Consider the following 72089-nt stretch of genomic DNA (forward strand, 5'->3'; position numbering starts at 1 on the left):
GTGTATGTGTACTCTATGACAGATTCCCAACCGATCCGTGTGTGTGTGTGTACTCTGTCACAGATTCCCAACCGATCCGTGTGTGTGTACTCTGTCACAGATTCCCAACCGATCCGTGTGTGTGTCTGTACTCTGTCACAGATTCCCAACCGATCAGTGTGTGTGTGTGTGTGTGTGTGCTCTGTCAGATTCCCAACCGATGCGTGTGTGTGTGTGTACTCTGTCACAGATTCCCAACCAATCTGTGTGTGTGTGTGTGTACTCTGTCACAGATTACCAACCGATCCGTGTGTGAGTGTGTACTCTCACAGATTCCCAACCGATCCGTGTGTGAGTGTGTACTCTGTCACAGAATCCCAACCGATCCAAGTGTGTGTGTGTACTCTGTCACAGATTCCCAACCGATCTGTGTATGTGTACTCTATGACAGATTCCCAACCGATCCGTGTGTGTGTGTGTACTCTGTCACAGATTCCCAACCGATCCGTGTGTGTGTACTGTCACAGATTCCCAACCGATCCGTGTGTGTGTCTGTACTCTGTCACAGATTCCCAACCGATCAGTGTGTGTGTGTGTGTGTGTGTGCTCTGTCAGATTCCCAACCGATGCGTGTGTGTGTGTGTACTCTGTCACAGATTCCCAACCGATCCGTGTGTGTGTGTGTGTGTGTGTACTCTGTCACAGATTCCCAACCGATCCGTGTGTGTGTGTGTGTGTACTCTGTCACCGATTCCCAACCGATCCGTGTGTGTGTGTGTACTCTGTCACAGATTCCCAACCGATCTGTGTGTGTGTGTGTGTGTGTGTGTGTGTGTCTGTACTCTCACAGATTCCCGACCAATCCGTGTGTGTGTGTATACTCTGTCACAGATTCCCGACCAATCCGTGTGTGTGTGTATACTCTGTCACAGATTCCCGACCGATCCGTGTGTGTGTGTGTACTCTGTCACAGATTCCCAACCAATTCGGGTGTGTGTGTGTACTCTGTCACAGATTCCCAGCCGATCCGTGTGTGTGTGTGTACTCTGTCACAGATTCCCAACCGATCCGTGGGTGTGTGTGTGTGTGTGTACTCTGTCACAGATTCCCAACCGATCCGTCTGTGTACTCTGTCAGATTCCCAACTGATCCGTGTGTGTGTGTGTACTCTGACAGATTCCCAACCGATCTGTGTGTGTATGTACTCTGTCACAGATTCCCAGCCGATCCGTGTGTGTGTGTGTACTCTGTCACAGATTCCCAACCGATCCGTCTGTGTACTCTGTCAGATTCCCAACTGATCCGTGTGTGTGTGTGTACTCTGACAGATTCCCAACCGATCCGTGTGTGTATGTACTCTCAAAGATTCCCGGCCGATCCGTGTGTGTGTGTGTACTCTGTCACAGATTGCCAACCGATCTGTGTGTGTGTGTGTGTGTGTGTGTGTGTGTGTGTACTCTGTCACCGATTCCCAACTGATCCGTGTGTGTGTATGTACTCTCACATATTCCTGACCGATCCATATCTGTGTGCGTACTCTGTCGCAGATTCCCAACCAATCTGTGTGTGTGTGTGTGTACTCTGTCACAGATTCACAACCGATCCGTGTGTGTGTGTGTACTCTGTCACAGATTCCCAACCGATCCGTGTGTGTGTGTGTGTACTCTGTCACAGATTCCCAACCGATCCGTGTGTGTGTCTGTACTCTGTCACAGATTCCCAACCGATCAGTGTGTGTGTGTGTGTGTGTGTGCTCTGTCAGATTCCCAACCGATGCGTGTGTGTGTGTGTACTCTGTCACAGATTCCCAACCGATCCGTGTGTGTGTGTGTGTGTGTGTACTCTGTCACAGATTCCCAACCGATCCGTGTGTGTGTGTGTGTGTACTCTGTCACCGATTCCCAACCGATCCGTGTGTGTGTGTGTACTCTGTCACAGATTCCCAACCGATCTGTGTGTGTGTGTGTGTGTGTGTGTGTGTGTCTGTACTCTCACAGATTCCCGACCAATCCGTGTGTGTGTGTATACTCTGTCACAGATTCCCGACCAATCCGTGTGTGTGTGTATACTCTGTCACAGATTCCCGACCGATCCGTGTGTGTGTGTGTACTCTGTCACAGATTCCCAACCGATCCGTCTGTGTACTCTGTCAGATTCCCAACTGATCCGTGTGTGTGTGTGTACTCTGACAGATTCCCAACCGATCCGTGTGTGTATGTACTCTCAAAGATTCCCGACCGATCCGTGTGTGTGTGTGTACTCTGTCACAGATTGCCAACCGATCTGTGTGTGTGTGTGTGTGTGTGTGTGTGTGTGTGTACTCTGTCACCGATTCCCAACTGATCCGTGTGTGTGTATGTACTCTCACATATTCCTGACCGATCCATATCTGTGTGCGTACTCTGTCGCAGATTCCCAACCAATCTGTGTGTGTGTGTGTGTACTCTGTCACAGATTCACAACCGATCCGTGTGTGTGTGTGTACTCTGTCACAGATTCCCAACCGATCCGTGTGTGTGTGTGTGTACTCTGTCACAGATTCCCAACCGATCCGTGTGTGTGTCTGTACTCTGTCACAGATTCCCAACCGATCAGTGTGTGTGTGTGTGTGTGTGTGCTCTGTCAGATTCCCAACCGATGCGTGTGTGTGTGTGTACTCTGTCACAGATTCCCAACCGATCCGTGTGTGTGTGTGTGTGTGTGTACTCTGTCACAGATTCCCAACCGATCCGTGTGTGTGTGTGTGTGTACTCTGTCACCGATTCCCAACCGATCCGTGTGTGTGTGTGTACTCTGTCACAGATTCCCAACCGATCTGTGTGTGTGTGTGTGTGTGTGTGTGTGTGTCTGTACTCTCACAGATTCCCGACCAATCCGTGTGTGTGTGTATACTCTGTCACAGATTCCCGACCAATCCGTGTGTGTGTGTATACTCTGTCACAGATTCCCGACCGATCCGTGTGTGTGTGTGTACTCTGTCACAGATTCCCAACCGATCCGTCTGTGTACTCTGTCAGATTCCCAACTGATCCGTGTGTGTGTGTGTACTCTGACAGATTCCCAACCGATCCGTGTGTGTATGTACTCTCAAAGATTCCCGACCGATCCGTGTGTGTGTGTGTACTCTGTCACAGATTGCCAACCGATCTGTGTGTGTGTGTGTGTGTGTGTGTGTGTGTGTGTGTGTGTACTCTGTCACCGATTCCCAACTGATCCGTGTGTGTGTATGTACTCTCACATATTCCTGACCGATCCATATCTGTGTGCGTACTCTGTCGCAGATTCCCAACCAATCTGTGTGTGTGTGTGTGTACTCTGTCACAGATTCACAACCGATCCGTGTGTGTGTGTGTGTGTACTCTGTCCCAGATTCCCAACCGATCTATGTGTGTGTGTGTACTCTGTTACAGATTCCCAACCGATCCGTGTGTGTGTGTGTACTCTGTCAGAGATTCCCAACCAATCTGTATGTTTGTGTGTGTGTGTACTCTGTCACAGATTCCTAACCGATCCGTGTGTGTGTGTGTACTCTGTCACAGATTCCCAACCGATCCGTGTGTGTATATGTCTGTACTCTCACTGATGCCCGACTGATCCCCGTGTGTGTGTGTGTACTCTGTCACAGATTCCAAACCGATCTATGTGTGTGTGTGTACTCTGTTACAGATTCCCAAACGATCCGTGTGTGTGTGTGTACTCTGTCAGAGATTCCCAACCAATCTGTATGTTTGTGTGTGTGTGTACTCTGTCACAGATTCCTAACCGATCCGTGTGTGTGTGTGTACTCTGTCACAGATTCCCAACCGATCTGTGTGTGTGTGTGTCTGTACTCTCACAGATTTCCGACCGATCCGTGTGTGTGTGTCTGTACTCTCAGAGATTCCCGATCTGTGTGTGTGTGTACTCTGTCACAATTTCCCAACCGATCCGTGTGTGTATATGTCTGTACTCTCACTGATGCCCGACTGATCCCCGTGTGTGTGTGTGTACTCTGTCCCAGATTCCCGATCTGTGTGTGTGTGTGTATGTGTCTGTACTCTCACAGATTCCCCATCTGTGTGTGTGTACTCTGTCACAGGTTCCCGACCGATCTGTGTGTTTGTGAGTACTCTGTCACAGGTTCCCGACCGATCTGTGTGTTTGTGAGTACTCTGTCACAGATTCCTGATTATGTGTGTGTCTGTACTCTCACAGATTCCCGACCAATCCGTGTGTGTGTGTGTGTGTATACTCTGTCACAGATTCCCGACCGATCCGTGTGTGTGTGTGTGTCTGTACTCTCAGAGATTCCCAACCGATCCGTTTGTCTGTGTGTGTGTCTGTACTCTCATAGATTCCTAACCGATTCGTTTGTGTGTGTGTGTGTCTGTACTCTCACAGATTCCCAACCGATCTGTGTGTGTGTGTACTCTCACAGATTCTCCGACCGATCTGTGTGTTTGTGTGTGTGTGTGTCTGTACTCTCACAGATCCCGACCGATCCGTGTGTATGTGTCTGTACTCTGTCAGATTCCCGACCAATCCGTGTGTGTGTGTGTTTACTCTCACAGATTCCCAACCGATCCTTGTGTGTGTGTGTCTGTACTCTCACAGATTCCTGACCGAGCCCTCTGTTTGTGTGTGTGTGTGTCTGTGTACTCTGTCACAGATTCCTGACCAATCTGTGGGTGTGTGTGTGTGTGTGTGTGTGTGTGTGTGTCTCTGTACTCTCACAGATTCCCGACCGATCAGGAGACCAGCCCTAGAAACATAGAAAATAGGTGCAAGAGTAGGCCATTCGGCCCTTCAAGGCTGCACCACCATTCAGTATGATCATGACTGATATCCAAATCAGAACCCTGTACCTGCTTTCTCTCCATACCCCCGATCCCTTTAACCACATCTAAGTCCCTCTTAAGTATAGCCACTGAACTGGCCTCAACTGTTTCCTGTGACAGAAAATTCCACAGATTCACCACTCTCTGTGTGAAGAAGATTTTCCTCATCTGGGTCCTAAAAGGCTTCCCCTTTATCCTCAAACTGTGACCCCTCGTTCTGGACTTCCCCAACATCGGGAACAATCTTCCTGCATCTACCCTGTCCAATCCCTTTACAATCTTATACATTTCAATCAAATTCTCCCTCAATCTTCTAAATTCCAGAGAGTATAAGTCTAGTTGATCCAGTCTTTCATCATATGAAAGTCCTGCCATCCAAGGAATCAATCTGGTGAACATTCTTTGTACTCCCTCTGTGGCAAGAATGTCTTTCCTCAGATTAGGGGACCAAAACTGCACACAGTACTCCAGCTGTGGTCTCACCAAGGCTTTGTATGACTGCAGTAGTACCTCCCTGCTCCTGTACTCGAATCCTCTTGCTATAAATGCCAGCACACCATTCGCCTTTTTCACCGCCTGCTGTACCTGCATGCCCACTCTGCATACCCTATGCACAGTATCACTGGGATCTGCGACAGTGCAGTGGGATGTCTGTACCCCTGCACTCAAATCTCTTTGCATTGATGATCCTAGCATTTGTCAAACCTGCACGTTAACTTTGTGATCTGAGTACAAAGGCTCACAGATTGTTCTGAACATCAGCACCCTGCCACCTCTCACTGTCAGAAACCTATTGGGCTGCTCTCTTCTTTCACTCACTCAACCCACCCACCGGTCACTCACTCAACCCACCCACCGGTCACTCACTCAACTCACCCACCGGTCACTCACTCAATCCACCCATCGGTCACTCACTCAACCCACCCACCGGCCACTCACTCAACTCACTCACCGGTCACTCAGCCCACCCACCGGTCAGTCAACCCACCCACCGGTCACTCACTCAAACCACCGGTCACTCATTCAACCCACCGATCACTCACTCAACGCACCCACCGGTCACTCATTCAACCCACCCACCGGTCACACACTCAACCCACTGGTTACTCACTCAACCCACCGGTCACTCAACCCACCCACCGGTCACTCACTCAATCCACCGACACTAACTCAACTCACCTATCGGTCACTCACTCAACCCACCAGTCACTCACTCAACGCAACGGTCACTCACTCAACCCATCAGTCACGCACTCAACCCACCCACCGATCACTCACCCAACCCACCCACCAATCACTCACTCAAACCACCAATCACTCACTCAACACCCACAGGTCACTCACACAACTCACCCACCGGTCACCCACTCAACCCACCCACTGGTCACTCACTCAACACACCCACCGGTCACTCACTCAACCCACTGGTCACTAACTCAACCCACCCACTGGTCACTCACTCAACCCACCCACCGGTCACTCACTCAACCCACTGGTCACTAACTCAACCCACCCACTGGTCACTCACTCAACCCACCCACCGGTCACTCACTCAACCCATCCACCTGTCACTCAACCCACCCACCGGTCACTCACTCAACTCTCCCACCAGTCACTCACTCAACTCACCCACCGGTCACTCACGCAACACACCCACCGGTCACTCACTCAACCCACCCACCGGTCACTCACTCAACTCACCCACTGGCCACTCACTCAACCCACCCACCGGTCACTCACTCAACCCACCCACCGATCACTCACTCAACACCCACCGGTCACTCAACCCACCCACCGGTCACTCACTCAACACACCCACCGGTCACTCACTCAACTCACCCAAAGGTCACTCACTCAACCCACTGGTCACTCACTCAACACACCCACCGGTCACTCACTCAACCCACCCACCGGTCACTCACTCAACTCACCCACTGGTCACTCACTCAACCCACCCACCGGTCACTCACTGAACTCACCCGCCAGACACTCACTCAACCCACCCACCGGTCACTCACTCAACACACCCACCGGTTACTGAACCCACCCACCGGTCACTCAACTCACCAATTGCTCACTCAACTCACCTATCGGTCACTCACTCAACTCACCTATCGGTCACTCACTCAGGTCACCTATCGGTCACTCACTCAACCCACCCACAGGTCACACACTCAACACACCCACCGGTCACTCACTCAACTCACCCAAAGGTCACTCACTCAACCCACTGGTCACTCACTCAACACACCCACCGGTCACTCACTCAACCCACCCACCGGTCACTCACTCAACTCACCCACCGGTCACTCACTCAACCCACCCACCGGTCACTCACTCAACCCACCCACCGGCCACTCACTCAACACACCCACCGATCACTCACTCAACTCACCCGCCAGACACTCACTCAACCCACCCACCGGTCACTCACTCAACTCTCCCACCAGTCACTCACTCAACTCACCCACCGGTCACTCACGCAACACACCCACCGGTCACTCACTCAACCCACCCACCGGTCACTCACTCAACTCACCCACTGGCCACTCACTCAACCCACCCACCGGTCACTCACTCAACCCACCCACCGATCACTCACTCAACACCCACCGGTCACTCAACCCACCCACCGGTCACTCACTCAACACACCCACCGGTCACTCACTCAACTCACCCAAAGGTCACTCACTCAACCCACTGGTCACTCACTCAACACACCCACCGGTCACTCACTCAACCCACCCACCGGTCACTCACTCAACTCACCCACTGGTCACTCACTCAACCCACCCACCGGTCACTCACTGAACTCACCCGCCAGACACTCACTCAACCCACCCACCGGTCACTCACTCAACACACCCACCGGTTACTGAACCCACCCACCGGTCACTCAACTCACCAATTGCTCACTCAACTCACCTATCGGTCACTCACTCAACTCACCTATCGGTCACTCACTCAGGTCACCTATCGGTCACTCACTCAACCCACCCACAGGTCACACACTCAACCCACCGGTCACTCACTCAACCCACCGGTCACTCACTCAACCCACCGATCACTCACTCAATCCACCGATCACTCACTCAACTCACCTATCGGTCACTCACTCAACTCACCAGTCACTCAACCCATCAGTCACGCACTAAACCCACCCACCGGTCACTCAACTCACCTATTGGTCACTCATTCAACCCACCCACCGGTCACTCAACTCACCTATCGGTCACTCACTCAACTCACCAGTCACTCAACCCATCAGTCACGCACTAAACCCACCCACCGGTCACTCAACTCACCTATTGGTCACTCATTCAACCCACCAGTCACTCACTAAACAAGCCCGCCGTCACTCACTTAACCCATCCACCGGTCACTCACTCAACCCACCCACCGGTCACTCACTCAACACACCCACCGGTCACTCAACCCACTGATCACTCACTCAACTGACCTATTGGTCACTCATTCAACCCACCAGTCACTCGCTCAACCCACCCACCAGACACTCACTCAACACACCCACCAGTCACTCACTGAACCCACCCACCAGTCACTCAACCCACCCACCGGTCACTCACTCAACTCTCCCACCAGTCACTCACTCAACTCACCCACCGGTCACTCACGCAACACACCCACCGGTCACTCACTCAACCCACCCACCGGTCACTCACTCAACTCACCCACTGGCCACTCACTCAACCCACCCACCGGTCACTCACTCAACCCACCCACCGATCACTCACTCAACACCCACCGGTCACTCAACCCACCCACCGGTCACTCACTCAACACACCCACCGGTCACTCACTCAACTCACCCAAAGGTCACTCACTCAACCCACTGGTCACTCACTCAACACACCCACCGGTCACTCACTCAACCCACCCACCGGTCACTCACTCAACTCACCCACTGGTCACTCACTCAACCCACCCACCGGTCACTCACTGAACTCACCCGCCAGACACTCACTCAACCCACCCACCGGTCACTCACTCAACACACCCACCGGTTACTGAACCCACCCACCGGTCACTCAACTCACCAATTGCTCACTCAACTCACCTATCGGTCACTCACTCAACTCACCTATCGGTCACTCACTCAGGTCACCTATCGGTCACTCACTCAACCCACCCACAGGTCACACACTCAACACACCCACCGGTCACTCACTCAACTCACCCAAAGGTCACTCACTCAACCCACTGGTCACTCACTCAACACACCCACCGGTCACTCACTCAACCCACCCACCGGTCACTCACTCAACCCACCCACCGGTCACTCACTCAACCCACCCACCGGCCACTCACTCAACACACCCACCGATCACTCACTCAACTCACCCGCCAGACACTCACTCAACCCACCCACCGGTCACTCACTCAACACACCCACCGGTTACTGAACCCACCCACCGGTCACTCAACTCACCAATTGCTCACTCAACTCACCTATCGGTCACTCACTCAACTCACCTATCGGTCACTCACTCAGGTCACCTATCGGTCACTCACTCAACCCACCCACAGGTCACACACTCAACCCACCGGTCACTCACTCAACCCACCGGTCACTCACTCAACCCACCGATCACTCACTCAATCCACCGATCACTCACTCAACTCACCTATCGGTCACTCACTCAACTCACCAGTCACTCAACCCATCAGTCACGCACTAAACCCACCCACCGGTCACTCAACTCACCTATTGGTCACTCATTCAACCCACCCACCGGTCACTCAACTCACCTATCGGTCACTCACTCAACTCACCAGTCACTCAACCCATCAGTCACGCACTAAACCCACCCACCGGTCACTCAACTCACCTATTGGTCACTCATTCAACCCACCAGTCACTCACTCAACAAGCCCACCGTCACTCACTTAACCCATCCACCGGTCACTCACTCAACCCACCCACCGGTCACTCACTCAACCCACCCACCGGCCACTCACTCAACACACCCACCGATCACTCACTCAACTCACCCGCCAGACACTCACTCAACCCACCCACCGGTCACTCACTCAACACACCCACCGGTTACTGAACCCACCCACCGGTCACTCAACTCACCAATTGCTCACTCAACTCACCTATCGGTCACTCACTCAACTCACCTATCGGTCACTCACTCAGGTCACCTATCGGTCACTCACTCAACCCACCCACAGGTCACACACTCAACCCACCGGTCACTCACTCAACCCACCGGTCACTCACTCAACCCACCGATCACTCACTCAATCCACCGATCACTCACTCAACTCACCTATCGGTCACTCACTCAACTCACCAGTCACTCAACCCATCAGTCACGCACTAAACCCACCCACCGGTCACTCAACTCACCTATTGGTCACTCATTCAACCCACCCACCGGTCACTCAACTCACCTATCGGTCACTCACTCAACTCACCAGTCACTCAACCCATCAGTCACGCACTAAACCCACCCACCGGTCACTCAACTCACCTATTGGTCACTCATTCAACCCACCAGTCACTCACTAAACAAGCCCGCCGTCACTCACTTAACCCATCCACCGGTCACTCACTCAACCCACCCACCGGTCACTCACTCAACACACCCACCGGTCACTCAACCCACTGATCACTCACTCAACTGACCTATTGGTCACTCATTCAACCCACCAGTCACTCGCTCAACCCACCCACCAGACACTCACTCAACACACCCACCAGTCACTCACTGAACCCACCCACCAGTCACTCAACCCACCCACCGGTCGCTCACTCAACTCTCCCACCAGTCACTCACTCAACTCACCCACCGGTCACTCACGCAACACACCCACCGGTCACTCACTCAACCCACCCACCGGTCACTCACTCAACTCACCCACTGGCCACTCACTCAACCCACCCACCGGTCACTCACTCAACCCACCCACCGATCACTCACTCAACACCCACCGGTCACTCAACCCACCCACCGGTCACTCACTCAACACACCCACCGGTCACTCACTCAACTCACCCAAAGGTCACTCACTCAACCCACTGGTCACTCACTCAACACACCCACCGGTCACTCACTCAACCCACCCACCGGTCACTCACTCAACTCACCCACTGGTCACTCACTCAACCCACCCACCGGTCACTCACTGAACTCACCCGCCAGACACTCACTCAACCCACCCACCGGTCACTCACTCAACACACCCACCGGTTACTGAACCCACCCACCGGTCACTCAACTCACCAATTGCTCACTCAACTCACCTATCGGTCACTCACTCAACTCACCTATCGGTCACTCACTCAGGTCACCTATCGGTCACTCACTCAACCCACCCACAGGTCACACACTCAACACACCCACCGGTCACTCACTCAACTCACCCAAAGGTCACTCACTCAACCCACTGGTCACTCACTCAACACACCCACCGGTCACTCACTCAACCCACCCACCGGTCACTCACTCAACCCACCCACCGGTCACTCACTCAACACACCCACCGATCACTCACTCAACTCACCCGCCAGACACTCACTCAACCCACCCACCGGTCACTCACTCAACACACCCACCGGTTACTGAACCCACCCACCGGTCACTCAACTCACCAATTGCTCACTCAACTCACCTATCGGTCACTCACTCAACTCACCTATCGGTCACTCACTCAGGTCACCTATCGGTCACTCACTCAACCCACCCACAGGTCACACACTCAACCCACCGGTCACTCACTCAACCCACCGGTCACTCACTCAACCCACCGATCACTCACTCAATCCACCGATCACTCACTCAACTCACCTATCGGTCACTCACTCAACTCACCAGTCACTCAACCCATCAGTCACGCACTAAACCCACCCACCGGTCACTCAACTCACCTATTGGTCACTCATTCAACCCACCCACCGGTCACTCAACTCACCTATCGGTCACTCACTCAACTCACCAGTCACTCAACCCATCAGTCACGCACTAAACCCACCCACCGGTCACTCAACTCACCTATTGGTCACTCATTCAACCCACCAGTCACTCACTCAACAAGCCCACCGTCACTCACTTAACCCATCCACCGGTCACTCACTCAACCCACCCACCGGTCACTCACTCAACCCATCCACCGGTCACTCACTCAACCCACCCACCGGTCACTCACTCAACACACCCACCGGTCACTCACTCAACTCACCGGTCACTCAACCCACTGATCACTCACTCAACTGACCTATTGGTCACTCATTCAACCCACCAGTCACTCACTCAACCCACCCACCGGTCACTCACTCAACCCACCGGTCACTCACTCAACCCACCGGTAACTCACTCAACCTATCAGTCGCTCACTCAACCCATCAGCCACTCACTCAACCCACCCACCAGTCACTCACTCAACACACCCACCGGTTACTCACTGAACCCACCCACCAGTCACTCAACCCACCCACCGGTCACTCACTCAACTCACCCACCAGTCACTCACTCAACAAGCCCGCAGTCACTCACTTAACCCATCCAACGGTTACTCACTCAACCCACCCAACCCACCCACCGGTCACTCATTTAACCCACCCACCGGTAACTCAATCAACTCACCGGTCACTCAACCCACTGATCACTCACTCAACTGACCTATTGGTCACTCATTCAACCCACCAGTCACTCAATCAAGTCACCCACCGGTCACTCACTCAACTCACCCACCGGTCAATCACTCAACCCACCAGTCACTCAGTCAACTGAGCCACCGGTGACTCACTTAACCCACCGGTCACTCACAGAACCCACCGGTCACTCACCGAACCCACCGGTCACTCACTCAACCCATCAGTAACTCACTCAACCTATCAGTCACTCACTCAACACACCCACCGGTCACTCACTGAACCCACCGGTCACTCACTCAACCCATCAGTAACTCACTCAACCTATCAGTCACTCACTCACTCAACCCATCAGCTAGTCACTCAACCCACCCACTGGTCACTCACTCAAACCACCCACCAGTCACTCAACCCACCCACCGGTCACTCACTCAAATCACCCACCAGTCACTCAACCCACCCACCGGTCACTCACTCAACTCACCCACCAGTCACTCAACCCACCCACCGGTCACTCACTCAACCCAATGGTCAGTCACTCAAACCACCCACCGGTCACTCACCGAACTCACCCACCGGCCACTCACTCAACCCACTGGTCACTCACTCAACCCACTCACCGGTCACTCACTCAACCCACCCACCGGTCACTCAACCCACCCACCGGTCACTCACTCAACCCACCCACCAGTCACTCACTCAACTCACTCACCAGTCACTCACTCAAACCACACACCGGTCACTCACTCAACACACCCACCGGTCACTCACTCAACCCACCCACCGGTCAGTCACTCAACCAACCCACCGGTCACTCACTCAACCCACCCACCGGCCACTCACTCAAAACACCCACCGGTCACTCACTCAATTCACCCACCGGTCACCCACTCAACCCACCCACCGGTAACTCACTCAACTCACCCACCGGTTACTCACTCAACACACCCACTGGTCACTCTCAACCCACCGATCACTCACTCAACACCCACCGGTCACCCACTCAACCCACCCATAGGTCACTCACTCAACTCACCCACCGGTCACTCAACCCACCCACCGGTCACTCACTCAACTCACCCAACACACCCACTGGTCACTCACTCAACTCACCTATCGGTCACTCATTCAACCCACCGGTCACTCACTCACGCACTGGTCACTCACTCAACCCACCGGTAACTCACTCAACCTATCTGTCACTCACTCAACCTATCTGTCACTCACTCAACCCATCAGTCACACACTCAACTCACCCACCGTTTACTCAACCCACACACCGGTCACTCACTCAACCCACCCACCGGTCACTCACTCAACCCACCGGTCACTCACTCAACCCACCCACCAGTCACTCACTCAACCCACCCACCAGTCACACAACCCACCCACCGGTCACTCACTCAACTCGCCCACCAGTCACTCACTCAACCCACCCAACGGCCACTCACTCAACACACCCACCAGTCACTCACTCAACACACCCACCGGCCACTCACTCAACCCACGCACCGGTCACTCACTCAACCCACCCACCGGTAACTCACTCAACTCACCCACCGGCCACTGAATCCACCCACCGGTCACTCACTCAACCCACTCACCGGTCACTCAACACACACACCGGTCACTCACTCAACCCACCGGTCACTCACCCAACCCACCCACTGGTCACTCACTCAACCCACCCACCGGTCACTCACTCAATCCACCCACCGGTCACTCACTGAACCCCCCAGTCACTCAAATCACCTATCGGTCACTCATTCAACCCACCAGTCACTTACACAACTCACCCACCGGACACTCACTCAAATCACCCACCGGTCACTCACTCAACCCACCCACCAGTCACTCACTGAACCCACCCACCGGTCACTCACTCAACTGACCCGCCTGTCACTCAACCCACCGGTCACTCACTCAACCCACCCACCGGTCACTCACTCAACCCACCGGTCACTCACTCAACCCACCCACCAGTCACTCACTCAACCCACCCACCGGTCACTCAACCCACCCACCGGTCACTCACTCAATCCATCGATCACGAACTCAACTCACCTATCGGTCAATCACTCAACCCACCAGTCACTCACTCAACACACCCACCGGTCGCTCACTCAACTAACCCACCGGTCACTCAGCCCACCCACCGGTCACTCAACCCACCCACCGGTCACTCACTCTACTCACCTATCGGTCACTCATTCAACCCACTGGTCACTCACTCAACCCACCCACTGGTCACTCACTCAACCCACCCACCGGTCATTAACTCAACTCAACGGTCAGTCACTCAACCCACCCACCGGTCACTCACCCAACTCACCCACCGGCCACTCACTCAACCCACTGGTCACTCACTGAATCCACTCACCGGTCACTCACTCAAACCACCCACCGGTCACTCAACCCACCCACCGGTCACTCACTCAACCCACCCACCAGTCACTCACTCAACTCACTCACCAGTCACTCACTCAAACTACACACCGGTCACTCACTCAACACACCCACCGGTCACTCTCTCAACTCACCCACCGGTCACTCACTCAACCCACCCACCGGTCATTCACTCAAGCCACCCACCGGTCACTCACTCAAAACACCCACCGGTCACTCACTCAATTCACCCACCGGTCACCCACTCAACCCACCCACCGGTAACTCACTCAACTCACCCACCGGTTACTCACTCAACACACCCACTGGTCACTCTCAACCCACCGATCACTCACTCAACACCCACTGGTCACCCACTCAACCCACCCACAGGTCACTCACTCAACTCACCCACCGGTCACCCACTCAACACACCCACCGGTCACTCAACCCACCCACCAGTCACTCACTCAACCCACCCACCAGTCACTCACTCAACTCAGCCACTGGTTACTCACTCAACACACCCATCGGTCACTCAACCCACCCACCAGTCACTCACTCAACCCACTGTTCACTCACTCAACACACCCACCGGTCTCTCACTCAACTCACCCACTGGTCACTCACTCAACCCACCAACTGGTCACTCACTCAACACGCCCACTGGTCACTCACTGAACCCACCCACCGGTCACTCATGCAACACACCCACCGGTCACTCACTCAACCCACCCACCGGTAACTCACTCAACTCACCCACCGGTCACTCACTCAACCCACCCACCGGTAACTCACTCAACTCACCCACCGGACACTCAACCCACGCACCGGTCACTCACTCAACCCACCCACCGGTAACTCACTCAACTCACCCACCAGCCACTCAATCCACCTACCGGTCACTCACTCAACCCACTCACCGGTCACTCAACACACACACCGGGCACTCACTCAACCCACCGGTCACTCAACCAACCCACCCACTGGTCACTCACTCAACCCACCCACCGGTCACTCACTCAATCCGCCCACCGGTCACTCACGCAACCCACCAGTCACTCAACTCACCTATCGGTCACTCATTCAACCCACCAGTCACTTACACAACTCACACACCGGACACTCACTCAAATCACCCACCGGTCACTCACTCAACCCACCCACCAGTCACTCACTCAACCCACCCACCGGTCACTCACTCAACTGACCCGCCTGTCACTCAACCCACTGGTCACTCACTCAACGCACCCACCGGTCACTCACTCAACCCACCCACTGGTCGCTCACTCAACCCACCCACCGGTCACTCACTCAACCCACCCACCGGTCACTCAACCCACCCACTGGTCACTTACTCAACCCACCCACCGGTCACTCACTCAACTCACTCACCAGACACTCACTCAACCCACCCACCGGTCACTCACTCAAAACACCTACCGGTCACTCACCCAACTCCCCCACCGGTCACCCACTCAACCCAGCCACCGGTCACTCACTCAACTCACCCACCGGTCACCCACTCAACCCACCCACCGGTAACTCACTCAACTCACCCACCGGTTACTCACTCAACACACCCACTGGTCACTCTCAACCCACCGATCACTCACTCAACACCCACAGGTCACCCACTCAACCCACCCAATGGTCACTCACTCAACTCACCCACCGGTCACTCACTCAACTCAGCCACTGGTCACTCACTCAACCCACCCACCGGCCACTCACTCAACCCACCCAGCGATCACTCACTCAACACCCACCGGTCACTCAACCCACCCACCGGTCACTCACTCAACACACCCACCGGTCACTCACTCAACTCACCCAAAGGTCACTCACTCAACCCACTGGTCACTCACTCAACACACCCACCGGTCACTCAACCCACCCACCGGTCACTCACTCAACCCACCCACCGGTCACTCAACCCACCCACCGGTCACTCACTCAACCCACCCACCGGCCACTCACTCAACACACCCACCGATCACTCAATCAAAACCCACCGGTCACTCCCTCAACTCACCCACCGGTCACTCACTCAACCCACCCACCGGTAACTCACTCAACCCACCCACCGGCCACTCAACCCACCCACTGGTCACTCACTCAACCCACCCACCGGTCACTCACTCAACCCACCCACCGGCTACTCAACCCACCCACTGGTCACTCACTCAAGCCACCCACCGGTCATTCACTCAACACACCCACCGGTCACTGAACCCACCCTTCGGTCACTCACTCAACACACCAATCACTCGCTCAACTCACCTATCGGTCACTCACTCAACTCACCTATCGGTCACTCACTCAACCCACCCACCGGTCACACACTCAACCCACCGGTCACTCACTCAACCCACCGATCACTCACTCAATCCACCGATCACTCACTCAACTCACCTATCGGTCACTCACTCAACTCACCAGTCACTCAACCCATCAGTCACGCACTCAACCCACCCACCGGTCACTCAACTCACCTATTGGTCACTCATTCAACCCACCAGTCACTCACTAAACAAGCCCGCCGTCACTCACTTAACCCATCCACCGGTCACTCACTCAACCCACCCACCGGTCACTCACTCAACACACCCTCCGGTCACTCAACCCACTGATCACTCACTCAACTGACCTATTGGTCACTCATTCAACCCACCAGTCACTCGCTCAACCCACCCACCAGTCACTCACTCAACACACCCACCAGTCACTCACTGAACCCACCCACCAGTCACTCAACCCACCCACCGGTCACTCACTCAACCCACCCACCGGTAACTCACTCAACCCACCCACCGGCCACTCAACCCACCCACTGGTCACTCACTCAACCCACCCACCGGTCACTCACTCAACCCACCCACCCGCTACTCAACCCACCCACTGGTCACTCACTCAACCCACCCACCGGTCATTCACTCAACACACCCACCGGTCACTGAACCCACCCTTCGGTCACTCACTCAACACACCAATCACTCGCTCAACTCACCTATCGGTCACTCACTCAACTCACCTATCGGTCACTCACTCAACCCACCCACCGGTCACACACTCAACCCACCGGTCACTCACTCAACCCACCGATCACTCACTCAATCCACCGATCACTCACTCAACTCACCTATCGGTCACTCACTCAACTCACCAGTCACTCAACCCATCAGTCACGCACTCAACCCACCCACCGGTCACTCAACTCACCTATTGGTCACTCATTCAACCCACCAGTTACTCACTAAACAAGCCCGCCGTCACTCACTTAACCCATCCACCGGTCACTCACTCAACCCACCCACCGGTCACTCACTCAACACACCCTCCGGTCACTCAACCCACTGATCACTCACTCAACTGACCTATTGGTCACTCATTCAACCCACCAGTCACTCGCTCAACCCACCCACCAGTCACTCACTCAACACACCCACCAGTCACTCACTGAACCCACCCACCAGTCACTCAACCCACCCACCGGTCACTCACTCAACTCACCCACCAGTCACTCAACCCACCCACCGGTCACTCACTCAACTCACCCACCAGCCGCTCACTCAACACACCCACCGGTCACTCACTCAACTCACCCACGAGTCACTCACTCAACACACCCACTGGTCACTCAACTCACCTAATGGTCACTTATTCAACCCACCTGTCACTCACTCAACAAGCCCGCTGTCACTCACTTAACCCATCCACCGGTCACTCACCCAACTCACCCACCGGCCACTCACTCAACCCACTCACCGGTCACTCACTCAACCCACCCACCGGTCACTCAACCCACCCACCGGTCACTCAACCCACCCACTGGTCACTCACTCAACCCACCCACCGGTCACTCACTCAACTCACTCACCAGTCACTCACTCAAACCACACACCGGTCACTCACTCAACACACCCACCGGTCACTCACTCAACCCACCCACCAGTCACTCACTCAACTCACCCACTGGTCACTCACTCAACCCACCCACCGGCCACTCACTCAACACACCCACTGGTCACTCTCAACCCACCGATCACTCACTCAACACCCACCGGTCACTCACTCAACACACCCACCGGTCACTCACTCAACCCACCCACCGGTCACTCACTCAACACACCCACCGGTCACTCACTCAACTCACCCAAATGTCACTCACTCAACCCACTGGTCACTCACTCAACACACCCACCGGTCACTCAACCCACCCACCGCTCACTCACTCAACCCACCCACCGGTCACTCACTCAACCCACCCACCGGCCACTCACTCAACACACCCACCGATCACTCAATCAAAACCCACCGGTCACTCACTCAACTCAGCCACTGTTCACTCACTCAACACACCCACCGGTCACTCACCCACCCACCAGTCACTCACTCAACCCACTGGTCACTCACTCAACACACCCACCGGTCACTCACTCAACTCACCCACTAGTCACTCACTCAACACGCCCACTGGTCACTCACTCAACACGCCCACCGGTCACTCACTGAACCCACCCACCGGTCACTCACACAACACACCCACCGGTCACTCACTTAACCCACCCATCGGTAACTCACTCAACTCACCCACCGGTCACTCACTCAACCCACCCACCGGTCACTCACCCAACTCACCCACCGGCCACTCACTCAACCCACTGGTCACTCACTCAACCCACTCACCGGTCACTCACTCAACCCACCCACCGGTCACTCAACCCACCCACCGGTCACTCACTCAACCCACCCACCGGTCACTCACTCAACTCACCCACCGGTCACCCACTCAACCCACCCACCGGTCACCAACTCAACCCACCCACCGGTCACTCACTCAACTCACCCACCGGTCACCCACTCAACCCACCGACCGGTAACTCACTCAACACACCCACCGGTCACTCACTCAACCCATCCACCGGTCACTCAACCCACCCACCGGTCACTCACTCAACTCACCCACCGGTCACTCACTCAACACACCCACCTGTCACTCACTCAACCCACCCACCGGCCACTCACTCAACACACCCACCGATCACTCAATCAAAACCCACCGGTCACTCACTCAACTCAGCCACCGGTCACTCACTCAACACACCCACCGGTCACTCAACCCACCCACCAGTCACTCACTCAACCCACTGGTCACTCACTCAACACACCCACCGGTTACTCACTCAAGTCACCCACTGGTCACTCACTCAACACGCCCACTGGTCACTCACTCAACACGCCCACTGGTCACTCACAGAACCCACCCACCGGTCACTCACGCAACACACCCACCGGTCACTCACTCAACCCACCCACCGGTAACTCACTCAACTCACCCACCGGTCACTCACTCAACCCACCCACCGGTAACTCACTCAACTCACCCACCGGACACTCAACCCACGCACCGGTCACTCACTCAACCCACCCACCGGTAACTCACTCAACTCACCCACCGGACACTCAACCCACGCACCGGTCACTCACTCAACCCACCCACCGGTAACTCACTCAACTCACCCACCGGCCACTCAATCCACCCACCGGTCACTCACTCAACCCACTCACCGGTCACTCAAGACACACACCGGTCACTCACTCAACCCACCGGTCACTCACCCAACCCACCCACTGGTCACTCACTCAACCCACCCACCGGTCACTCACTCAACTCACCCACTGGTCACTCACTCAACACGCCCACTGGTCACTCACTCAACACGCCCACCGGTCACTCACTGAACCCACCCACCGGTCACTCACACAACACACCCACCGGTCACTCACTTAACCCACCCATCGGTAACTCACTCAACTCACCCACCGGTCACTCACTCAACCCACCCACCGGTCACTCACCCAACTCACCCACCGGCCACTCACTCAACCCACTGGTCACTCACTCAACCCACTCACCGGTCACTCACTCAACCCACCCACCGGTCACTCAACCCACCCACCGGTCACTCACTCAACCCACCCACCGGTCACTCACTCAACTCACCCACCGGTCACCCACTCAACCCACCCACCGGTCACCAACTCAACCCACCCACCGGTCACTCACTCAACTCACCCACCGGTCACCCACTCAACCCACCGACCGGTAACTCACTCAACACACCCACCGGTCACTCACTCAACCCATCCACCGGTCACTCAACCCACCCACCGGTCACTCACTCAACTCACCCACCGGTCACTCACTCAACACACCCACCGATCACTCAATCAAAACCCACCGGTCACTCACTCAACTCAGCCACCGGTCACTCACTCAACACACCCACCGGTCACTCAACCCACCCACCAGTCACTCACTCAACCCACTGGTCACTCACTCAACACACCCACCGGTTACTCACTCAAGTCACCCACTGGTCACTCACTCAACACACCCACTGGTCACTCACTCAACACGCCCACTGGTCACTCACTCAACACGCCCACTGGTCACTCACAGAACCCACCCACCGGTCACTCACGCAACACACCCACCGGTCACTCACTCAACCCACCCACCGGTAACTCACTCAACTCACCCACCGGTCACTCACTCAACCCACCCACCGGTAACTCACTCAACTCACCCACCGGACACTCAACCCACGCACCGGTCACTCACTCAACCCACCGACCGGTAACTCACTCAACTCACCCACCGGCCACTCAATCCACCCACCGGTCACTCACTCAACCCACTCACCGGTCACTCAAGACACACACCGGTCACTCACTCAACCCACCGGTCACTCACCCAACCCACCCACTGGTCACTCACTCAACCCACCCACCGGTCACTCACTCAATCCGCCCACCGGTCACTCACTCAACCCACCAGTCACTCAACTCACCTATCGGTCACTCATTCAACCCACCAGTCTCTTACACAACTCACCCACCGGACACTCACTCAAATCACCCACCGGTCACTCACTCAACCCACCCACCAGTCACTCTCTCAACCCACCCACCGGTCACTCACTCACCTGACCCGCCTGTCACTCAACCCACCGGTCACTCACTCAACCCACCCACCGGTCACTCACTCAACCCACCCACTGGTCACTCACTCAATCCACCCACCGGTCACTCACTCAACCCACCGGTCACTCACTCAACCCACCCACCAGTCACTCACTCAACCCACCCACCGGTCACACACTCAACCCACCGGTCACTTACTCAACCCACCAGTCACTCAACCCACCCACCGGTCACTCACTCAATCGACCAATCATGAACTCAACTCACCTATCGGTCACTCACTCAACTCACCTATCGATCACTCACTCAACCCACCAGTCACTCACTCAACACACCCACCGGTCACTCACTCAACTCACCCACCGGTCACTCAGCCCACGCACCGGTCACTCAACCCACCGACCAGTCACTCACTCAACTCACCTGTCGGTCACTCATTCAACCCACTGGTCACTCACTCAACCCACCCACTGGTCACTCACTCAACCCACCCACCGGTCACTCACTCAACCCACCCACTGGTCGCTCACTCAATCCACCCACCGGTCACTCACTCAACCCACCGGTCACTCACTCAACCCACCCACCAGTCACTCACTCAACCCACCCACCGGTCACACACTCAACCCACCGGTCACTTACTCAACCCACCAGTCACTCAACCCACCCACCGGTCACTCACTCAATCGACCGATCATGAACTCAACTCACCTATCGGTCACTCACTCAACTCACCTATCGATCACTCACTCAACCCACCAGTCACTCACTCAACACACCCACCGGTCACTCACTCAACTCACCCACCGGTCACTCAGCCCACGCACCGGCCACTCACTCAACCCACCCACTGGTCACGCACTCAACCCACCCACCGGTCACTCACTCAACTCACTAGTCACTCACTCAACCCACCGGTCACTCACCCAACCCACCACCAGTCACTCACTCAACTCACCCACCGGCCACTCACTCAACCCACCCAGCGATCACTCAACCCACCCACCGGTCACTCACTCAACACACCCACCGGTCACTCACTCAACTCACCCAAAGGTCACTCACTCAACCCACTGGTCACTCACTCAACACACCCACCGGTCACTCAACCCACCCACCGTTCACTCACTCAACCCACCCACCGGTCACTGACTCAACCCACCCACCGGCCACTCACTCAACACACCCACCGATCACTCAATCAAAACCCACCGGTCACTCACTCCACGCACCCACCGATCACTCCCTCAACTCACCCACCGGCCACTCACAAAACATCCACCGGTAACTCACTCAACCCACCCACCGGCCACTCAACCCACCCACTGGTCACTCACTCAACCCACCCACTGGTCACTCACTCAACCCACCCACCGGTCATTCACTCAACACACCCACCGGTCACTGAACCCACCCTTCGGTCACTCACTCAACTCACCTATTGGTCACTCACTCAACTCACCTATCGGTCACTCACTCAGCTCACCTATTGGTCACTCACTCAACTCACCTATCGGTCACTCACTTAATGCATCCACCGGTCACTCACCCAACTGACCCACCGGCCACTCACTCAACCCACTGGTCACTCACTCAACTCACTCACCAGTCACTCACTCAAACCACACACCGGTCACTCACTCAACACAACCACCGGTCACTCACTCAACTCACCCACCGGTCACTCACTCAAACCACTCACCGGTCACTCACTCAACCCACCCACCGGTCACTCACACAAAACACCCACCGGTCACTCACTCAACTCACCCACTGGTCACCCACTAAACCCACCCACCGGTCACTCACTCAACTCACCCACCGGTCACCCACTCAACCCACCCACCGGTCACTCACTCAACTCACCCACCGGTCACCCACTCAACCCACCCACCGGTAACTCACTCAACACACCCACTGGTCACTCACTCAACCCATCCACCGGTCACTCAACCCACCCACCGGTCACTCACTCAACTCACCCACTGGTCACTCACTCAACACACCCACCGGTCACTCACTCAACCCACCCACCAGTCACTGACTCAACTCACCCACTGGTCACTCACTCAACCCCCCCACCGGCCACTCACTCAACCCACCCACTGGTCACTCTCAACCCACCGATCACTCACTCAACACCCACCGGTCATCACTCAACTCACCCACCGGCCACTCACTCAACCCACCCACCGATCACTCACCCAACACCCACCGGTCACTCAACCCACCCACCGGTCACTCACTCAACACACCCACCGGTCACTCACTCAACTCACCCACCGGCCACTCACTCAACTCACCCACCGGTCACTCAACCCACCCACCAGTCACTCACTCAACACACCCACCGGTCACTCACTCAACTCTCCCAAAGGTCACTCACTCAACCCACTGGTCACTCCCTCAACACACCCACCGGTCACTCACTCAACCCACCCACCGGCCACTCAACCCACCCACTGGTCACTCACTCAACCCACCCACCGGTCATTCACTCAACACACCCACCGGTCACTAAACCCACCCTTCGGTCACTCACTCAACACACCAATCACTCACTCAACTCACCTATCGGTCACTCACTCAACTCACTCACCGGTCACTCACTCAACCCACCCACTGGTCACTCACTCAAAACACCCACCGGTTACTCACTCAACTCACCCACTGGTCACCCACTCAACCCACCCACTGGTCACTCACTCAACACACCCACTGGTCACTCTCAACGCACCGATCACTCACTCAACACCCACCGGTCACTCACTCAACACCCACCGGTCACTCAACCCACCCACCGGTCACTCACTCAACCCACCCACTGGTCACTCACTCAACCCACCCACTGGTCTCACACTCAACCCACCGGTCACTCACTCAACCCACCGATCACTCACTCAATCCACCGATCACTTACTCAACTCACCTATCGGTCACTCACTCAACTCACCAGTCACTCAACCCATCAGTCACGCACTCAACCCACCCACCGGTCACTCAACTCACCTATTGGTCACTCATTCAACCCACCAGTCACTCACTAAACAAGCCCGCCGTCACTCACTTAACCCATCCACCGGTCACTCACTCAACCCACCCACCGGTCACTCACTCAACACACCCACCGGTCACTCAACCCACTGATCACTCACTCAACTGACCTATTGGTCACTCATTCAACCCACCAGTCACTCGCTCAACCCACCCACCAGACACTCACTCAACACACCCACCAGTCACTCACTGAACCCACCCACCAGTCACTCAACCCACCCACCGGTCACTCACTCAACTCACCCACCAGCCACTCACTCAACACACCCACCGGTCACTCACTCAACTCACCCACGAGTCACTCACTCAACACACCCACTGGTCACTCAACTCACCTATTGGTCACTCATTCAACCCACCAGTCACTCACTCAACAAGCCCGCCGTCACTCACTTAAGCCATCCACCGGTCACTCACCCAACTCACCCACCGGCCACTCACTCAACCCACTGGTCACTCACTCAACCCACTCACCGGTCACTCCCTCAACCCACCCACCGGTCACTCAACCCACCCACCGGTCACTCACTCAACCCACCCACCGGTCACTCACTCAACTCACACCAGTCACTCACTCAAACCACACACCGGTCACTCACTCAACACACCCACCGGTCACTCACTCAACTCACTCACCGGTCACTCACTCAACCCACTGGTCACTCACTCAACCCACTCACCGGTCACTCCCTCAACCCACCCACCGGTCACTCAACCCACCCACCGGTCACTCACTCATCCCACCCACCGGTCACTCACTCAACTCACACCAATCACTCACTCAAACCACACACCGGTCACTCACTCAACATACCCACCGGTCACTCACTCAACTCACTCACCGGTCACTCACTCAACCCACTCACCGGTCACTCACTCAACCCACCCACTGGTCACTCACTCAAAACACCCACCGGTTACTCACTCAACTCACCCACTGGTCACCCACTCAACCCACCCACTGGTCACTCACTCAACACACCCACTGGTCACTCTCAACGCACCGATCACTCACTCAACACCCACCGGTCACTCACTCAACACCCACCGGTCACTCAACCCACCCACCGGTCACTCACTCAACCCACCCACTGGTCACTCACTCAACTCACCCAAAGGTCACTCACTCAACCCACTGGTCACTCACTCAACACACTCACCGGTCTCTGAACCCACCCACCGGTCACTCACTCAACCCACCCACCGGTCACTCAACCCACCCACCGGTCACTCACTCAACCCACCCACCGGCCACTCACTCTACACACCCACCGATCACTCAGTCAAAACCCACCCACCGGCCACTCAACCCACCCACTGGTCACTCACTCAACCCACCCACCGATCACTCAGTCAAAACCCACCCACCGGCCACTCAACCCACCCACTGGTCACTCACTCAACCCACCCACCGGTCATTCACTCAACACTCCCACCGGTCACTGAACCCACCCTTCGGTCACTCACTCAACACACCAATCACTCACTCAACTCACCCACCGGCCACTCAATCCACCCACCGGTCACTCACTCAACCCACCCACCGGTCACTCACTCAACTGACCCGCCTGTCACTCAACCCACCGGTCACTCACTCAACCCACCCACCGGTCACTCACTCAACCCACCGGTCACTCACTCAACCCACCCACCAGTCACTCACTCAACCCACCCACCGGTCACACACTCAACCCACCGGTCACTTAACCCACTAGTCACTCAACCCACCCACCGGTCACTCACTCAATCCACCGATCATGAACTCAACTCACCTATCGGTCACTCACTCAACTCACCTATCGGTCACTGACTCAATCCACCAGTCACTCACTCAACACACCCACCGGTCACTCACTCAACTCACCCACCGGTCACTCAGCCCACCCACCGGTCACTCAGCCCACCCACCGGTCACTCAGCCCACCCACCGGTCACTCAACCCACCCACCGGTCACTCACTCAACTCACCTATCGGTCACTCATTCAACCCACTGGTCACTCACTCAACCCACCTACTGGTCACTCACTCAACCCACCCACCGGTCACTCACTCAACTCACTAGTCACTCACTCAACCCACCTGTCACTCACCCAACCCACCCACCAGTCACTCACTCAACCCACTGGTCACTCACTCAACCCACTCACCGGTCACTCACTCAACCCACCCACCGGTCACTCACTCAACTCACTCACCAGTCACTCACTCAAACCACACACCGGTCACTCACTCAACACACCCACCGGTCACTCACTCAAATCACCCACCGGTCACTCACTCAACTCACCTATCGGTCACTCATTCAACCCACCGGTCACTCACTCACGCACTGGTCACTCACCAACCCACCGGTAACTCACTCAATCTGTCTATCACTCACTGAACCCATCAGTCTCTCACTCAACCCATCAGAGACTCTCTCAACTCACCCACCATTCACTCAACCCACCCACCGGTCACTCACTCAACACACCCACCGGTCACTCAACCCACTGATCACTCACTCAACTGACCTATTGGTCACTCATTCAACCCACCAGTCACTCGCTCAACCCACCCACCAGACACTCACTCAACACACCCACCAGTCACTCACTGAACCCACCCACCAGTCACTCAACCCACCCACCGGTCACTCACTCAACTCACCCACCAGCCACTCACTCAACACACCCACCGGTCACTCACTCAACTCACCCACGAGTCACTCACTCAACACACCCACTGGTCACTCAACTCACCTATTGGTCACTCATTCAACCCACCAGTCACTCACTCAACAAGCCCGCCGTCACTCACTTAAGCCATCCACCGGTCACTCACCCAACTCACCCACCGGCCACTCACTCAACCCACTGGTCACTCACTCAACCCACTCACCGGTCACTCCCTCAACCCACCCACCGGTCACTCAACCCACCCACCGGTCACTCACTCAACCCACCCACCGGTCACTCACTCAACTCACACCAGTCACTCACTCAAACCACACACCGGTCACTCACTCAACACACCCACCGGTCACTCACTCAACTCACTCACCGGTCACTCACTCAACCCACTGGTCACTCACTCAACCCACTCACCGGTCACTCCCTCAACCCACCCACCGGTCACTCAACCCACCCACCGGTCACTCACTCATCCCACCCACCGGTCACTCACTCAACTCACACCAATCACTCACTCAAACCACACACCGGTCACTCACTCAACATACCCACCGGTCACTCACTCAACTCACTCACCGGTCACTCACTCAACCCACTCACCGGTCACTCACTCAACCCACCCACTGGTCACTCACTCAAAACACCCACCGGTTACTCACTCAACTCACCCACTGGTCACCCACTCAACCCACCCACTGGTCACTCACTCAACACACCCACTGGTCACTCTCAACGCACCGATCACTCACTCAACACCCACCGGTCACTCACTCAACACCCACCGGTCACTCAACCCACCCACCGGTCACTCACTCAACCCACCCACTGGTCACTCACTCAACTCACCCAAAGGTCACTCACTCAACCCACTGGTCACTCACTCAACACACTCACCGGTCTCTGAACCCACCCACCGGTCACTCACTCAACCCACCCACCGGTCACTCAACCCACCCACCGGTCACTCACTCAACCCACCCACCGGCCACTCACTCTACACACCCACCGATCACTCAGTCAAAACCCACCCACCGGCCACTCAACCCACCCACTGGTCACTCACTCAACCCACCCACCGATCACTCAGTCAAAACCCACCCACCGGCCACTCAACCCACCCACTGGTCACTCACTCAACCCACCCACCGGTCATTCACTCAACACTCCCACCGGTCACTGAACCCACCCTTCGGTCACTCACTCAACACACCAATCACTCACTCAACTCACCCACCGGCCACTCAATCCACCCACCGGTCACTCACTCAACCCACCCACCGGTCACTCACTCAACTGACCCGCCTGTCACTCAACCCACCGGTCACTCACTCAACCCACCCACCGGTCACTCACTCAACCCACCGGTCACTCACTCAACCCACCCACCAGTCACTCACTCAACCCACCCACCGGTCACACACTCAACCCACCGGTCACTTAACCCACTAGTCACTCAACCCACCCACCGGTCACTCACTCAATCCACCGATCATGAACTCAACTCACCTATCGGTCACTCACTCAACTCACCTATCGGTCACTGACTCAATCCACCAGTCACTCACTCAACACACCCACCGGTCACTCACTCAACTCACCCACCGGTCACTCAGCCCACCCACCGGTCACTCAGCCCACCCACCGGTCACTCAACCCACCCACCGGTCACTCACTCAACTCACCTATCGGTCACTCATTCAACCCACTGGTCACTCACTCAACCCACCTACTGGTCACTCACTCAACCCACCCACCGGTCACTCACTCAACTCACTAGTCACTCACTCAACCCACCTGTCACTCACCCAACCCACCCACCAGTCACTCACTCAACCCACTGGTCACTCACTCAACCCACTCACCGGTCACTCACTCAACCCACCCACCGGTCACTCACTCAACTCACTCACCAGTCACTCACTCAAACCACACACCGGTCACTCACTCAACACACCCACCGGTCACTCACTCAAATCACCCACCGGTCACTCACTCAACTCACCTATCGGTCACTCATTCAACCCACCGGTCACTCACTCACGCACTGGTCACTCACCAACCCACCGGTAACTCACTCAATCTGTCTATCACTCACTGAACCCATCAGTCTCTCACTCAACCCATCAGAGACTCTCTCAACTCACCCACCATTCACTCAATCCACCCACCGGTCACTCACTCAACCCACCCACTGGTCACTCAACCCACCCACCGGTCACTCACTCAACCCACCCACCGGCCAGTCACTCTACACACCCACCGATCACTCTGTCAAAACCCACCCACCGGCCACTCAACCCACCCACTGGTCACTCACTCAACCCACCCACCGATCACTCAGTCAAAACCCACCCACCGGCCACTCAACCCACCCACTGGTCACTCACTCAACCCACCCACCGGTCATTCACTCAACACTCTCACCGGTCACTGAACCCACCCTTCGGTCACTCACTCAACACACCAATCACTCACTCAACTCACCCACCGGCCACTCAATCCACCCACCGGTCACTCACTCAACCCACCCACCGGTCACTCACTCAACTGACCCGCCTGTCACTCAACCCACCGGTCACTCACTCAACCCACCCACCGGTCACTCACTCAACCCACCGGTCACTCACTCAACCCACCCACCAGTCACTCACTCAACCCACCCACCGGTCACACACTCAACCCACCGGTCACTTACTCAACCCACCGGTCACTCAACCCACCCACCGGTCACTCACTCAATCCACCGATCATGAACTCAACTCACCTATCGGTCACTCACTCAACTCACCTATCGGTCACTGACTCAATCCACCAGTCACTCACTCAACACACCCACCGGTCACTCACTCAACTCACCCACCGGTCACTCAGCCACCCACCGGTCACTCACCCCACCCACCGGTCACTCACTCAACTCACCTATCGGTCACTCATTCAACCCACTGGTCACTCACTCAACCCACCTACTGGTCACTCACTCAACCCACCCACCGGTCACTCACTCAACTCACTAGTCACTCACTCAACCCACCTGTCACTCACCCAACCCACCCACCAGTCACTCACTCAACCCACTGGTCACTCACTCAACCCACTCACTGGTCACTCACTCAACCCACCCACCGGTCACTCACTCAACTCACTCACCAGTCACTCACTCAAACCACACACCGGTCACTCACTCAACACACACACCGGTCACTCACTCAAATCACCCACCGGTCACTCACTCAACTCACTTGTCGGGCACTCATTTAACCTACCAGTCACTCATTCAACCCACACACCGGTCACTCACTCAACCCACCGATCACTCACTGAACACACCCACCGGTCACTCACTGAACACATCTGCCGGTCACTCACTCAAGACACCCACCGGTCACTCACTCAACACACCGGTCACTCACTCAACCCACCCACCGGTCACTCACTCAACACATCCGCCGGTCACTCACTCAACCCACCCACCGGTCACTCACTCAACACATCCGCCGGTCACTCACTCAACCCACCCACTGGTCACTCACCCAACCCACCGGTCACTCACTCAACACACCCACCGGTCACTCACCCAACCCACCGGTCACTCACTCAACACACCGATCACTCACTCAACCCACCCACCAGTCTCTCACTCAACACACCCACCGGTCACTCACTCAACCCACCCACCGGTCATTCACTCAACACACCCACTGGTCACTGAACCCACCCTTCGGTCACTCACTCAACACACCAATCACTCACTCAACTCACCTCTCGGTCACTCACTCAACTCACCTATCGGTCACTCACTCAGCTCACCTATCGGTCACTCACTCAACTCACCTATCGGTCACTCACTCAACCCACCCACCGGTCACACACTCAACCCACCGGTCACTCACTCAATCCACCGATCACTCACTCAACTCACCTATCGGTCACTCACTCAACTCACCAGTCACTCAACCCATCAGTCACGCACTCAACCCACCCACCGGTCTCTCAACTCACCTATTGGTCACTCATTCAACCCACCAGTCACTCACCAAACAAGCCCACCGTCACTCACTTAACCCATCCACCGGTCACTCACTCAACCCACCCACCGGTCACTCACTCAACACACCCACCGGTCACTCAACCCACTGATCACTCACTCAACTGACCTATTGGTCGCTCATTCAACCCACCAGTCACTCGCTCAACCCACCCACCAGTCACTCACTCAACACACCCACCAGTCACTCACTGAACCCACCCACCGGTCACTCAACCCACCCACCGGTCACTCACTCAACTCACCCACCAGTCACTCAACCCACCCTCCGGTCACTCACTCAACTCACCCACCAGCCACTCACTCAACACACCCACCAGTCACTCACTCAACTCACCCACCAGTCACTCACTGAACCCACCCACCAGTCATTCAACCCACCCACCGGTCACTCACTCAACTCACCCACCAGTCACTCACTCAACACACCCACCGGTCACTCACTCAACCCACCCACCGGTCATTCACTCAACCCACCCACCGGTCACTCAACCCACTGATCACTCACTCAACTGACCTATTGGTCACTCATTCAACCCACCAGTCACTCGCTCAACCCACCCACCAGTCACTCACTCAACACACCCACCAGTCACTCACTGAACCCACCCACCAGTCACTCAACCCACCCACCGGTCACTCACTCAACTCACCCACCAGTCACTCAACCCACCCACCGGTCACTCACTCAACTCACGCACCAGCCGCTCACTCAACACACCCACCGGTCACTCACTCAACTCACCCACGAGTCACTCACTCAACACACCCACTGGTCACTCAACTCACCTATTGGTCACTCATTCAACCCACCTGTCACTCACTCAACAAACCCGCTGTCACTCACTTAACCCATCCACCGGTCACTCACCCAACTCACCCACCGGCCACTCACTCAACCCACTCACCGGTCACTCACTCAACCCACCCACCGGTCACTCAACCCACCCACCGGTCACTCACTCAACCCACCCACCGGTCACTCACTCAACTCACTCACCAGTCACTCACTCAAACCACACACTGGTCACTCACTCAACACACCCACCGGTCACTCTCTCAACTCACCCACCGGTCACTCACTCAACCCACTCACCGGTCACTCACTCAACCCACCCACTGGTCACTCACTCAAAACACCCACTGGTCACTCACTCAACTCACCCACTGGTCACCCACTCAACCCACCCACCGGCCACTCACTCAACACCCACCGGTCACTCAACCCACCCACCGGTCACTCACTCAACACACCCACCGGTCACTCACTCAACTCACCCAAAGGTCACTCACTCAACCCACTGGTCACTCACTCAACACACCCACCGGTCTCTCAACCCACCCACCGGTCACTCACTCAACCCACCCACCGGTCACTCAACCCACCCACCGGTCACTCACTCAACCCACCCACCGGCCACTCACTCAACACACCCACCGATCACTCAATCAAAACCCACCCACCGGTCACTCACTCCACGCACCCACCGGTAACTCACTCAACCCACCCACCAGCCACTCAACCCACCCACTGGTCACTCACTCAACCCACCCACCGGTCATTCACTCAAGACACCCACCGGTCACTGAACCCACCCTTCGGTCACTCACTCAACACACCAATCACTCACTCAACTCACCCACCGGCCACTCAATCCACCCACCGGTCACTCACTCAACCCACTCACCGGTCACTCAACACACACACCGGTCACTCACTCAACCCAGTGGTCACTCACCCAACCCACCCACTGGTCACTCACTCAACCCACCCACCGGTCACTCACTCAATCCGCCCACCGGTCACTCACTCAACCCACCAGTCACTCAACTCACCTATTGATCACACATTCAACCCACCAGTCACTTACACAACTCACCCACCGGACACTCACTCAAATCACCCACCGGTCAGTCACTCAACCCACCCACCAGACACTCACTCAACCCACCCACCGGTCACTCACTCAACTGACCCGCCTGTCACTCAACCCACCGGTCACTCACTCAACCCACCCACCGGTCACTCACTCAACCCACCCACCAGTCACTCACTCAACCCACCCACCGGTCACACACTCAACCCACCGGTCACTTACTCAACCCACCGGTCACTCAACCCACCCACCGTTCACTCACTCAATCCACCGATCATGAACTCAACTCACCTATTGGTCACTCACTCAACTCACCTATCGGTCACTCAACACACCCACCGGTCACTCACTCAACTGACCCGCCTGTCACTCAACCCACCGGTCACTCACTCAACCCACCCACCAGTCACTCACTCAACCCACCCACCGGTCACACACTGAACCCACCGGTCACTTACTCAACCCACCGGTCACTCAACCCACCCACCGGTCACTCACTCAATCCACCGATCATGAACTCAACTCACCTATCGATCACTCACTCAACTCACCTATCGGTCACTCACTCAACCCACCAGTCACTCACTCAACACACCCACCGGTCACTCACTCAACTCACCCACCGGTCACTCAGCCCACCCACCGGTCACTCAACCCACCCACTGGTCACTCACTCAACTCATCTATCGGTCACTCATTCAACCCACTGGTCACTCACTCAACCCACCCACTGGTCACTCACTCAACCCACCCACCGGTCACTCACTCAACTCACCGGTCACTCACTCAACCCACCCACCGGTCACTCACTCAAATCACCCACCGGTCACTCACTCAACCCACCGGTCACTCACTCAAATCAGCCACCAGTCACTCACTCAACTCACCCACCGGTCACTCACTCAAATCACCCACCGGTCACTCACTCAACTCACCTATCGGTCACTCATTCAACCCACCGGTCACTCACTCACGCACTGGTCACTCACTCAACCCACCGGTAACTCACTCAATCTGTCTGTCACTCACTCAACCCATCAGTCTCTCACTCAACCCATCAGACACTCACTCAACTCACCCACCGTTCACTCAATCCACCCACCGGTCACTCACTCAACCCACCCGCCGGTCACTCAACCCACCCACCGGTCACTCATTCAACCCACCCACGGTCACTCACTCCACCCACTGGTCACTCACTCAACCCACCCACCAGTCACTCACTCAACCCACCCACCGGTCACACACTCAACTCAGCAGTCACTCACTCAACCCACCCACCGGACACTCACTCAACACACCCACCGGTCACTCACCCAACTCACCTGTCGGGCACTCATTCAACCCACCAGTCACTCATTCAACCCACACACCGGTCACTCACTGAACCCACACACCGGTCACTCACTCAACCCACCGATCACTCACTGATCACACCCACCGGTCACTCACTCAAGACACCCACCGGTCACTCACTCAACACATCCACCGGTCACTCACTCAACCCACCCACCGGTCACTCACTCAACACATCCGCCGGTCACTCACTCAACCCACCCACCGGTCACTCACTCAACACATCCGCCGGTCACTCACTCAACCCACCCACCGGTCACTCACCCAACCCACCGGTCACTCACTCAACTCACCCACCGGTCACTCACTCATGCACCAGTCACTCACTCAACCCACGCAAGGTCACTCACTCAACTACACACCGGTCACTCACTGAATTGACCTATTGGTCACTCATTCAACCCACCGGTCACTCACTCAAATCACCCACCAGTCACTCACTCAACTCACCCACTGGTCACTCACTCAAATCACCCACCGGTCACTCACTCAACTCACCTATCGGTCACTCATTCAACCCACAGGTCACTCACTGATGCACTGGTCACTCACTCAACCCACCGGTAACTCACTCAATCTGTCTGTCACTCACTCAACACATCAGTCTCTCACTCAACCCATCAGACACTCACTCAACTCACCCACCGTTCACTCAATCCACCCATCAGTCACTCACTCAACCCACCTGCTGGTCACTCAACCCACCCACCGGTCACTCACTCAACCCACCCACCGGTCACTCACTCAACCCACCCACGGTCACTCACTCCACCCACTGGTCACTCACTCAACCCACCCACCAGTCACTCACTCAACCCACCCACCGGTCACACACTCAACTCAGCAGTCACTCACTCAACCCACCCACCGGACACTCACTCAACACACCCACCGGTCACTCACTCAACTCACCCACCGGTAACTCACTCAACCCACACACCTGTCACTCACTCAACCCACCCACCGGTCACTCAACCCACCGATCACTCACTGATCACACCCACCGGTCACTCACTGAACACATCTGCCGGTCACTCACTCAACCCACCGATCACTCACTGATCACACCCACCGGTCACTCACTGAACACATCTGCCGGTCACTCACTCAAGACACCCACCGGTCACTCACTCAATCCACCGATCATGAACTCAACTCTCCTATCGGTCACTCACTCAACTCACCTATCGGTCACTCACTCAACCCACCAGTTACTCACTCAACACACCCACCGGTCACTCACTCAACTCACCCACTGGTCACTCAGCCCACCCACCGGTCACTCACCCACCCACCGGACACTCACTCAACTCACCTATCGGTCACTCATTCAACCCACTGGTCACTCACTCAACCCACCCACTGGTCACTCACTCAACTCACTAGTCACTCACTCAACCCACCTGTCACTCACCCAACCCACCCAGCAGTCACTCACTCAACCTAACGGTCACTCACTCAACCCACTCACCGGTCACTCACTCAACCCACCCACCGGTCACTCAACCCACCCACCGGTCACTCACTCAACCCACCCACCGGTCACTCACTCAACTCACTCAGCAGTCACTCACTCAACACACCCACCGGTCACTCACTCAACTCACGCAAAGGTCACTCACTCAACCCACTGGTCACTCACTCAACACACCCACCGGTCCCTCAACCCACCCACCGGTCACTCTCTCAAACCACCCACCGGCCACTCAACCCACCCACTGGTCACTCACTCAACCCACCCACCGGTCATTCACTCAACACACCCACCGGGCACTGAACCCACCCTTCGGTCACTCACTCAACACACCAATCACTCACTCAACTCACCTATCGGTCACTCACTCAACTCACCTATCGGTCACTCACTCAACCCACCCACTGGTCACACACTCAACCCACCGGTCACTCATTCAACCCACCGATCACTCACTCAATCCACCGATCACTCACTCAACTCACCTATCGGTCACTCACACAACTCACCAGTCACTCAACCCATCAGTCACGCACTCAACCCACCCACCGGTCACTCAACTCACCTATTGGTCACTCATTCAACCCACCAGTCACTCACTAAACAAGCCCACCGTCACTCACTTAACCCATCCACCGGTCACTCACTCAACCCACCCACCGGTCACTCACTCAACACACCCACCGGTCACTCAACCCACTGATCACTCACTCAACTGACCTATTGGTTGCTCATTCAACCCACCAGTCACTCGCTCAACCCACCCACCAGTCACTCACTCAACACACCCACCAGTCACTCACTGAACCCACCCACCGGTCACTCAACCCACCCACCGGTCACTCACTCAACTCACCCACCGGTCACTCAACCCACCCTCCGGTCACTCACTCAACTCACCCACCAGCCACTCACTCAACACACCCACCAGTCACTCACTCAACTCACCCACCAGTCACTCACTGAACCCACCCACCAGTCATTCAACCCACCCACCGGTCACTCACTCAACTCACCCACCAGTCACTCACTCAACACACCCACCGGTCACTCACTCAACTCACCCACGAGTCACTCACTCAACACACCCACTGGTCACTCAACTCACCTATTGGTCACTCATTCAACCCACCAGTCACTCACTCAACAAGCCCGCCGTCACTCACTTAACCCATCCACCGGTCACTCACTCAACTCACCCACCGGCCACTCACTCAACCCACTGGTCACTCACTGAACCCACTCACCGGTCACTCACTCAACCCACCCACCAGTCACTCAACCCACCCACCGGTCACTCACTCAACCCACCCTCCGGTCACTCACTCAAAACACCCACCGGTCACTCACTCAACTCACTCACCAGTCACTCACTCAAACCACACACCAGTCACTCACTCAACACACCCACCGGTCACTCACTCAACTCACCCACTGGTCACTCACTCAACCCACTCACCGGTCACTCACTCAGCCCACCCACCGGTCACTCACTCAAAACACCCACCGGTCACTCACTCAACTCACCCACTGGTCACCCACTCAACCCACCCACCGGCCACTCACTCAACCCACCCACTGGTCACTCTCAACCCACCGATCAATCACTCAACACCCACCGGTCACTCACTCAACTCACCCACCGGCCACTCACTCAACCCACCCACCGGTCACTCACTCAACCCACCCACCAGTCACTCACTCAACCCACCCACCGGTCACACACCCAACCCACCGGTCACTTACTCAACCCACCGGTCACTCAACCCACCCACCGGTCACTCACTCAATCCACCGATCATGAACTCAACTCACCTATCGGTCACTCACTCAACTCACCTATCGGTCACTCACTCAACTCACCTATCGGTCACTCACTCAACTCACCTATCGGTCACTAACACACCCACCGGTCACTCACTCAACTCACCCACCGGTCACTCACTCAGCCCACCCACCGGTCACTCAACCCACCCACCGTTCACTCACTCAACTCACCTATTGGTCACTCATTCAACCCACTGGTCACTCACTCAACCCACCCACCGGTCATTCACTCAAGACACCCACCGGTCACTGAACCCACCCTTCGGTCACTCACTCAACACACCAATCACTCACTCAACTCACCCACCGGCCACTCAATCCACCCACCGGTCACTCACTCAACCCACTCACCGGTCACTCAACACACACACCGGTCACTCACTCAACCCAGTGGTCACTCACCCAACCCACCCACTGGTCACTCACTCAACCCACCCACCGGTCACTCACTCAATCCGTCCACCGGTCACTCACTCAACCCACCAGTCACTCAACTCACCTATTGATCACACATTCAACCCACCAGTCACTTACACAACTCACCCACCGGACACTCACTCAAATCACCCACCGGTCAGTCACTCAACCCACCCACCAGACACTCACTCAACCCACCCACCGGTCACTCAGTCAACTGACCCGCCTGTCACTCAACCCACCGGTCACTCACTCAACCCACCCACCGGTCACTCACTCAACCCACCCACCAGTCACTCACTCAACCCACCCACCGGTCACACACTCAACCCACCGGTCACTTACTCAACCCACCGGTCACTCAACCCACCCACCGGTCACTCACTCAACTGACCCGCCTGTCACTCAACCCACCGGTCACTCACTCAACCCACCCACCGGTCACTCACTCAACCCACCGGTCACTCACTCAACCCACCCACCAGTCACTCACTCAACCCACCCACCGGTCACACACTGAACCCACCGGTCACTTACTCAACCCACCGGTCACTCAACCCACCCACCGGTCACTCACTCAATCCACCGATCATGAACTCAACTCACCTATCGATCACTCACTCAACTCACCTATCGGTCACTCACTCAACCCACCAGTCACTCACTCAACACACCCACCGGTCACTCACTCAACTCACCCACCGGTCACTCAGCCCACCCACCGGTCACTCAACCCACCCACCGGTCACTCACTCAACTCATCTATCGGTCACTCATTCAACCCACTGGTCACTCACTCAACCCACCCACTGGTCACTCACTCAACCCACCCACCGGTCACTCACTCAACTCACTAGTCACTCACTCAACCCACCTGTCACTCACCCAACCCACCCACCAGTCACTCACTCAACCCAACGGTCACTCACTCAACCCACTCACCGGTCACTCACTCAACCCACCCACCGGTCACTCAACCCACCCACCGGTCACTGACTCAACCCACCCACCGGTCACTCACTCAACTCACACACCAGTCACTCACTCAAACCACACACCGGTCACTCACTCAACACACCCACCGGTCACTCACTCAAATCACCCACCGGTCCCTCACTCAACTCACCTATCGGTCACTCATTCAACCCACCGGTCACTCACTCACGCACTGGTCACTCACTCAACCCACCGGTAATTCACTCAATCTGTCTGTCACTCACTCAACCCATCAGTCTCTCACTCAACCCATCAGACACTCACTCAACTCACCCACCGTTCACTCAATCCACCCACCGGTCACACACTCAACCCACCAGTCACTTACTCAACCCACCCACTGGTCACGCACTCAATCCACCGATCACTAACTCAACTCACCTATGGGTCACTCACTCAACTCCCCAGTCACTCACTCAACACACCCACCAGGCACTCACTCAACCCACCCACTGGTCACTCACTCAACTCACCGGTCACTCACTCAACCCACCCACCGGTCACTCACTCAAATCACCCACCGGTCACTCACTCAACCCACCGGTCACTCACTCAAATCACCCACCAGTCACTCACTCAACTCACCCACCGGTCACTCAATCCACCCACCGGTCACTCACTCAACCCACCCGCCGGTCACTCAACCCACCCACCGGTCACTCATTCAACCCACCCACGGTCACTCACTCCACCCACTGGTCACTCACTCAACCCACCCACCAGTCACTCACTCAACCCACCCACCGGTCACACACTCAACTCAGCAGTCACTCACTCAACCCACCCACCGGACACTCACTCAACACACCCACCGGTCACTCACCCAACTCACCTGTCGGGCACTCATTCAACCCACCAGTCACTCATTCAACCCACACACCGGTCACTCACTGAACCCACACACCGGTCACTCACTCAACCCACCGATCACTCACTGATCACACCCACCGGTCACTCACTCAAGACACCCACCGGTCACTCACTCAACACATCCACCGGTCACTCACTCAACCCACCCACCGGTCACTCACTCAACACATCCGCCGGTCTCTCACTCAACCCACCCACCGGTCACTCACTCAACACATCCGCCGGTCACTCACTCAACCCACCCACCGGTCACTCACCCAACCCACCGGTCACTCACTCAACTCACCCACCGGTCACTCACTCATGCACCAGTCACTCACTCAACCCACGCAAGGTCACTCACTCAACTACACACCGGTCACTCACTGAATTGACCTATTGGTCACTCATTCAACCCACCGGTCACTCACTCAAATCACCCACCGGTCACTCACTCAACTCACCTATCGGTCACTCATTCAACCCACAGGTCACTCACTGATGCACTGGTCACTCACTCAACCCACCGGTAACTCACTCAATCTGTCTGTCACTCACTCAACACATCAGTCTCTCACTCAACCCATCAGACACTCACTCAACTCACCCACCGTTCACTCAATCCACCCATCGGTCACTCACTCAACCCACCCGCTGGTCACTCAACCCACCCACCGGTCACTCACTCAACCCACCCACGGTCACTCACTCCACCCACTGGTCACTCACTCAACCCACCCACCAGTCACTCACTCAACCCACCCACCGGTCACACACTCAACTCAGCAGTCACTCACTCAACCCACCCACCGGACACTCACTCAACACACCCACCGGTCACTCACTCAACTCACCCACCGGTAACTCACTCAACCCACACACCTGTCACTCACTCAACCCACCCACCGGTCACTCAACCCACCGATCACTCACTCAACTCACCTGTCGGGCACTCACCCAACCCACCGGTCACTCACTCAACCCACCCCCCGGTCACTCACCCAACCCACCCACCAGTCACTCACTCCACGCACCCACTGGTAACTCACTCAACCCACCCACCGGCCACTCAACCCACCCACCAGTCACTCATTCAACCCACACACCGGTCACTCACTCAACCCACCCACCGGTAACTCACTCAACACATCCGCCGGTCACTCACTCAACCCACCCACCGGTCACTCACCCAACCCACCGGTCACTCACTCAACCCACCCCCCGGTCACTCACCCAACCCACCCACCAGTCACTCACTCCACGCACCCACTGGTAACTCACTCAACCCACCCACCGGCCACTCAACCCACCCACTGGTCACTCACTCAACCCACCCACCGGTCATTCACTCAACACACCCACCGGTCACTGAACCCACCCTTCGGTCACTCACTCAACACACCAAGCACTCACTCAACTCACCCACCGGCCACTCAATCCACCCACCGGTCACTCACTCAACCCACTCACCGGTCACTCAACACACACACCGGTCACTCACTCAACCCACCGGTCACTCACACAACCCACCCACTGGTCACTCACTCAACCCACCCACCGGTCACTCACTCAATCCGCCCACCGGTCACTCACTCAACCCACCAGTCACTCAACTCACCTATCGATCACTCATTCAACCCACCAGTCACTTACACAACTCACCCACCGGACACTCACTCAAATCACCCACCGGTCACTCACTCAACCCACCCACCAGTCACTCACTCAACCCACCCACCGGTCACTCACTCAATCCACCGATCATGAACTCAACTCTCCTATCGGTCACTCACTCAACTCACCTATCGGTCACTCACTCAACCCACCAGTTACTCACTCAACACACCCACCGGTCACTCACTCAACTCACCCACCGGTCACTCAGCCCACCCACCGGTCACTCACCCACCCACCGGACACTCACTCAACTCACCTATCGGTCACTCATTCAACCCACTGGTCACTCACTCAACCCACCCACTGGTCACTCACTCAACCCACCCACTGGTCACTCACTCAACTCACTAGTCACTCACTCAACCCACCTGTCACTCACCCAACCCACCCAGCAGTCACTCACTCAACCTAACGGTCACTCACTCAACCCACTCACCGGTCACTCACTCAACCCACCCACCGGTCACTCAACCCACCCACCGGTCACTCACTCAACCCACCCACCGGTCACTCACTCAACTCACTCAGCAGTCACTCACTCAACCCACCCACCGGTCACTCACTCAACTCACCCACCAGTCACTCAACCCACCCACCGGTCACTCACTCAACCCAATGGTCAGTCACTCAAACCACCCACCGGTCACTCACCGAACTCACCCACCGGCCACTCACTCAACCCACTGGTCACTCACTCAACCCACTCACCGGTCACTCACTCAACCCACCCACCGGTCACTCAACCCACCCACCGGTCACTCACTCAACCCACCCACCAGTCACTCACTCAACTCACTCACCAGTCACTCACTCAAACCACACACCGGTCACTCACTCAACACACCCACCGGTCACTCACTCAACCCACCCACCGGTCAGTCACTCAACCAACCCACCGGTCACTCACTCAACCCACCCACCGGCCACTCACTCAAAACACCCACCGGTCACTCACTCAATTCACCCACCGGTCACCCACTCAACCCACCCACCGGTAACTCACTCAACTCACCCACCGGTTACTCACTCAACACACCCACTGGTCACTCTCAACCCACCGATCACTCACTCAACACCCACCGGTCACCCACTCAACCCACCCATAGGTCACTCACTCAACTCACCCACCGGTCACTCAACCCACCCACCGGTCACTCACTCAACTCACCCAACACACCCACTGGTCACTCACTCAACTCACCTATCGGTCACTCATTCAACCCACCGGTCACTCACTCACGCACTGGTCACTCACTCAACCCACCGGTAACTCACTCAACCTATCTGTCACTCACTCAACCTATCTGTCACTCACTCAACCCATCAGTCACACACTCAACTCACCCACCGTTTACTCAACCCACACACCGGTCACTCACTCAACCCACCCACCGGTCACTCACTCAACCCACCGGTCACTCACTCAACCCACCCACCAGTCACTCACTCAACCCACCCACCAGTCACACAACCCACCCACCGGTCACTCACTCAACTCGCCCACCAGTCACTCACTCAACCCACCCAACGGCCACTCACTCAACACACCCACCAGTCACTCACTCAACACACCCACCGGCCACTCACTCAACCCACGCACCGGTCACTCACTCAACCCACCCACCGGTAACTCACTCAACTCACCCACCGGCCACTGAATCCACCCACCGGTCACTCACTCAACCCACTCACCGGTCACTCAACACACACACCGGTCACTCACTCAACCCACCGGTCACTCACCCAACCCACCCACTGGTCACTCACTCAACCCACCCACCGGTCACTCACTCAATCCACCCACCGGTCACTCACTGAACCCCCCAGTCACTCAAATCACCTATCGGTCACTCATTCAACCCACCAGTCACTTACACAACTCACCCACCGGACACTCACTCAAATCACCCACCGGTCACTCACTCAACCCACCCACCAGTCACTCACTGAACCCACCCACCGGTCACTCACTCAACTGACCCGCCTGTCACTCAACCCACCGGTCACTCACTCAACCCACCCACCGGTCACTCACTCAACCCACCGGTCACTCACTCAACCCACCCACCAGTCACTCACTCAACCCACCCACCGGTCACTCAACCCACCCACCGGTCACTCACTCAATCCATCGATCACGAACTCAACTCACCTATCGGTCAATCACTCAACCCACCAGTCACTCACTCAACACACCCACCGGTCGCTCACTCAACTAACCCACCGGTCACTCAGCCCACCCACCGGTCACTCAACCCACCCACCGGTCACTCACTCTACTCACCTATCGGTCACTCATTCAACCCACTGGTCACTCACTCAACCCACCCACTGGTCACTCACTCAACCCACCCACCGGTCATTAACTCAACTCAACGGTCAGTCACTCAACCCACCCACCGGTCACTCACCCAACTCACCCACCGGCCACTCACTCAACCCACTGGTCACTCACTGAATCCACTCACCGGTCACTCACTCAAACCACCCACCGGTCACTCAACCCACCCACCGGTCACTCACTCAACCCACCCACCAGTCACTCACTCAACTCACTCACCAGTCACTCACTCAAACTACACACCGGTCACTCACTCAACACACCCACCGGTCACTCTCTCAACTCACCCACCGGTCACTCACTCAACCCACCCACCGGTCATTCACTCAAGCCACCCACCGGTCACTCACTCAAAACACCCACCGGTCACTCACTCAATTCACCCACCGGTCACCCACTCAACCCACCCACCGGTAACTCACTCAACTCACCCACCGGTTACTCACTCAACACACCCACTGGTCACTCTCAACCCACCGATCACTCACTCAACACCCACTGGTCACCCACTCAACCCACCCACAGGTCACTCACTCAACTCACCCACCGGTCACCCACTCAACACACCCACCGGTCACTCAACCCACCCACCAGTCACTCACTCAACCCACCCACCAGTCACTCACTCAACTCAGCCACTGGTTACTCACTCAACACACCCATCGGTCACTCAACCCACCCACCAGTCACTCACTCAACCCACTGTTCACTCACTCAACACACCCACCGGTCTCTCACTCAACTCACCCACTGGTCACTCACTCAACCCACCAACTGGTCACTCACTCAACACGCCCACTGGTCACTCACTGAACCCACCCACCGGTCACTCATGCAACACACCCACCGGTCACTCACTCAACCCACCCACCGGTAACTCACTCAACTCACCCACCGGTCACTCACTCAACCCACCCACCGGTAACTCACTCAACTCACCCACCGGACACTCAACCCACGCACCGGTCACTCACTCAACCCACCCACCGGTAACTCACTCAACTCACCCACCAGCCACTCAATCCACCTACCGGTCACTCACTCAACCCACTCACCGGTCACTCAACACACACACCGGGCACTCACTCAACCCACCGGTCACTCAACCAACCCACCCACTGGTCACTCACTCAACCCACCCACCGGTCACTCACTCAATCCGCCCACCGGTCACTCACGCAACCCACCAGTCACTCAACTCACCTATCGGTCACTCATTCAACCCACCAGTCACTTACACAACTCACACACCGGACACTCACTCAAATCACCCACCGGTCACTCACTCAACCCACCCACCAGTCACTCACTCAACCCACCCACCGGTCACTCACTCAACTGACCCGCCTGTCACTCAACCCACTGGTCACTCACTCAACGCACCCACCGGTCACTCACTCAACCCACCCACTGGTCGCTCACTCAACCCACCCACCGGTCACTCACTCAACCCACCCACCGGTCACTCAACCCACCCACTGGTCACTTACTCAACCCACCCACCGGTCACTCACTCAACTCACTCACCAGACACTCACTCAACCCACCCACCGGTCACTCACTCAAAACACCTACCGGTCACTCACCCAACTCCCCCACCGGTCACCCACTCAACCCAGCCACCGGTCACTCACTCAACTCACCCACCGGTCACCCACTCAACCCACCCACCGGTAACTCACTCAACTCACCCACCGGTTACTCACTCAACACACCCACTGGTCACTCTCAACCCACCGATCACTCACTCAACACCCACAGGTCACCCACTCAACCCACCCAATGGTCACTCACTCAACTCACCCACCGGTCACTCACTCAACTCAGCCACTGGTCACTCACTCAACCCACCCACCGGCCACTCACTCAACCCACCCAGCGATCACTCACTCAACACCCACCGGTCACTCAACCCACCCACCGGTCACTCACTCAACACACCCACCGGTCACTCACTCAACTCACCCAAAGGTCACTCACTCAACCCACTGGTCACTCACTCAACACACCCACCGGTCACTCAACCCACCCACCGGTCACTCACTCAACCCACCCACCGGTCACTCAACCCACCCACCGGTCACTCACTCAACCCACCCACCGGCCACTCACTCAACACACCCACCGATCACTCAATCAAAACCCACCGGTCACTCCCTCAACTCACCCACCGGTCACTCACTCAACCCACCCACCGGTAACTCACTCAACCCACCCACCGGCCACTCAACCCACCCACTGGTCACTCACTCAACCCACCCACCGGTCACTCACTCAACCCACCCACCGGCTACTCAACCCACCCACTGGTCACTCACTCAAGCCACCCACCGGTCATTCACTCAACACACCCACCGGTCACTGAACCCACCCTTCGGTCACTCACTCAACACACCAATCACTCGCTCAACTCACCTATCGGTCACTCACTCAACTCACCTATCGGTCACTCACTCAACCCACCCACCGGTCACACACTCAACCCACCGGTCACTCACTCAACCCACCGATCACTCACTCAATCCACCGATCACTCACTCAACTCACCTATCGGTCACTCACTCAACTCACCAGTCACTCAACCCATCAGTCACGCACTCAACCCACCCACCGGTCACTCAACTCACCTATTGGTCACTCATTCAACCCACCAGTCACTCACTAAACAAGCCCGCCGTCACTCACTTAACCCATCCACCGGTCACTCACTCAACCCACCCACCGGTCACTCACTCAACACACCCTCCGGTCACTCAACCCACTGATCACTCACTCAACTGACCTATTGGTCACTCATTCAACCCACCAGTCACTCGCTCAACCCACCCACCAGTCACTCACTCAACACACCCACCAGTCACTCACTGAACCCACCCACCAGTCACTCAACCCACCCACCGGTCACTCACTCAACCCACCCACCGGTCACTCAACCCACCCACCGGTCACTCACTCAACCCACCCACCGGCCACTCACTCAACACACCCACCGATCACTCAATCAAAACCCACCGGTCACTCCCTCAACTCACCCACCGGTCACTCACTCAACCCACCCACCGGTAACTCACTCAACCCACCCACCGGCCACTCAACCCACCCACTGGTCACTCACTCAACCCACCCACCGGTCACTCACTCAACCCACCCACCGGCTACTCAACCCACCCACTGGTCACTCACTCAACCCACCCACCGGTCATTCACTCAACACACCCACCGGTCACTGAACCCACCCTTCGGTCACTCACTCAACACACCAATCACTCGCTCAACTCACCTATCGGTCACTCACTCAACTCACCTATCGGTCACTCACTCAACCCACCCACCGGTCACACACTCAACCCACCGGTCACTCACTCAACCCACCGATCACTCACTCAATCCACCGATCACTCACTCAACTCACCTATCGGTCACTCACTCAACTCACCAGTCACTCAACCCATCAGTCACGCACTCAACCCACCCACCGGTCACTCAACTCACCTATTGGTCACTCATTCAACCCACCAGTTACTCACTAAACAAGCCCGCCGTCACTCACTTAACCCATCCACCGGTCACTCACTCAACCCACCCACCGGTCACTCACTCAACACACCCTCCGGTCACTCAACCCACTGATCACTCACTCAACTGACCTATTGGTCACTCATTCAACCCACCAGTCACTCGCTCAACCCACCCACCAGTCACTCACTCAACACACCCACCAGTCACTCACTGAACCCACCCACCAGTCACTCAACCCACCCACCGGTCACTCACTCAACTCACCCACCAGTCACTCAACCCACCCACCGGTCACTCACTCAACTCACCCACCAGCCGCTCACTCAACACACCCACCGGTCACTCACTCAACTCACCCACGAGTCACTCACTCAACACACCCACTGGTCACTCAACTCACCTAATGGTCACTTATTCAACCCACCTGTCACTCACTCAACAAGCCCGCTGTCACTCACTTAACCCATCCACCGGTCACTCACCCAACTCACCCACCGGCCACTCACTCAACCCACTCACCGGTCACTCACTCAACCCACCCACCGGTCACTCAACCCACCCACCGGTCACTCAACCCACCCACTGGTCACTCACTCAACCCACCCACCGGTCACTCACTCAACTCACTCACCAGTCACTCACTCAAACCACACACCGGTCACTCACTCAACACACCCACCGGTCACTCACTCAACCCACCCACCAGTCACTCACTCAACTCACCCACTGGTCACTCACTCAACCCACCCACCGGCCACTCACTCAACACACCCACTGGTCACTCTCAACCCACCGATCACTCACTCAACACCCACCGGTCACTCACTCAACACACCCACCGGTCACTCACTCAACCCACCCACCGGTCACTCACTCAACACACCCACCGGTCACTCACTCAACTCACCCAAATGTCACTCACTCAACCCACTGGTCACTCACTCAACACACCCACCGGTCACTCAACCCACCCACCGCTCACTCACTCAACCCACCCACCGGTCACTCACTCAACCCACCCACCGGCCACTCACTCAACACACCCACCGATCACTCAATCAAAACCCACCGGTCACTCACTCAACTCAGCCACTGTTCACTCACTCAACACACCCACCGGTCACTCACCCACCCACCAGTCACTCACTCAACCCACTGGTCACTCACTCAACACACCCACCGGTCACTCACTCAACTCACCCACTAGTCACTCACTCAACACGCCCACTGGTCACTCACTCAACACGCCCACCGGTCACTCACTGAACCCACCCACCGGTCACTCACACAACACACCCACCGGTCACTCACTTAACCCACCCATCGGTAACTCACTCAACTCACCCACCGGTCACTCACTTAACCCATCCACCGGTCACTCACCCAACTCACCCACCGGCCACTCACTCAACCCACTCACCGGTCACTCACTCAACCCACCCACCGGTCACTCAACCCACCCACCGGTCACTCAACCCACCCACTGGTCACTCACTCAACCCACCCACCGGTCACTCACTCAACTCACTCACCAGTCACTCACTCAAACCACACACCGGTCACTCACTCAACACACCCACCGGTCACTCACTCAACCCACCCACCAGTCACTCACTCAACTCACCCACTGGTCACTCACTCAACCCACCCACCGGCCACTCACTCAACACACCCACTGGTCACTCTCAACCCACCGATCACTCACTCAACACCCACCGGTCACTCACTCAACACACCCACCGGTCACTCACTCAACCCACCCACCGGTCACTCACTCAACACACCCACCGGTCACTCACTCAACTCACCCAAATGTCACTCACTCAACCCACTGGTCACTCACTCAACACACCCACCGGTCACTCAACCCACCCACCGCTCACTCACTCAACCCACCCACCGGTCACTCACTCAACCCACCCACCGGCCACTCACTCAACACACCCACCGATCACTCAATCAAAACCCACCGGTCACTCACTCAACTCAGCCACTGTTCACTCACTCAACACACCCACCGGTCACTCACCCACCCACCAGTCACTCACTCAACCCACTGGTCACTCACTCAACACACCCACCGGTCACTCACTCAACTCACCCACTAGTCACTCACTCAACACGCCCACTGGTCACTCACTCAACACGCCCACCGGTCACTCACTGAACCCACCCACCGGTCACTCACACAACACACCCACCGGTCACTCACTTAACCCACCCATCGGTAACTCACTCAACTCACCCACCGGTCACTCACTCAACCCACCCACCGGTCACTCACCCAACTCACCCACCGGCCACTCACTCAACCCACTGGTCACTCACTCAACCCACTCACCGGTCACTCACTCAACCCACCCACCGGTCACTCAACCCACCCACCGGTCACTCACTCAACCCACCCACCGGTCACTCACTCAACTCACCCACCGGTCACCCACTCAACCCACCCACCGGTCACCAACTCAACCCACCCACCGGTCACTCACTCAACTCACCCACCGGTCACCCACTCAACCCACCGACCGGTAACTCACTCAACACACCCACCGGTCACTCACTCAACCCATCCACCGGTCACTCAACCCACCCACCGGTCACTCACTCAACTCACCCACCGGTCACTCACTCAACACACCCACCTGTCACTCACTCAACCCACCCACCGGCCACTCACTCAACACACCCACCGATCACTCAATCAAAACCCACCGGTCACTCACTCAACTCAGCCACCGGTCACTCACTCAACACACCCACCGGTCACTCAACCCACCCACCAGTCACTCACTCAACCCACTGGTCACTCACTCAACACACCCACCGGTTACTCACTCAAGTCACCCACTGGTCACTCACTCAACACGCCCACTGGTCACTCACTCAACACGCCCACTGGTCACTCACAGAACCCACCCACCGGTCACTCACGCAACACACCCACCGGTCACTCACTCAACCCACCCACCGGTAACTCACTCAACTCACCCACCGGTCACTCACTCAACCCACCCACCGGTAACTCACTCAACTCACCCACCGGACACTCAACCCACGCACCGGTCACTCACTCAACCCACCCACCGGTAACTCACTCAACTCACCCACCGGACACTCAACCCACGCACCGGTCACTCACTCAACCCACCCACCGGTAACTCACTCAACTCACCCACCGGCCACTCAATCCACCCACCGGTCACTCACTCAACCCACTCACCGGTCACTCAAGACACACACCGGTCACTCACTCAACCCACCGGTCACTCACCCAACCCACCCACTGGTCACTCACTCAACCCACCCACCGGTCACTCACTCAACTCACCCACTGGTCACTCACTCAACACGCCCACTGGTCACTCACTCAACACGCCCACCGGTCACTCACTGAACCCACCCACCGGTCACTCACACAACACACCCACCGGTCACTCACTTAACCCACCCATCGGTAACTCACTCAACTCACCCACCGGTCACTCACTCAACCCACCCACCGGTCACTCACCCAACTCACCCACCGGCCACTCACTCAACCCACTGGTCACTCACTCAACCCACTCACCGGTCACTCACTCAACCCACCCACCGGTCACTCAACCCACCCACCGGTCACTCACTCAACCCACCCACCGGTCACTCACTCAACTCACCCACCGGTCACCCACTCAACCCACCCACCGGTCACCAACTCAACCCACCCACCGGTCACTCACTCAACTCACCCACCGGTCACCCACTCAACCCACCGACCGGTAACTCACTCAACACACCCACCGGTCACTCACTCAACCCATCCACCGGTCACTCAACCCACCCACCGGTCACTCACTCAACTCACCCACCGGTCACTCACTCAACACACCCACCGATCACTCAATCAAAACCCACCGGTCACTCACTCAACTCAGCCACCGGTCACTCACTCAACACACCCACCGGTCACTCAACCCACCCACCAGTCACTCACTCAACCCACTGGTCACTCACTCAACACACCCACCGGTTACTCACTCAAGTCACCCACTGGTCACTCACTCAACACACCCACTGGTCACTCACTCAACACGCCCACTGGTCACTCACTCAACACGCCCACTGGTCACTCACAGAACCCACCCACCGGTCACTCACGCAACACACCCACCGGTCACTCACTCAACCCACCCACCGGTAACTCACTCAACTCACCCACCGGTCACTCACTCAACCCACCCACCGGTAACTCACTCAACTCACCCACCGGACACTCAACCCACGCACCGGTCACTCACTCAACCCACCGACCGGTAACTCACTCAACTCACCCACCGGCCACTCAATCCACCCACCGGTCACTCACTCAACCCACTCACCGGTCACTCAAGACACACACCGGTCACTCACTCAACCCACCGGTCACTCACCCAACCCACCCACTGGTCACTCACTCAACCCACCCACCGGTCACTCACTCAATCCGCCCACCGGTCACTCACTCAACCCACCAGTCACTCAACTCACCTATCGGTCACTCATTCAACCCACCAGTCTCTTACACAACTCACCCACCGGACACTCACTCAAATCACCCACCGGTCACTCACTCAACCCACCCACCAGTCACTCTCTCAACCCACCCACCGGTCACTCACTCACCTGACCCGCCTGTCACTCAACCCACCGGTCACTCACTCAACCCACCCACCGGTCACTCACTCAACCCACCCACTGGTCACTCACTCAATCCACCCACCGGTCACTCACTCAACCCACCGGTCACTCACTCAACCCACCCACCAGTCACTCACTCAACCCACCCACCGGTCACACACTCAACCCACCGGTCACTTACTCAACCCACCAGTCACTCAACCCACCCACCGGTCACTCACTCAATCGACCAATCATGAACTCAACTCACCTATCGGTCACTCACTCAACTCACCTATCGATCACTCACTCAACCCACCAGTCACTCACTCAACACACCCACCGGTCACTCACTCAACTCACCCACCGGTCACTCAGCCCACGCACCGGTCACTCAACCCACCGACCAGTCACTCACTCAACTCACCTGTCGGTCACTCATTCAACCCACTGGTCACTCACTCAACCCACCCACTGGTCACTCACTCAACCCACCCACCGGTCACTCACTCAACCCACCCACTGGTCGCTCACTCAATCCACCCACCGGTCACTCACTCAACCCACCGGTCACTCACTCAACCCACCCACCAGTCACTCACTCAACCCACCCACCGGTCACACACTCAACCCACCGGTCACTTACTCAACCCACCAGTCACTCAACCCACCCACCGGTCACTCACTCAATCGACCGATCATGAACTCAACTCACCTATCGGTCACTCACTCAACTCACCTATCGATCACTCACTCAACCCACCAGTCACTCACTCAACACACCCACCGGTCACTCACTCAACTCACCCACCGGTCACTCAGCCCACGCACCGGCCACTCACTCAACCCACCCACTGGTCACGCACTCAACCCACCCACCGGTCACTCACTCAACTCACTAGTCACTCACTCAACCCACCGGTCACTCACCCAACCCACCACCAGTCACTCACTCAACTCACCCACCGGCCACTCACTCAACCCACCCAGCGATCACTCAACCCACCCACCGGTCACTCACTCAACACACCCACCGGTCACTCACTCAACTCACCCAAAGGTCACTCACTCAACCCACTGGTCACTCACTCAACACACCCACCGGTCACTCAACCCACCCACCGTTCACTCACTCAACCCACCCACCGGTCACTGACTCAACCCACCCACCGGCCACTCACTCAACACACCCACCGATCACTCAATCAAAACCCACCGGTCACTCACTCCACGCACCCACCGATCACTCCCTCAACTCACCCACCGGCCACTCACAAAACATCCACCGGTAACTCACTCAACCCACCCACCGGCCACTCAACCCACCCACTGGTCACTCACTCAACCCACCCACTGGTCACTCACTCAACCCACCCACCGGTCATTCACTCAACACACCCACCGGTCACTGAACCCACCCTTCGGTCACTCACTCAACTCACCTATTGGTCACTCACTCAACTCACCTATCGGTCACTCACTCAGCTCACCTATTGGTCACTCACTCAACTCACCTATCGGTCACTCACTTAATGCATCCACCGGTCACTCACCCAACTGACCCACCGGCCACTCACTCAACCCACTGGTCACTCACTCAACTCACTCACCAGTCACTCACTCAAACCACACACCGGTCACTCACTCAACACAACCACCGGTCACTCACTCAACTCACCCACCGGTCACTCACTCAAACCACTCACCGGTCACTCACTCAACCCACCCACCGGTCACTCACACAAAACACCCACCGGTCACTCACTCAACTCACCCACTGGTCACCCACTAAACCCACCCACCGGTCACTCACTCAACTCACCCACCGGTCACCCACTCAACCCACCCACCGGTCACTCACTCAACTCACCCACCGGTCACCCACTCAACCCACCCACCGGTAACTCACTCAACACACCCACTGGTCACTCACTCAACCCATCCACCGGTCACTCAACCCACCCACCGGTCACTCACTCAACTCACCCACTGGTCACTCACTCAACACACCCACCGGTCACTCACTCAACCCACCCACCAGTCACTGACTCAACTCACCCACTGGTCACTCACTCAACCCCCCCACCGGCCACTCACTCAACCCACCCACTGGTCACTCTCAACCCACCGATCACTCACTCAACACCCACCGGTCATCACTCAACTCACCCACCGGCCACTCACTCAACCCACCCACCGATCACTCACCCAACACCCACCGGTCACTCAACCCACCCACCGGTCACTCACTCAACACACCCACCGGTCACTCACTCAACTCACCCACCGGCCACTCACTCAACTCACCCACCGGTCACTCAACCCACCCACCAGTCACTCACTCAACACACCCACCGGTCACTCACTCAACTCTCCCAAAGGTCACTCACTCAACCCACTGGTCACTCCCTCAACACACCCACCGGTCACTCACTCAACCCACCCACCGGCCACTCAACCCACCCACTGGTCACTCACTCAACCCACCCACCGGTCATTCACTCAACACACCCACCGGTCACTAAACCCACCCTTCGGTCACTCACTCAACACACCAATCACTCACTCAACTCACCTATCGGTCACTCACTCAACTCACTCACCGGTCACTCACTCAACCCACCCACTGGTCACTCACTCAAAACACCCACCGGTTACTCACTCAACTCACCCACTGGTCACCCACTCAACCCACCCACTGGTCACTCACTCAACACACCCACTGGTCACTCTCAACGCACCGATCACTCACTCAACACCCACCGGTCACTCACTCAACACCCACCGGTCACTCAACCCACCCACCGGTCACTCACTCAACCCACCCACTGGTCACTCACTCAACCCACCCACTGGTCTCACACTCAACCCACCGGTCACTCACTCAACCCACCGATCACTCACTCAATCCACCGATCACTTACTCAACTCACCTATCGGTCACTCACTCAACTCACCAGTCACTCAACCCATCAGTCACGCACTCAACCCACCCACCGGTCACTCAACTCACCTATTGGTCACTCATTCAACCCACCAGTCACTCACTAAACAAGCCCGCCGTCACTCACTTAACCCATCCACCGGTCACTCACTCAACCCACCCACCGGTCACTCACTCAACACACCCACCGGTCACTCAACCCACTGATCACTCACTCAACTGACCTATTGGTCACTCATTCAACCCACCAGTCACTCGCTCAACCCACCCACCAGACACTCACTCAACACACCCACCAGTCACTCACTGAACCCACCCACCAGTCACTCAACCCACCCACCGGTCACTCACTCAACTCACCCACCAGCCACTCACTCAACACACCCACCGGTCACTCACTCAACTCACCCACGAGTCACTCACTCAACACACCCACTGGTCACTCAACTCACCTATTGGTCACTCATTCAACCCACCAGTCACTCACTCAACAAGCCCGCCGTCACTCACTTAAGCCATCCACCGGTCACTCACCCAACTCACCCACCGGCCACTCACTCAACCCACTGGTCACTCACTCAACCCACTCACCGGTCACTCCCTCAACCCACCCACCGGTCACTCAACCCACCCACCGGTCACTCACTCAACCCACCCACCGGTCACTCACTCAACTCACACCAGTCACTCACTCAAACCACACACCGGTCACTCACTCAACACACCCACCGGTCACTCACTCAACTCACTCACCGGTCACTCACTCAACCCACTGGTCACTCACTCAACCCACTCACCGGTCACTCCCTCAACCCACCCACCGGTCACTCAACCCACCCACCGGTCACTCACTCATCCCACCCACCGGTCACTCACTCAACTCACACCAATCACTCACTCAAACCACACACCGGTCACTCACTCAACATACCCACCGGTCACTCACTCAACTCACTCACCGGTCACTCACTCAACCCACTCACCGGTCACTCACTCAACCCACCCACTGGTCACTCACTCAAAACACCCACCGGTTACTCACTCAACTCACCCACTGGTCACCCACTCAACCCACCCACTGGTCACTCACTCAACACACCCACTGGTCACTCTCAACGCACCGATCACTCACTCAACACCCACCGGTCACTCACTCAACACCCACCGGTCACTCAACCCACCCACCGGTCACTCACTCAACCCACCCACTGGTCACTCACTCAACTCACCCAAAGGTCACTCACTCAACCCACTGGTCACTCACTCAACACACTCACCGGTCTCTGAACCCACCCACCGGTCACTCACTCAACCCACCCACCGGTCACTCAACCCACCCACCGGTCACTCACTCAACCCACCCACCGGCCACTCACTCTACACACCCACCGATCACTCAGTCAAAACCCACCCACCGGCCACTCAACCCACCCACTGGTCACTCACTCAACCCACCCACCGATCACTCAGTCAAAACCCACCCACCGGCCACTCAACCCACCCACTGGTCACTCACTCAACCCACCCACCGGTCATTCACTCAACACTCCCACCGGTCACTGAACCCACCCTTCGGTCACTCACTCAACACACCAATCACTCACTCAACTCACCCACCGGCCACTCAATCCACCCACCGGTCACTCACTCAACCCACCCACCGGTCACTCACTCAACTGACCCGCCTGTCACTCAACCCACCGGTCACTCACTCAACCCACCCACCGGTCACTCACTCAACCCACCGGTCACTCACTCAACCCACCCACCAGTCACTCACTCAACCCACCCACCGGTCACACACTCAACCCACCGGTCACTTAACCCACTAGTCACTCAACCCACCCACCGGTCACTCACTCAATCCACCGATCATGAACTCAACTCACCTATCGGTCACTCACTCAACTCACCTATCGGTCACTGACTCAATCCACCAGTCACTCACTCAACACACCCACCGGTCACTCACTCAACTCACCCACCGGTCACTCAGCCCACCCACCGGTCACTCAGCCCACCCACCGGTCACTCAACCCACCCACCGGTCACTCACTCAACTCACCTATCGGTCACTCATTCAACCCACTGGTCACTCACTCAACCCACCTACTGGTCACTCACTCAACCCACCCACCGGTCACTCACTCAACTCACTAGTCACTCACTCAACCCACCTGTCACTCACCCAACCCACCCACCAGTCACTCACTCAACCCACTGGTCACTCACTCAACCCACTCACCGGTCACTCACTCAACCCACCCACCGGTCACTCACTCAACTCACTCACCAGTCACTCACTCAAACCACACACCGGTCACTCACTCAACACACCCACCGGTCACTCACTCAAATCACCCACCGGTCACTCACTCAACTCACCTATCGGTCACTCATTCAACCCACCGGTCACTCACTCACGCACTGGTCACTCACCAACCCACCGGTAACTCACTCAATCTGTCTATCACTCACTGAACCCATCAGTCTCTCACTCAACCCATCAGAGACTCTCTCAACTCACCCACCATTCACTCAACCCACCCACCGGTCACTCACTCAACACACCCACCGGTCACTCAACCCACTGATCACTCACTCAACTGACCTATTGGTCACTCATTCAACCCACCAGTCACTCGCTCAACCCACCCACCAGACACTCACTCAACACACCCACCAGTCACTCACTGAACCCACCCACCAGTCACTCAACCCACCCACCGGTCACTCACTCAACTCACCCACCAGCCACTCACTCAACACACCCACCGGTCACTCACTCAACTCACCCACGAGTCACTCACTCAACACACCCACTGGTCACTCAACTCACCTATTGGTCACTCATTCAACCCACCAGTCACTCACTCAACAAGCCCGCCGTCACTCACTTAAGCCATCCACCGGTCACTCACCCAACTCACCCACCGGCCACTCACTCAACCCACTGGTCACTCACTCAACCCACTCACCGGTCACTCCCTCAACCCACCCACCGGTCACTCAACCCACCCACCGGTCACTCACTCAACCCACCCACCGGTCACTCACTCAACTCACACCAGTCACTCACTCAAACCACACACCGGTCACTCACTCAACACACCCACCGGTCACTCACTCAACTCACTCACCGGTCACTCACTCAACCCACTGGTCACTCACTCAACCCACTCACCGGTCACTCCCTCAACCCACCCACCGGTCACTCAACCCACCCACCGGTCACTCACTCATCCCACCCACCGGTCACTCACTCAACTCACACCAATCACTCACTCAAACCACACACCGGTCACTCACTCAACATACCCACCGGTCACTCACTCAACTCACTCACCGGTCACTCACTCAACCCACTCACCGGTCACTCACTCAACCCACCCACTGGTCACTCACTCAAAACACCCACCGGTTACTCACTCAACTCACCCACTGGTCACCCACTCAACCCACCCACTGGTCACTCACTCAACACACCCACTGGTCACTCTCAACGCACCGATCACTCACTCAACACCCACCGGTCACTCACTCAACACCCACCGGTCACTCAACCCACCCACCGGTCACTCACTCAACCCACCCACTGGTCACTCACTCAACTCACCCAAAGGTCACTCACTCAACCCACTGGTCACTCACTCAACACACTCACCGGTCTCTGAACCCACCCACCGGTCACTCACTCAACCCACCCACCGGTCACTCAACCCACCCACCGGTCACTCACTCAACCCACCCACCGGCCACTCACTCTACACACCCACCGATCACTCAGTCAAAACCCACCCACCGGCCACTCAACCCACCCACTGGTCACTCACTCAACCCACCCACCGATCACTCAGTCAAAACCCACCCACCGGCCACTCAACCCACCCACTGGTCACTCACTCAACCCACCCACCGGTCATTCACTCAACACTCCCACCGGTCACTGAACCCACCCTTCGGTCACTCACTCAACACACCAATCACTCACTCAACTCACCCACCGGCCACTCAATCCACCCACCGGTCACTCACTCAACCCACCCACCGGTCACTCACTCAACTGACCCGCCTGTCACTCAACCCACCGGTCACTCACTCAACCCACCCACCGGTCACTCACTCAACCCACCGGTCACTCACTCAACCCACCCACCAGTCACTCACTCAACCCACCCACCGGTCACACACTCAACCCACCGGTCACTTAACCCACTAGTCACTCAACCCACCCACCGGTCACTCACTCAATCCACCGATCATGAACTCAACTCACCTATCGGTCACTCACTCAACTCACCTATCGGTCACTGACTCAATCCACCAGTCACTCACTCAACACACCCACCGGTCACTCACTCAACTCACCCACCGGTCACTCAGCCCACCCACCGGTCACTCAGCCCACCCACCGGTCACTCAACCCACCCACCGGTCACTCACTCAACTCACCTATCGGTCACTCATTCAACCCACTGGTCACTCACTCAACCCACCTACTGGTCACTCACTCAACCCACCCACCGGTCACTCACTCAACTCACTAGTCACTCACTCAACCCACCTGTCACTCACCCAACCCACCCACCAGTCACTCACTCAACCCACTGGTCACTCACTCAACCCACTCACCGGTCACTCACTCAACCCACCCACCGGTCACTCACTCAACTCACTCACCAGTCACTCACTCAAACCACACACCGGTCACTCACTCAACACACCCACCGGTCACTCACTCAAATCACCCACCGGTCACTCACTCAACTCACCTATCGGTCACTCATTCAACCCACCGGTCACTCACTCACGCACTGGTCACTCACCAACCCACCGGTAACTCACTCAATCTGTCTATCACTCACTGAACCCATCAGTCTCTCACTCAACCCATCAGAGACTCTCTCAACTCACCCACCATTCACTCAATCCACCCACCGGTCACTCACTCAACCCACCCACTGGTCACTCAACCCACCCACCGGTCACTCACTCAACCCACCCACCGGCCAGTCACTCTACACACCCACCGATCACTCTGTCAAAACCCACCCACCGGCCACTCAACCCACCCACTGGTCACTCACTCAACCCACCCACCGATCACTCAGTCAAAACCCACCCACCGGCCACTCAACCCACCCACTGGTCACTCACTCAACCCACCCACCGGTCATTCACTCAACACTCTCACCGGTCACTGAACCCACCCTTCGGTCACTCACTCAACACACCAATCACTCACTCAACTCACCCACCGGCCACTCAATCCACCCACCGGTCACTCACTCAACCCACCCACCGGTCACTCACTCAACTGACCCGCCTGTCACTCAACCCACCGGTCACTCACTCAACCCACCCACCGGTCACTCACTCAACCCACCGGTCACTCACTCAACCCACCCACCAGTCACTCACTCAACCCACCCACCGGTCACACACTCAACCCACCGGTCACTTACTCAACCCACCGGTCACTCAACCCACCCACCGGTCACTCACTCAATCCACCGATCATGAACTCAACTCACCTATCGGTCACTCACTCAACTCACCTATCGGTCACTGACTCAATCCACCAGTCACTCACTCAACACACCCACCGGTCACTCACTCAACTCACCCACCGGTCACTCAGCCACCCACCGGTCACTCACCCCACCCACCGGTCACTCACTCAACTCACCTATCGGTCACTCATTCAACCCACTGGTCACTCACTCAACCCACCTACTGGTCACTCACTCAACCCACCCACCGGTCACTCACTCAACTCACTAGTCACTCACTCAACCCACCTGTCACTCACCCAACCCACCCACCAGTCACTCACTCAACCCACTGGTCACTCACTCAACCCACTCACTGGTCACTCACTCAACCCACCCACCGGTCACTCACTCAACTCACTCACCAGTCACTCACTCAAACCACACACCGGTCACTCACTCAACACACACACCGGTCACTCACTCAAATCACCCACCGGTCACTCACTCAACTCACTTGTCGGGCACTCATTTAACCTACCAGTCACTCATTCAACCCACACACCGGTCACTCACTCAACCCACCGATCACTCACTGAACACACCCACCGGTCACTCACTGAACACATCTGCCGGTCACTCACTCAAGACACCCACCGGTCACTCACTCAACACACCGGTCACTCACTCAACCCACCCACCGGTCACTCACTCAACACATCCGCCGGTCACTCACTCAACCCACCCACCGGTCACTCACTCAACACATCCGCCGGTCACTCACTCAACCCACCCACTGGTCACTCACCCAACCCACCGGTCACTCACTCAACACACCCACCGGTCACTCACCCAACCCACCGGTCACTCACTCAACACACCGATCACTCACTCAACCCACCCACCAGTCTCTCACTCAACACACCCACCGGTCACTCACTCAACCCACCCACCGGTCATTCACTCAACACACCCACTGGTCACTGAACCCACCCTTCGGTCACTCACTCAACACACCAATCACTCACTCAACTCACCTCTCGGTCACTCACTCAACTCACCTATCGGTCACTCACTCAGCTCACCTATCGGTCACTCACTCAACTCACCTATCGGTCACTCACTCAACCCACCCACCGGTCACACACTCAACCCACCGGTCACTCACTCAATCCACCGATCACTCACTCAACTCACCTATCGGTCACTCACTCAACTCACCAGTCACTCAACCCATCAGTCACGCACTCAACCCACCCACCGGTCTCTCAACTCACCTATTGGTCACTCATTCAACCCACCAGTCACTCACCAAACAAGCCCACCGTCACTCACTTAACCCATCCACCGGTCACTCACTCAACCCACCCACCGGTCACTCACTCAACACACCCACCGGTCACTCAACCCACTGATCACTCACTCAACTGACCTATTGGTCGCTCATTCAACCCACCAGTCACTCGCTCAACCCACCCACCAGTCACTCACTCAACACACCCACCAGTCACTCACTGAACCCACCCACCGGTCACTCAACCCACCCACCGGTCACTCACTCAACTCACCCACCAGTCACTCAACCCACCCTCCGGTCACTCACTCAACTCACCCACCAGCCACTCACTCAACACACCCACCAGTCACTCACTCAACTCACCCACCAGTCACTCACTGAACCCACCCACCAGTCATTCAACCCACCCACCGGTCACTCACTCAACTCACCCACCAGTCACTCACTCAACACACCCACCGGTCACTCACTCAACCCACCCACCGGTCATTCACTCAACCCACCCACCGGTCACTCAACCCACTGATCACTCACTCAACTGACCTATTGGTCACTCATTCAACCCACCAGTCACTCGCTCAACCCACCCACCAGTCACTCACTCAACACACCCACCAGTCACTCACTGAACCCACCCACCAGTCACTCAACCCACCCACCGGTCACTCACTCAACTCACCCACCAGTCACTCAACCCACCCACCGGTCACTCACTCAACTCACGCACCAGCCGCTCACTCAACACACCCACCGGTCACTCACTCAACTCACCCACGAGTCACTCACTCAACACACCCACTGGTCACTCAACTCACCTATTGGTCACTCATTCAACCCACCTGTCACTCACTCAACAAACCCGCTGTCACTCACTTAACCCATCCACCGGTCACTCACCCAACTCACCCACCGGCCACTCACTCAACCCACTCACCGGTCACTCACTCAACCCACCCACCGGTCACTCAACCCACCCACCGGTCACTCACTCAACCCACCCACCGGTCACTCACTCAACTCACTCACCAGTCACTCACTCAAACCACACACTGGTCACTCACTCAACACACCCACCGGTCACTCTCTCAACTCACCCACCGGTCACTCACTCAACCCACTCACCGGTCACTCACTCAACCCACCCACTGGTCACTCACTCAAAACACCCACTGGTCACTCACTCAACTCACCCACTGGTCACCCACTCAACCCACCCACCGGCCACTCACTCAACACCCACCGGTCACTCAACCCACCCACCGGTCACTCACTCAACACACCCACCGGTCACTCACTCAACTCACCCAAAGGTCACTCACTCAACCCACTGGTCACTCACTCAACACACCCACCGGTCTCTCAACCCACCCACCGGTCACTCACTCAACCCACCCACCGGTCACTCAACCCACCCACCGGTCACTCACTCAACCCACCCACCGGCCACTCACTCAACACACCCACCGATCACTCAATCAAAACCCACCCACCGGTCACTCACTCCACGCACCCACCGGTAACTCACTCAACCCACCCACCAGCCACTCAACCCACCCACTGGTCACTCACTCAACCCACCCACCGGTCATTCACTCAAGACACCCACCGGTCACTGAACCCACCCTTCGGTCACTCACTCAACACACCAATCACTCACTCAACTCACCCACCGGCCACTCAATCCACCCACCGGTCACTCACTCAACCCACTCACCGGTCACTCAACACACACACCGGTCACTCACTCAACCCAGTGGTCACTCACCCAACCCACCCACTGGTCACTCACTCAACCCACCCACCGGTCACTCACTCAATCCGCCCACCGGTCACTCACTCAACCCACCAGTCACTCAACTCACCTATTGATCACACATTCAACCCACCAGTCACTTACACAACTCACCCACCGGACACTCACTCAAATCACCCACCGGTCAGTCACTCAACCCACCCACCAGACACTCACTCAACCCACCCACCGGTCACTCACTCAACTGACCCGCCTGTCACTCAACCCACCGGTCACTCACTCAACCCACCCACCGGTCACTCACTCAACCCACCCACCAGTCACTCACTCAACCCACCCACCGGTCACACACTCAACCCACCGGTCACTTACTCAACCCACCGGTCACTCAACCCACCCACCGTTCACTCACTCAATCCACCGATCATGAACTCAACTCACCTATTGGTCACTCACTCAACTCACCTATCGGTCACTCAACACACCCACCGGTCACTCACTCAACTGACCCGCCTGTCACTCAACCCACCGGTCACTCACTCAACCCACCCACCAGTCACTCACTCAACCCACCCACCGGTCACACACTGAACCCACCGGTCACTTACTCAACCCACCGGTCACTCAACCCACCCACCGGTCACTCACTCAATCCACCGATCATGAACTCAACTCACCTATCGATCACTCACTCAACTCACCTATCGGTCACTCACTCAACCCACCAGTCACTCACTCAACACACCCACCGGTCACTCACTCAACTCACCCACCGGTCACTCAGCCCACCCACCGGTCACTCAACCCACCCACTGGTCACTCACTCAACTCATCTATCGGTCACTCATTCAACCCACTGGTCACTCACTCAACCCACCCACTGGTCACTCACTCAACCCACCCACCGGTCACTCACTCAACTCACCGGTCACTCACTCAACCCACCCACCGGTCACTCACTCAAATCACCCACCGGTCACTCACTCAACCCACCGGTCACTCACTCAAATCAGCCACCAGTCACTCACTCAACTCACCCACCGGTCACTCACTCAAATCACCCACCGGTCACTCACTCAACTCACCTATCGGTCACTCATTCAACCCACCGGTCACTCACTCACGCACTGGTCACTCACTCAACCCACCGGTAACTCACTCAATCTGTCTGTCACTCACTCAACCCATCAGTCTCTCACTCAACCCATCAGACACTCACTCAACTCACCCACCGTTCACTCAATCCACCCACCGGTCACTCACTCAACCCACCCGCCGGTCACTCAACCCACCCACCGGTCACTCATTCAACCCACCCACGGTCACTCACTCCACCCACTGGTCACTCACTCAACCCACCCACCAGTCACTCACTCAACCCACCCACCGGTCACACACTCAACTCAGCAGTCACTCACTCAACCCACCCACCGGACACTCACTCAACACACCCACCGGTCACTCACCCAACTCACCTGTCGGGCACTCATTCAACCCACCAGTCACTCATTCAACCCACACACCGGTCACTCACTGAACCCACACACCGGTCACTCACTCAACCCACCGATCACTCACTGATCACACCCACCGGTCACTCACTCAAGACACCCACCGGTCACTCACTCAACACATCCACCGGTCACTCACTCAACCCACCCACCGGTCACTCACTCAACACATCCGCCGGTCACTCACTCAACCCACCCACCGGTCACTCACTCAACACATCCGCCGGTCACTCACTCAACCCACCCACCGGTCACTCACCCAACCCACCGGTCACTCACTCAACTCACCCACCGGTCACTCACTCATGCACCAGTCACTCACTCAACCCACGCAAGGTCACTCACTCAACTACACACCGGTCACTCACTGAATTGACCTATTGGTCACTCATTCAACCCACCGGTCACTCACTCAAATCACCCACCAGTCACTCACTCAACTCACCCACTGGTCACTCACTCAAATCACCCACCGGTCACTCACTCAACTCACCTATCGGTCACTCATTCAACCCACAGGTCACTCACTGATGCACTGGTCACTCACTCAACCCACCGGTAACTCACTCAATCTGTCTGTCACTCACTCAACACATCAGTCTCTCACTCAACCCATCAGACACTCACTCAACTCACCCACCGTTCACTCAATCCACCCATCAGTCACTCACTCAACCCACCTGCTGGTCACTCAACCCACCCACCGGTCACTCACTCAACCCACCCACCGGTCACTCACTCAACCCACCCACGGTCACTCACTCCACCCACTGGTCACTCACTCAACCCACCCACCAGTCACTCACTCAACCCACCCACCGGTCACACACTCAACTCAGCAGTCACTCACTCAACCCACCCACCGGACACTCACTCAACACACCCACCGGTCACTCACTCAACTCACCCACCGGTAACTCACTCAACCCACACACCTGTCACTCACTCAACCCACCCACCGGTCACTCAACCCACCGATCACTCACTGATCACACCCACCGGTCACTCACTGAACACATCTGCCGGTCACTCACTCAACCCACCGATCACTCACTGATCACACCCACCGGTCACTCACTGAACACATCTGCCGGTCACTCACTCAAGACACCCACCGGTCACTCACTCAATCCACCGATCATGAACTCAACTCTCCTATCGGTCACTCACTCAACTCACCTATCGGTCACTCACTCAACCCACCAGTTACTCACTCAACACACCCACCGGTCACTCACTCAACTCACCCACTGGTCACTCAGCCCACCCACCGGTCACTCACCCACCCACCGGACACTCACTCAACTCACCTATCGGTCACTCATTCAACCCACTGGTCACTCACTCAACCCACCCACTGGTCACTCACTCAACTCACTAGTCACTCACTCAACCCACCTGTCACTCACCCAACCCACCCAGCAGTCACTCACTCAACCTAACGGTCACTCACTCAACCCACTCACCGGTCACTCACTCAACCCACCCACCGGTCACTCAACCCACCCACCGGTCACTCACTCAACCCACCCACCGGTCACTCACTCAACTCACTCAGCAGTCACTCACTCAACACACCCACCGGTCACTCACTCAACTCACGCAAAGGTCACTCACTCAACCCACTGGTCACTCACTCAACACACCCACCGGTCCCTCAACCCACCCACCGGTCACTCTCTCAAACCACCCACCGGCCACTCAACCCACCCACTGGTCACTCACTCAACCCACCCACCGGTCATTCACTCAACACACCCACCGGGCACTGAACCCACCCTTCGGTCACTCACTCAACACACCAATCACTCACTCAACTCACCTATCGGTCACTCACTCAACTCACCTATCGGTCACTCACTCAACCCACCCACTGGTCACACACTCAACCCACCGGTCACTCATTCAACCCACCGATCACTCACTCAATCCACCGATCACTCACTCAACTCACCTATCGGTCACTCACACAACTCACCAGTCACTCAACCCATCAGTCACGCACTCAACCCACCCACCGGTCACTCAACTCACCTATTGGTCACTCATTCAACCCACCAGTCACTCACTAAACAAGCCCACCGTCACTCACTTAACCCATCCACCGGTCACTCACTCAACCCACCCACCGGTCACTCACTCAACACACCCACCGGTCACTCAACCCACTGATCACTCACTCAACTGACCTATTGGTTGCTCATTCAACCCACCAGTCACTCGCTCAACCCACCCACCAGTCACTCACTCAACACACCCACCAGTCACTCACTGAACCCACCCACCGGTCACTCAACCCACCCACCGGTCACTCACTCAACTCACCCACCGGTCACTCAACCCACCCTCCGGTCACTCACTCAACTCACCCACCAGCCACTCACTCAACACACCCACCAGTCACTCACTCAACTCACCCACCAGTCACTCACTGAACCCACCCACCAGTCATTCAACCCACCCACCGGTCACTCACTCAACTCACCCACCAGTCACTCACTCAACACACCCACCGGTCACTCACTCAACTCACCCACGAGTCACTCACTCAACACACCCACTGGTCACTCAACTCACCTATTGGTCACTCATTCAACCCACCAGTCACTCACTCAACAAGCCCGCCGTCACTCACTTAACCCATCCACCGGTCACTCACTCAACTCACCCACCGGCCACTCACTCAACCCACTGGTCACTCACTGAACCCACTCACCGGTCACTCACTCAACCCACCCACCAGTCACTCAACCCACCCACCGGTCACTCACTCAACCCACCCTCCGGTCACTCACTCAAAACACCCACCGGTCACTCACTCAACTCACTCACCAGTCACTCACTCAAACCACACACCAGTCACTCACTCAACACACCCACCGGTCACTCACTCAACTCACCCACTGGTCACTCACTCAACCCACTCACCGGTCACTCACTCAGCCCACCCACCGGTCACTCACTCAAAACACCCACCGGTCACTCACTCAACTCACCCACTGGTCACCCACTCAACCCACCCACCGGCCACTCACTCAACCCACCCACTGGTCACTCTCAACCCACCGATCAATCACTCAACACCCACCGGTCACTCACTCAACTCACCCACCGGCCACTCACTCAACCCACCCACCGGTCACTCACTCAATCCACCGATCATGAACTCAACTCACCTATCGGTCACTCACTCAACTCACCTATCGGTCACTCACTCAACTCACCTATCGGTCACTCACTCAACTCACCTATCGGTCACTCACTCAACTCACCTATCGGTCACTAACACACCCACCGGTCACTCACTCAACTCACCCACCGGTCACTCACTCAGCCCACCCACCGGTCACTCAACCCACCCACCGTTCACTCACTCAACTCACCTATTGGTCACTCATTCAACCCACTGGTCACTCACTCAACCCACCCACCGGTCATTCACTCAAGACACCCACCGGTCACTGAACCCACCCTTCGGTCACTCACTCAACACACCAATCACTCACTCAACTCACCCACCGGCCACTCAATCCACCCACCGGTCACTCACTCAACCCACTCACCGGTCACTCAACACACACACCGGTCACTCACTCAACCCAGTGGTCACTCACCCAACCCACCCACTGGTCACTCACTCAACCCACCCACCGGTCACTCACTCAATCCGTCCACCGGTCACTCACTCAACCCACCAGTCACTCAACTCACCTATTGATCACACATTCAACCCACCAGTCACTTACACAACTCACCCACCGGACACTCACTCAAATCACCCACCGGTCAGTCACTCAACCCACCCACCAGACACTCACTCAACCCACCCACCGGTCACTCAGTCAACTGACCCGCCTGTCACTCAACCCACCGGTCACTCACTCAACCCACCCACCGGTCACTCACTCAACCCACCCACCAGTCACTCACTCAACCCACCCACCGGTCACACACTCAACCCACCGGTCACTTACTCAACCCACCGGTCACTCAACCCACCCACCGGTCACTCACTCAACTGACCCGCCTGTCACTCAACCCACCGGTCACTCACTCAACCCACCCACCGGTCACTCACTCAACCCACCGGTCACTCACTCAACCCACCCACCAGTCACTCACTCAACCCACCCACCGGTCACACACTGAACCCACCGGTCACTTACTCAACCCACCGGTCACTCAACCCACCCACCGGTCACTCACTCAATCCACCGATCATGAACTCAACTCACCTATCGATCACTCACTCAACTCACCTATCGGTCACTCACTCAACCCACCAGTCACTCACTCAACACACCCACCGGTCACTCACTCAACTCACCCACCGGTCACTCAGCCCACCCACCGGTCACTCAACCCACCCACCGGTCACTCACTCAACTCATCTATCGGTCACTCATTCAACCCACTGGTCACTCACTCAACCCACCCACTGGTCACTCACTCAACCCACCCACCGGTCACTCACTCAACTCACTAGTCACTCACTCAACCCACCTGTCACTCACCCAACCCACCCACCAGTCACTCACTCAACCCAACGGTCACTCACTCAACCCACTCACCGGTCACTCACTCAACCCACCCACCGGTCACTCAACCCACCCACCGGTCACTGACTCAACCCACCCACCGGTCACTCACTCAACTCACACACCAGTCACTCACTCAAACCACACACCGGTCACTCACTCAACACACCCACCGGTCACTCACTCAAATCACCCACCGGTCCCTCACTCAACTCACCTATCGGTCACTCATTCAACCCACCGGTCACTCACTCACGCACTGGTCACTCACTCAACCCACCGGTAATTCACTCAATCTGTCTGTCACTCACTCAACCCATCAGTCTCTCACTCAACCCATCAGACACTCACTCAACTCACCCACCGTTCACTCAATCCACCCACCGGTCACACACTCAACCCACCAGTCACTTACTCAACCCACCCACTGGTCACGCACTCAATCCACCGATCACTAACTCAACTCACCTATGGGTCACTCACTCAACTCCCCAGTCACTCACTCAACACACCCACCAGGCACTCACTCAACCCACCCACTGGTCACTCACTCAACTCACCGGTCACTCACTCAACCCACCCACCGGTCACTCACTCAAATCACCCACCGGTCACTCACTCAACCCACCGGTCACTCACTCAAATCACCCACCAGTCACTCACTCAACTCACCCACCGGTCACTCAATCCACCCACCGGTCACTCACTCAACCCACCCGCCGGTCACTCAACCCACCCACCGGTCACTCATTCAACCCACCCACGGTCACTCACTCCACCCACTGGTCACTCACTCAACCCACCCACCAGTCACTCACTCAACCCACCCACCGGTCACACACTCAACTCAGCAGTCACTCACTCAACCCACCCACCGGACACTCACTCAACACACCCACCGGTCACTCACCCAACTCACCTGTCGGGCACTCATTCAACCCACCAGTCACTCATTCAACCCACACACCGGTCACTCACTGAACCCACACACCGGTCACTCACTCAACCCACCGATCACTCACTGATCACACCCACCGGTCACTCACTCAAGACACCCACCGGTCACTCACTCAACACATCCACCGGTCACTCACTCAACCCACCCACCGGTCACTCACTCAACACATCCGCCGGTCTCTCACTCAACCCACCCACCGGTCACTCACTCAACACATCCGCCGGTCACTCACTCAACCCACCCACCGGTCACTCACCCAACCCACCGGTCACTCACTCAACTCACCCACCGGTCACTCACTCATGCACCAGTCACTCACTCAACCCACGCAAGGTCACTCACTCAACTACACACCGGTCACTCACTGAATTGACCTATTGGTCACTCATTCAACCCACCGGTCACTCACTCAAATCACCCACCGGTCACTCACTCAACTCACCTATCGGTCACTCATTCAACCCACAGGTCACTCACTGATGCACTGGTCACTCACTCAACCCACCGGTAACTCACTCAATCTGTCTGTCACTCACTCAACACATCAGTCTCTCACTCAACCCATCAGACACTCACTCAACTCACCCACCGTTCACTCAATCCACCCATCGGTCACTCACTCAACCCACCCGCTGGTCACTCAACCCACCCACCGGTCACTCACTCAACCCACCCACGGTCACTCACTCCACCCACTGGTCACTCACTCAACCCACCCACCAGTCACTCACTCAACCCACCCACCGGTCACACACTCAACTCAGCAGTCACTCACTCAACCCACCCACCGGACACTCACTCAACACACCCACCGGTCACTCACTCAACTCACCCACCGGTAACTCACTCAACCCACACACCTGTCACTCACTCAACCCACCCACCGGTCACTCAACCCACCGATCACTCACTCAACTCACCTGTCGGGCACTCACCCAACCCACCGGTCACTCACTCAACCCACCCCCCGGTCACTCACCCAACCCACCCACCAGTCACTCACTCCACGCACCCACTGGTAACTCACTCAACCCACCCACCGGCCACTCAACCCACCC

Source organism: Mobula birostris, chromosome 10, assembly GCF_030028105.1.
Source record: "Mobula birostris isolate sMobBir1 chromosome 10, sMobBir1.hap1, whole genome shotgun sequence".
Lineage (NCBI taxonomy): Eukaryota > Metazoa > Chordata > Chondrichthyes > Myliobatiformes > Myliobatidae > Mobula > Mobula birostris.